The sequence below is a fragment of the Engraulis encrasicolus genome, chromosome 12 (assembly GCF_034702125.1).
Source record: "Engraulis encrasicolus isolate BLACKSEA-1 chromosome 12, IST_EnEncr_1.0, whole genome shotgun sequence".
NCBI lineage: Eukaryota > Metazoa > Chordata > Actinopteri > Clupeiformes > Engraulidae > Engraulis > Engraulis encrasicolus.
In genome coordinates this window covers 8,336,466-8,408,554 of record NC_085868.1, presented here as the reverse complement: position 1 = coordinate 8,408,554, position 72,089 = coordinate 8,336,466, and the positions used below count along the sequence as shown (strand labels likewise).

The 72,089-nt window shown below is 41.8% G+C and overlaps 1 protein-coding gene, 2 long non-coding RNA genes and 1 pseudogene across 3 annotated transcripts; 3 read left to right on the top strand and 1 right to left on the bottom strand.

Moving 5' to 3' along the window:
- Positions 1-3,493: 3,493 nt before the first annotated feature.
- Positions 3,494-7,689, top strand: LOC134460278 (secretory phospholipase A2 receptor-like; annotated as a pseudogene).
- Positions 7,690-39,610: 31,921 nt separating this feature from the next.
- LOC134460275 (uncharacterized) lies at positions 39,611-58,013 on the bottom strand. Its single transcript, XM_063212725.1, has 8 exons — positions 57,795-58,013; positions 57,014-57,328; positions 46,336-46,433; positions 46,181-46,247; positions 41,263-41,643; positions 40,449-40,757; positions 39,884-39,975; positions 39,611-39,749 (listed from the first exon to the last, which is right to left on the bottom strand). Exons 1-8 carry the CDS (start codon positions 57,931-57,933, stop codon positions 39,648-39,650), a joined length of 1,503 nt encoding a protein of 500 aa, XP_063068795.1. The 5' UTR covers positions 57,934-58,013; the 3' UTR covers positions 39,611-39,647.
- On the top strand, positions 48,806-50,420 carry LOC134460031 (uncharacterized). The gene is made up of 4 exons (XR_010036955.1): positions 48,806-48,956; positions 49,734-49,873; positions 49,985-50,073; positions 50,325-50,420. It is a non-coding gene; the product is annotated as an uncharacterized LOC134460031 (long non-coding RNA).
- On the top strand, positions 51,314-53,068 carry LOC134460030 (uncharacterized). Its single transcript, XR_010036954.1, has 2 exons — positions 51,314-51,431; positions 52,948-53,068. It is a non-coding gene; the product is annotated as an uncharacterized LOC134460030 (long non-coding RNA).
- Positions 58,014-72,089: the final 14,076 nt, after the last annotated feature.

Genomic DNA, 72,089 nt, shown 5'->3' with positions numbered 1-72,089 from the left:
CGTTCGCTTTACTTTACAGTAGAGTTTCCCCTTCTTTACCTGGTAACTGAATATCTGTAACTTGGTAACAGTGCAGAAACGTACCATGTAGGCCTACTTACATGATACATGAAATAAGTTTAATTGCTTGGTAAGAAATTGGTAAGAGTGTTCGCTTTACTTTACAGTACAGTTTCCCCTTCTTTACCTGGTAACTGAATATCTGTTACTTGGTAACAGTGCAGATACTTACCATGTACTTACATGATATATAACAAGTTTATTTTCTTGGTAAGAAATTGGTAATACTTTGGTAAGAGCGTTCGCTTTACTTTACAGTACAGTTTCCCCTTTTTTACCTAGTAACTGAATATCTGTTACTTGGTAACAGTGCAGATACTTACCATAGCAAGTTTATTTTCTTGGTAAGAAATTGGTAATACTTTGGTAAGAGCATTCGCTTTACTTTACAGTACAGTTTCCCCTTCTTTACCTGGTAGCTGAATATTTGTAACTCGGTTACAGTGCAGAAACTTACCATGCACTTACATGATTTATGAAACAAGTTTAATTACTTGGTAAGAAATTGGTAATACTTTGGTAAGAGCGTTCACTTTACTTTACAGTACAGTTTCCCCTTTTTTACCTGGTAAATAAATATATGTTACTTGGTAACAGTGCAGAAACCTACCATGTACTTACCAAACACTTTTGACTCAACGGCTACAAGAATGAAGATAAAGCCCATGGCAATGTGTGACATCAGCAATTGTTTTGTCAGGTAAGTACCACATTTACCCATGCAATAAATGGGTATGTATGGTGATAAACACAGTAACTACAATGAAATACTGTTCCTTGTAAGTTCTGACTTTGGAGTTGTGTAATGACCATCCAGAGCAGCACATTAACCTAGTAATTAAATGTGGTATTGCTGTAAAACAAACAGGTAAATAGGTAGTACTTTCATCCTTTTTTAAATTGCCATCAAACAATAATTACCCAGAAAATACACCGTACTTTCATAGTAATTCATGAGATATTTTCTTCTTAATTACATAGCATTTACTTTGTAGTAACCCCCCTTTTAAATTTTATACACCATCTAATTCCTCTCTGTTACCCAATTGTTACCCAGAAAATACACAGTGTAGTTTCATGGTAAGTTTTGAGGTTTCCCCTGTAATTACATAGTATTTACATTGTAATTACCCCCCTTTTTACATTCTAGGTACCATGTAACTTCTCTCTGTTACCCAGTTGTTACCCAGAAAGTACAGTAAATACTGTACCATATAGAAGTTAAATGGTTCCTAGAATGTAAAAAGGGGGATAATTACGATGTAAATACTATGTAATTACAGGGGAAAACCTCAAAACTTACCATGAAACTACACTGTGTATTTTCTGGATAACAATTGGGTAATTTCTCTCTGTTACCCAATTGTTACCCAGAAAATGCACAGTGTAGTTTCATGGTAAGTTTTGAGCTATTCCCCTGTAATTACATAGTATTTACATCATAATTACCACCTTTTTACATTCTAGGTACCATGTAATTTCTCTCTGTTACCCAGTTGTTACCCAGAAAGTACATAGTAAATACTGTACCGTAAAATAAAGCGTTACCGAAACTTGTTTTGCCCAAGACGATTGCAAATGTTGATTCACAGTAATCATCACAATATGACAAAACTGTCAGAAAGACCACTGTGCTTTCCATTATAGATGAAATTTGCCATTTTGTGTGTATCCACGAAAACTGTGTTAACCGTGTCACTGTCTGAAACACCCTCCATAAATCAGTAATGGTTTGGTCTTAGGCCATACGAATAACATCACTTTTTGGTAAGTTTTGAGCTCCATCCTTCCATAATTTAATCCATTCTTTTTCATGTTCTCATAGCGGGAAAATTGCCTGTCAACTGTGTTATCAACATATTCATAAGAATCTGAATTAGAATTCACATGTAGAAGAACACAGATAAAGCATACAAATACATTAGTTGATTAAGGTGTTGTGGTGGAACTTCTGAGGTCCTCAGTTAGCACAACACCATAAAAATGGCTGAAATATCAAGCCGTGTTACCGTCAATGGTGTTACGCATCAGCTATGACAGTTGAGGAGGAGTATGCTTTTGCCAATTTATCTCCATATTGACAGACAAACAAACAAAATAATTTGTGTTCTAGGGAGATGGGTTTGTCTGCTCTGTTTTTTTCTCCTAAAAAAGTGCCGACTTGTTCCCCTGCACTGTTGACCGTAACACGGTTGACTGTTTTGAAAGTGTTTTTGTGCTATTGATCCCTTATGTGTTGGAAAAATCCTATGAACAAACACTAGGGATTATCTCTGGAGAAGGAAGTCTTGTGTAAGGAGGGTGACTAAATTCAAATCAGACGTTACAGGGATTTATAATGAAAAATGTGTCAGTCTGTATCACAGTGAATCATAAAATCCTACTTATGAAGCTCAACAATCACATTTTCTATATCAGTTGCACAGATTAATGACAACATTATTGTTAAGGGACATAAGCACTTTCAAACGCATGTTGTTTCAACTCTGTAGTATTTTTATATATGTTTGAAATGACATAGTATTTGCCCATAACACTGTTGACAAAATAATCAAGCAAATGTTCGCTTTCATTAGAGTATTTATCAAATTATTTAAGATTAAGCTTGGCAATTTGTTTGTTTGGAAACTTAAATATATTCACTATGTAAACATCTAGGTCATTTAATTGAAAAAAAATACTGATTATTGACATTTTTCTTTTGCCAAAAGCGCTGTCGAATCGTAGAATCACTCTTAAATTAACTGTGAAACTTGGCCTGTTTGTTCATTTACCTCCACTTTTACCTTTGACATCTCTGGGACGAATACCTGTGTGATTGATCAGGTTAATCATACTGAGCACAGGATGGAGGATATAGAGTATAGGTTGAGCCATAACAATGGGACATGTGTGATAGATTTAAATGACTGTGCTCCAAAAACATTCATTGCACCGCTAATTTGAGTTCACATTTACTGTATGTATCTGTGGTAATGTTTGACCGGACACAAAGACATCACACAAAACATTGCACATATATCCACCATACATATATTCACAGATCAGATCTTTCTACCCCACCCCCCCTCACACACACACACACACACACACACACACACACACACACACACACACACACACACACACACACACACACACACACACACACACACACACACACACACACACACACACAAACACACACGATAAAAAAATAGAAAAGGTGCCAAAGTCACTGAACTACTGTAGTAGATTTAAATTGTCAGTGTTTCAGTGTTTTCTCTCCATCTGTGGATCCTGGGATGTCATGAAAAAGCAAAAAGTATAGTGATGTTGCTGTGAAGTAATAATAATACATAGTGTGAATAGCCTACCTCAATTTTCCTTATATACAGTCAATGACAATTCAATTCAATTTATTGGTCTTGGGGGGATAGCCCCTTGGGACATAATGGGTGTGTTCGGAACGGAAGGCAGTGACTCGATGACTCCCCGCCTACATAAACAAGTCTCTGATCAGATAGGTGAAGTTGGCTGATGAGGCGACCGTTACGAACGACACTAACGAATGCGCTGTCATGCGCATTTGATGTTATGGCGATTCTATGGCGGGAGTTATGTTCATCACGTTAGCGCTTACGCATGCTATTTGAGCGGTGAATGACTGCCAGACGGCGGAATCGTAAAATAGGCTATAAATAGATCTAGCGACCGCACATTTAGATGCTACAATGTTGATTTATCAATTCGATTCTCAATATCCACGTACATAAGTGTCAGAATAAAGACTATTATAAGGTAGTATATAAGGTAGGTAGTATGGGGCAGCCTTGGCCTAGTGGTTAGTTGGTCTTTCAATGGTTTCAGGTTCGAATCCCCCTGACCTCTCCCTACATCTCCATCCATGGCTGAAGTGCCCTTGAGCAAGGCACCTAACCCCACTTTGCTCCAGGGACTGTAAGCAATACCCTGAAAAATAATAACTGTAAGTCGCTTTGAATAAATGAAAGCGTCAGCTAAGTGCAATGTGGTGATGTAATGTAGTAGCTTGGGTGGTAGCCATGTTTGTTTTCAGGTACCCTGTTGAGAGGGAGGTGGCGCACAGCATTTTGGCTATAAGGCAGCACCAAGTTTTGGCTATAAGGCAGCACCATGATGTAGCCCTCAAATATCCCTGTTACGCCCACAATTGCAGTGAACTGCCAAGGGAGGAAATAAAGCAATTTTTCGTTTCGAATTACATTTGATGACTCGATGTCCAGTTAGCTCACTGGAAAGACAGCTGCCTTTCCCGGCGACTAACAAAAACACACCATCAGAGAAAGGTTAAACACATTTTTTGCTAACTAATCTTGGCACACCATAGTGGCCATATTCAACCTTTTGGCATTTGGAAGGTGTCTCACGTACTAAGAAAAAAATAATACTAACAAACACACAGAGTACTCTGGACTGAGTTTTGCGTTGTGTTGTGTCTCTGCTCTCAGGTGTGTGTGTGCTGTCCTCCTCTATGCCACGCCAGTTCCATGTGGTGAAAGAGGAGAAGACCTGGGAACAAGGTCAGCAGTACTGTAGGGAGAAGTACACTGACCTCGCCACCATAGACGACATGACAGAGATGAAGACGTTAAATAGAACAATCCAGAAAGAAGGTGCTACACATGCTTGGATTGGACTGAGGTACGGTAGCAGTCCTAAGTTGCAGTGGTCTCTGGCTGACAAGGATTTCTACAGGGAGAATGAGGCTGGGTTCAGGAGGTGGCATTTGGAAACTCAGCCAGATGGAAGACCTGGTGAAGACTGTGTGATGATTGTAAAAGAGGGTTCATGGTTTGACTACTACTGTAACTCAACACATCCATTCATCTGCTATGGTGTTAAATAACATTCTCCATTCATGGTAAATCTTACACACACATTAGTTTATTATGAGGTTGTGTGCATTTAACAGTAGTTTACTAGTCTGGGCGAATAGCCGACTGTTGACTCCGTCAATCAGTCTGGCAAAAGCCATGAGGAATCCGTCTCCGTGGACGATGGGAGATGGTCTGATCTTACTCTATCATTTAAATTAATTGAAGTTCCAAACTCAAATTAAAACCCATATTGTGCTTTATTAGCATGCCTGTTATAGCTTTGCAAAAGCATACAAATAACAAAGCGAAAGTGTGAATATAGTTACCTTAACCAATCAGTAACGGAGCTCACGGGTGAGTTCTACGTCACCACTCTCAACTGTTTGCTGATTGGCGAAACACTGAGAGAACCGAGCTCGAGGCTTTTGCCAGACGATGTGCGGAGCCAAAATCTTTGGGTGGAGTACAGAGGATGGCTTCGCGAGGCTAGTAGTTTACACCCAGGGCTCTAAATTAACACCAGCCAACCGGCCAAATAACAGTGAAATATCAGTTTCTCTGGAAGAAAAGACCAACTAACTAGCCACTTTGTAAGATTAATATCTACTTGCCATTTTGGCCGGTGGTGAAAAAAAGTTAATTTAGCGTTACACCGCATTGTCAAGAGTTGAAGGACCAGTTCAGTCAATTTCTAAATGCTGTTGTATTGCTCACGCTACCCTTGACTTGTCAGTACCCGGTGATGCCACTTTTTTTTCTCGGCTCAGCCCTTTCCGAGATATGAGCTGTTCTAATGGAGGCAGCATTTGTTTACATTTTTTTAAACATTAACATAGGCCTACTCCAAATATTTTTCCAAAAGGTACCGCTGTTTGCTAGTTGTCTGCTGATGTTGTATAACCTTTTGGATATTTTTGGGAATAAATAAAAATGTTTTTTTTTGAATGTAAACAAAGCGCTGCCCCCATTACAATGACCAGGATCTCGGAAAATGCTGAAGAAGGGGAAAAAAATCTCAGGTACTGACAAGTCCAGTGTGAGCATTACAACTGCATGTTGAAATTGACTGAACTGGTCCTTTAAGTTGTGACCAGTTTCCCTGCTAACCATGACACATGCATTGGTACAGAGAGAAACTCCACACACCCCAATGTGCTCATTGAAGAAGAGATGACCTGGGCAGATGCTCAGAGATACTGCAGAAAACATTACACAGACCTGGCCAGTGTGAGGAACCAGAAGAATAGGAGGAAGAGATGCCTGGATCGGCCTGTTCAACGACACCTTTGAGTGGTCAGATGGTAGCAACTCCTCCTTTCGCCACTGGGGCCCTGGAGAACCCAGTGACCATCAAGCTGAGTTATGTGTTGAAGTGTTGTCCTCTAGTCTGTGGAATGACAAACCCTGTGACACACATCTACATTTTATCTGCTATGAAGGTGAATAGTATGTGATTTTTCAGATATTCAGATATTTCAGAGCTGTATAGAATCATGATTGTGAATGTTCTTCTGACTTTTGCGCCAAAAGTACAATATTGACTCCTAATTGCCCCAATGTAATGTTTAACCTCTGTCAATGGCATTATATCATGATATGTTATCATGTTTTCTATGACATCGGTCTGTGTTGTTGGAGTGGTCAGTGATATCAGGATCTGAACTGATTGTTTTTACATGTTGTGTTTGTTTTGACTCTCTCAGACCTCCCTGTGTCTACATTGGAGGTGTTGTCTCCTCCAGGGCCTCATTTCTCTGGAGATGTTGTTACTCTGAAGTGCAATGTGACACCATTTACAGACTGGCATCAGTATGTCTGGCTGAAGGACAACAGCACTGTTACTGGTAAGACCAGTCAGACCATCAACATCACATTGCCTCAAGGGTCAGGTCTGTACCAGTGCTATGGACAGAGACAAGGCCGTCCCGATGCATCCTCACCAAGTAGCTCAGTTGACATTATGAATGAAGGTGAGTCTATTATGATGTTTATTTTTTATTATAATACAGTACTATTATCAGCCAGACGACTTGAAGAAAACTAGGTGCCAATGACTTTATTTCTCTCAGACAACCTGATCCTGGTCAATGAGAATAAAACCTGGATGGAGGCTCTGCAGCACTGCAGACGGCACCATGTGGACCTGGTGTCTGTGTTCTCTGCGGAGATCCAGAGCTGGGTGGAGGGGTGGGCCAAAGGAGCCTCATCTCCTCACGTGTGGCTGGGCCTGCGCTACGAGTGCAGCTTTGGCTTCTGGTTCTGGGTTAGTGGACACTCAGTCTGCTATGGCAACTGGGCCCCAGATGAAGAGTTTGGGCATTGCTGTGACACAAGGGTGGGAGCAGTGGAAAGACATGGGGGCAAGTGGTTCAGTCTGGAGGAGCATGAACATCTCAACTTCATCTGCACCACAAAAGGTCTGGTTATGTTCATCGCAGCTGTATCTGTGTGTGTGTGTGTGTGTGTGTGTGTGTGTGTGTGTGTGTGTGTGTGTGTGTGTGTGTGTGTGTGTGTGTGTGTGTGTGTGTGTGTGTGTGTGTGTGTGTCTGTGTGTGTGTGTTTGTGTCTCTGTCTGTCTGTCTGTCTGTCTGTCTGTCTGTCTGTCTGTGTGTGTGAGAGAGAGAGAGAGAGAGAGAGAGAGAGAGAGAGAGAGAGAGAGAGAGAGAGAGAGAGAGAGAGGGAGAGAGAGAGAGAGAGAGATTAAAATTCTGTATTTATTGTATCTGTATTGTGTTCAACTCTCAGTAACTATTTCTCCTCTGTATGTTTTCATGTCTCCCCAACAGAATAGTGTGAGGCCCAGAAGCTCCTCAGTCCTCAGAGGCCGTGGACAAACTTTCTCGGTTATATATTTTAGTCCTTCTAGCATTGCTTTTGTTGAAGTTGATTGTGTGAATTATTAGTGATTTGGCTCACTGACTTTGATATTTTGCAATAAACATCATTATAGAGTACATGTTATCAGTTGTATACATATAACTTCAAAAGTTATCACAATACTTAGCTTTATACTTTCCCTTGACACCTTCCCAATCTTCATCAGGTCGTCCATTAAAGCTTCATAACAAACTCTGTCGCTAAAGGCAGTCTTTCATTATGGCATTACAGTATAATGGTTTGCAGTGCAATTGTGCGTGTATATCATGATCCGTCTTTATGACTGCTTTACATTTTTTTACTTTTAATATTTTTTCAGAAATTTTGACAGATATTTTAAAAAAACGACTTAAAAGGTTTTCTAAATGATTTTGCAGTACTTATTCATACATTTTTATAATTACTTTTCTTTTGATCAAGTCGTCATCACCATTGTAAGAAGTGTTGCTTGATAACAATCTTTGTTGCTTAAGGTGCAGAGTCTGATATCATTTATAATGGTTTGCAGTGCAATTATAATTTTACTCACGTCTTCATGTTCAGTCTTTAGGAATGTATTACAACTCTTAATTATGAATGGGGTTTGGAACCTTTGAGGATTAGACATAAAAAAAGACTTTCAAGATACTTAAAGATGCACTATGCAGGAAATGGTCAAAAAAGGTACTGCAACTATGCTGCTCATTGAAACTGCTCATTGAACCAAATTTGATATTTTCATGAAAGTTTACTAAGTAATAAACTAATATTTTCTAGTATGGCCCAAGTACAGTCATTTTTGCTGATAAAAATGGCTACTTCTGGACATTCAAAATGGTGAACCATGGAGAAGATCCGCCTTTTCATGTATGAAAAGTGCAATTTTCCCAGTCATAATGAATACTTAGAATTTGATGGTGGTGGTAATTCATGAAAAAGGTAACATTAGTGAATGGGTAGCATGAATACTGGAAATAAACAACTAAAAATCTTACAGTGCACCTTTAAATATATTTCACAGTACTTAACTCTATTTTCCAGAACATTTACAACAAGTTTTATTTTGATCATGTCGTCATCCCTGTAATAGGTGTACATTTGCGTAATTCATTTTTAAAAGAATTAAGTTACTATAATTGGGTGGTTGATTGTTGTGTCATTCATTTCTGCCGTCTGGAAACAGGCCTGTCCGTGTCTCAGGGGCCATTTGCATAAGGCCTAAAGCAGAACCAGACAGTACAGCTATGCTGGGCAGCAACACACAAACACACACACACACACCCTAGCAGATAAGGAGAAAATGTAACTCCAACAAATAAACTGTTTGTGAAAGTCTTCATTTCCACATCTTCATTTCCAATTTCTTTTGCATTTATGATATTCTCTCCAAGACATCAGACGCCATTCACTCCCTTCTGTATTAAGGAGATTGTTGTGCGTAACCATGGAGCGAATACATAAGTTTTCCATTTACAAACATTCAGGCTGTGAGGAGGGGCAAAATGCCAAGCAGCCAACCACGTGAGCACATTTTTTGAGAGACGGCAGTGTCCAACAATCAGAGGTTGATGAGTGCGCAGCCAGGGGCGTGTTTGCATGGCATGGCATGGGAATGTTTACATTGAGCCACTTCTTCATTTGCAAGTTGAGTTACATTTAATGCCTTTACGATGCCAAGTTGAGAGACTATTCCAACGGGTGGAGGCAGCAACACAGAAAGCTCTGTCATCAACAGTATGAATTCTGGGATGTGGGATGACAAGTTGGTCCTTTCCAGAGGCTCTCGGTGACCTAGAGTTTAGAGAAGTATGAGGAGCAAGAGAGTTAAGTGGAGTGATTTGTAAGCCAGGACAATAATTTTGTATTGAATAGTTCGAATTCTGATGTGGCGCAGAGGACTTTTTCAGGTCGTTTTTGCCTCTGAGAATTATCGCCTCCTCTTCATAAAAACTTCAGATTATAATGTAGAATAGAATGATGAGTCACCTGCCAAGTTAAAAGACATAACCACCCACATGGCTGTGCACACACACACACACGCACAAACACACACACATACACACACACACAAACACATTTGGCTTCAACAGTATCAAAGTTCTTCCAAGAAAGTTCTACTAGCCTAATATAAAACCTTACCTTCGCCCAGTCTTACTTGTACTTGATTCCATGGTAACGACATACAGTATGGTGTAGGAAGAAGCTAGATAATTCTATATTAAGATCAGCATCCATACAATACAAATTAAAACATTTTTTATCTAACATGCTAGAAAATTGGTATATGGTTGAAGTGTGTGTGTGTGTGTGTGTGTGTGTGTGTGTGTGTGTGTGTGTGTGTGTGTGTGTGTGTGTGTGTGTGCGTGCGTGTGTGTGTGTGTGTGTGCGTGTGTGTGTGTGTGTTGGGGGGATGTTGGTTGTATTCAGGTGCCCACCTCCTATACCACAGTTCTTTAGTCTTGCTGATGGAACAACATCTATAGCCTACATCTTTCCATGAACAACAATCGTCAAGTCTTGACCTTCATGAGATCAGAAATAAATAGTCTAGTCAGGGGGGACTGGCACTATGTGTGGTGTGTTGTGTCAGCTTGTTAGCTAATCTGCATCCCCCTGGGCTGCGCCGATGTAGAGGTCAGCGTGGGTGTTATATCAAGATGGGCTGTTCCGTCGAGATGAGCTCCCGGTCGTTTCAAAGTGCTTAGGGGCCCTATAGGCAAAGAGAGATTTGGGGCTACATTTTTCTCCAAACTATTGGGGAGGGGGCCCTCAAGAGAGAATTAAGTAGCAGAGTCCTTGCACTTTGCGGTCAATGAATTTAGCAAGGTTTTGCCTCTTAACAAAGTTGCCATTGTTCTCATTTCAATGCAAGTACTTATTCATCAAGATGAGCCATCAATAGTTAATATATGTAGCCCTTCTTAAACTCTTCCTCTATATCCAGGAGCACCTTTCCTGTCTGACCGTGCTGTTTTGAATAAAATTGTAACAGTCACTGTGCAGGACTTTTATGTTTTTTCTGATGGGCCATCTCCAACGCACCAGCCTGCTATATTATGAGAAAAAAAGTCACAACTTTAATTACAAAACAAAAAAACACACGTAGCCCAAACACTAACCCTAGGGGTGCTGCTGTGGTGCAGTGAAACGGCTTGGTAGCTCAACTCGACAGCAAAATCATAACAACACAACACCGCTGATGTTCCAATAGGGGCCATAACAAGATTGGCAGAAGCACTTAGCTTGTTGTAGGAGCACACGGCAGTGTAGGTCATAGCTCTCTCCACTTAGCTTGCCGTATTAGCACACTGTACTGTAGGGCATAGCATAGCCTTCTTCATTATCCCTAAAGTGAATCAATACTACAGATAGAGAAGGGCAGGAGTGGACATCAAGAAAGTGATTGGGGAGGAAATGAGAGAGAGAGAGAGAGAGAGAGAGAGAGAGAGAGAGAGAGAGAGAGAGAGAGAGAGAGAGAGAGAGAGAGAGAGAGAGAGAGAGAGAGAGAGAGAGAGAGAGAGAGAGAGAGAGAGAGAGCAAGGGCATGATGGGGGGGATTTATAGATTGAGATAGTACAATTGGTTTTGACTTGACTTAAATTCAATAGCAATTTAGCCAGATGCAGGCAGGCTTGAACTGCGGAGAACTGAAAATTGGAGAAGTGAAATTTCACACACACACACACACACACACACACACACACACACACACACACACACACACACACACACACACACACACACACACACACACACACACACACACACAGAGAGAGAGAGAGAGACACACACACAGAGAGAGAGACACACAAACAAGGGTCAATATTACTCGTAAAGTAGAAAACTGACCAACAACCCTGTCTTTTTGACATGGGTTTTCATTTTTGATGAGGTTGTTCTTGTCGTCATGACTAGGATAACCAATGAGGTCAGCTGTCAATCCTAAGCACCACTCTTCAAGCAGGGCTATTTCCTTTTTTAATTTGTGCTGTGGAAGATTTTTACGTAAAGGCTTGCGTATAATTGTTGCTGTATGATATTTTTCATTTCAGCTGGAAGAAATAAACCCAGCGTGACAGATGTGTGGAAACATTTTGTTTAGTCAGAAACCGGTTTGCATTTTGAATTGTTTGCGCATGACATAGGCTACACAGTAGTTCTATTGACATTGACCTTTTACCTTTCATTTGAACAGATGTTTAATTCATTAAAAAAAGAATGAAAAGCAAATGTCATACTAACCTGCAGGCTGCAACTGACTTGCAAAGGACGACGAAGGATTTTCAGCCTCATCTGACACACGTGCTGCTCCTATGACTCATTTCTGCATCTCTCGTCATTATTCATTCAACACATTGATATTCTGTCTGAATGCATTGTATGGCAGTGAGTGAAGCTGCTGCCTGGGCTGGTCTGGGATTACAAAACAACTCGGCATGTTTGGCATAGGCCAGCCCCTTGCTCTTCCACAATGTTATGAATAGCTCTGTCCACTGTCTAGCATGTATTAAAACTAGACCAATGGGCTGCCCCATGTAAATTGAGGGCTGGTCTTAAAGGGACACTGTGTGAGATTTTTTGTTGTTTATTTCCAGAATTCATGCTGCCCATTCACTAATGTTACCTTTGTCATGAATACTTACCACCACCATCAAATTCTAAGTATTCATTATGACTGGAAAAATTGCACTTTTCATACATGAAAAGGGGGATCTTCTCCATGGTCCGCCATTTTGAATTTCCAAAAATAGCCATTTTTAGCTGCAAAAATGACTCTATTTGGACCATACTAGAAAATATTTGTTTATTACTCAGTAAACTTTCGTGTAAAGATCAAATTTTGCAATAGGCAGCCCAGTTTCAATGAGCAGCATAGTTGCAGTACCTTTTTTGACCATTCCCTGCACAGTGTACCTTTAAACTCCTTCCCCCATAATGACAAGTTTTGCTGACCCCCTCCGTATCCTTAATGACAAGATTTGACGACCAATGGCTTCAGGATTTTTGTCTCCTCTCCCTGGTCCTGGGACAACTGACCCGTTTGTCCCTCCTCCCTGTCAACTTCCCTGGCTGTATACCAGATTACCAGACCAGCTCTGACTGCTGCCTTTTTTTGTGCAGCAGTTCCTTAAAGAAGAATCCTCTTAGGTAATAACACAGTAACACTGACATCTCCCACAGCGACCCACCATGCCTGCACTATAAAAAATTCAGTGGCACGTCTTGAGAAAACTGTCACAGTTGCCAAGCATGCAGTGCAGTAGGTGCCACTGCCAAACAGTAAAGAGTGTCTAAGAGTGTGTTGTAGGGTCATTCTTGACACTGTGGGACCATTTGGACAGACAGCATCACATGAGGAGGTGGAGGTATGGCTGTGCTACTCTGTATGTTGCATTCACAACACTCAAATAGGATTAGGAAGTCCTCAAATTGTGATTATTTTATTGGAGAAATAACCCATGATGTGTAATATCTTTTCAATGGTTTGTAAGATTTGGTGAGAATTACACGTACTGCACATGAATGAGTGCATTGTCAAGTATCAAGTTGTTCTGTCAAAACAACAGGGCATGTTTCATGCCAAGAGGAACATTGGATCTTCATAATCTATGAACTGATTTATTCACAGTGCATCATACCTGAAGTACCAGTTCACCAAAGCATATGAGCAGACACACATTCTGATGTTGACGTTAACATACAGGTAGCCCATTACAAGAAGAAAAAAAGTGTTTTTCTTGACAAGACATTGACTCAGTAGCACAAAGTGTTGAAAGTTATATTTCAAAATGTAATACCATCTATTTTCACATATCATCTGCCATGCAGCACATATCAAAGGGCAGATAGGGCTTTCAAGTCTTTAACATAGATGTTCCTGTCCTCTATGACTGGCACTACTGTGAAGCTTACTGTCAGTGAACTGATTGCCCTCTTACTGAACCTGCAGTGGAGGATTAAAAAAAACAAAACAATATAATGTATCAGTGCTCTGGCAGGCATGGACATTCAAACGGATTACACCACACACTAAAAGGCGCAAGGCAGAAAAATGAACAACAAAATGTCTCACGTTAATGACCAAAAGCTTTTCAATTAAAAAACAAAAACAAAAAGTATATAAGTGTGCAGACATTTTTGTTTCAATAAAATGAACATTCAGAAATTCCAGCCAAAGTATAGCACATGTACAGTACAGTGTTGTCCTTACGAATCTCAGACATGAAAGAGATGTCACAAGTGCACATGTATATGAAATGCCTTCATTGGCTTGTAGTGTCACTGAACTATTACAAGTATGTATTTCTCTCTCTCTCTCTCTCTCTCTCTCTCTCTCTCTCTCTCTCTCTCTCTCTCTCTCTCTCTCTGCCAGTCACAGGTGATTGAACTGTCACTGCCGACACAGAAGTTTCCACAAATGGAAAATACTGGGCACATTGAGACAAACACCAGTGCATCACTGCTCTCTCTCTCTGTCTCTCTCTCTCTCTCTCTCTCTCTCTCTCTCTCTCTGTGTATGTATGAAATGTCAACTGACAGATCATTTTGAATTGTCTGGTATTTATGGGTTATTGTTTGTCTGACAATGATGAGTTCTGGTGAGTGTCTTTGTGGAGCTAAGGGCAGAGACGATTGATAAGGAAGCCACGGTTAGTAAGGAGTTTCTTCCGGAGTCAATATGACAGAAGGCCATATGGCTGCCATGCCCCTTTAGAACACTAGCGGGGGTTCATGATGATTGGAATTCAATGGGGAAGTCACACCTGTTTAGGAAACCGGAATTGATTCCACTTAGTTGCTTTAGTGACGCATAGTATGCTTTATGTTGTTTGTATCTTTGTGAAGGTGTTGAAAAGGTGAAGCAGAGGTGTTTCCACCTCATGCTGAGCAAATGCACCTGTTGACTCGATTGTGACATGTCATGAGTAAATGAAATAAGCGGATACTCAATGACTGTAAATTAGGAAGGGGCATAGGGGTTAGGCGTCTTTCCTGGTCACTGCATTGACCCGCCTGTAGTCTACACAGAACCTCCACCATCCGTTCTTCTTTGGGACCAAGAGGACAGGAGAGGGCCACGGGCTGTCTGACGTCCTGCACAATGTCTGCTTGCATTTACAACTGCTCCCGATCACCTGCCTTCCGGTGAGCCAGCGAGAGGCGACGCAGATGTTGCTTGACGGGTGGGTTACAACGTACTCTCATGGATGATAACGTGTGAAATTTCTCGCGTCCTCTCGCTTGGTCTCTCTACCTCTCTCTCTCTTCTTCTGCTGTCTTTTTGTTTCTTAATCTTCATCTCTCTCTCTCTGTCCCTCCCTCCCTTCCTCCCTTCCTCTCGTGCTCTCTCCCTCTCTCTTTCTCTCTTTCTCTCACTGTCGCTCTCTCTCTCGATAACAAACAGCAGCAAGTAGTCTCAACTTATTCTGCTGTGTCTCTGGGTGTTTGTGAGATGCACTCAGGTGTTAGCATTTAAAGTGAGGAGGTTGGTTCAAGTGTGTGTGTGTGTGTGCATGATTAAACTTTAATCATCACTAGTTGATGTTTTCTCACCGCTGAAATTGAGTTCAAGTCCTCCCTAATGTCTGTGTCATTAAAGTTTCATTGCGGTGTGGAGGTGAGGTGTGTGTTTGTGTATGAGTTATTCATCTTATCATAGTGCATATGCATGTCTTTTTGCGTGGGTGTGTGTGTGCGCACGCTTGTGAGTGACTGTGTGTGTCTGCATTTGTGTGTGTGTGTGTAAGTTTGCATAGGCCTATTTGAATATAAGTGAATGCTAATGTGTGTGGGTAGAACTGTGCATACACTTATGTGTGAAAGTGCATCACGCACATGTGTGTGTGTGTGTGTGTTCTGTGTGTGTGTGGATGGATCATATGGTCAGCCCTACAGAGACCCTACTGCCAGCACTCATGTGCTCTCGCACACACACACACACAGACAAAGACACAAACACACACACACACACACACGCACACACACACACACACAGCTCTACAGAGATCCTCGAGCAATGACTCACTCGCTCTTGTCCGCAACACTCCAATCAATCCAGTGTCACCTTCCTGACCGCTCCTTATAGTGCAGACACAGATGGCTTCAGGTCAGAGGGTGGCAGGTTTGAATCCCACCCTTCCACTCCCTATCTCACTCCATGGCTGAGGTGCCCTTGAGCAAGGCACCTAGCCCCACACAGGTCTAGAGACTGTGATGATCAATTCCCTTAACCCATTGATGCCTAAAGCACCTGCAAAAAGCGTCTGCTGAAGGCCTAAGCCCTTGTAGGGAAAGTTGCTCTCAGCCTATAAAAGCCTAAATATCTTAGCCGCTGATGCACATAAAAACATGAACTAAGTTGGATTTAAACCCAAAGACCCTCATCTTGCATTAGAATGTGCTAATACAGCTGTAACATACTCACATTTTTATTTTAAAAAGCTAAAATCTCAAGAGCCTGAATGCAGCATATGTGTCTCCAGGCACCAAAGGTCAAACAACACATACGAGTCATCAGGTAAAAAAAATAAGTCCCTTTGGATAAAAGCGTCAGCTAATTGTAATATAACATACAGTAAACACACCGTATTGGGGTTGTTTGGAGATGCTGATTTTGGATGGGGGTGTGTAGTGGAGTAATACCAAAGGAGGAATAGGGAGAAATACAGTAGGAGAGGAGAAAGGAGGGAGCATTTTAAGAAGAAATTAAAGGGGAAGTGGAGCATGAATAGAAGGAGTGGAGAAAAGAAATGAGGAATGAGAGAAATTAAAGAGGGAAGAAGAAGATGGACAGAGGAAGAGGGAGATAATGAGGAGAAAGATGAAGTGGAGGAAGGAAAGAGGAAAAATTAGAATCAATGGAAGTAGAGGAGGATTGATTGATTGATTGATTGATTGATTGATTGATTGATTGATTGATTGATTGATTGATTGATTCATTCATTCATTCATTCATTCATTTGACTTTCTCCAGAGTCCAGATAAAGGTACAGTAGAAATGACACAGCTTCATATATCATATATATATATATTAAAAAAAAAAAAACAGTTACAGTAGGAGGATAACACAAGATTGGGATTATTCCCATTTCGGTCTCTTGATGGAGTTGGATGGCAAAGAGTAGGCAGGAAGAGGATGAGGAGTTGTGATTGTGTGGGAGCGGCACTCCTATGGAGCGTGATGGGAGAGCCAACAGTCTAATCACTGCACACACGCCCACGCCCACGAACACACATGCGCGCACACACACACAGACAGACACACACACTCACATACACACACACACGCACAAACACACACACACACACACACACACACACACACACAGACACACACACACACACACACACACACACACACACACACACACACACACACACACACACACACACACACACACACACACACACACACACACACACACACACACACACACACACACAATGTGTTTACCTAGGAGTTGCCAGATTAATTCCCCCTCTGGGTGTGCAGCGAGACACAGCCATTGGCACTGAGCTCTCTCTCTCTCTCTCTCTCTCTCACACACACACACACACACACGCGCACACACACACACACACACACGCGCACACACACACACATACACACACACACACACACACACACGCGCACACAGCAGTCATCCCTATGAGCTCCTCAGCATACACTTACTGTTGCACACACATACACAAAGAGACTCAGAAGTAAACATGCTATTGTGTTCACATCAAACATCTGAGAGTTTGTGAAGTGCAATAAAGCTGTCAGGCAGCAAGTAAAGTTGTGAGTAAAAAAAACGTACATTACATTACATTTAGCTGACACTTTTATCCAAAGCGACTTACAGTCTCTACAGCAGGAGTGAGGAACCTTTTTCATTTGAAGGGCCAATTCACATGTTATAAAATCCTTCAAGGGTTGTACTTTGAACACAAACCAGGGATTCCCCCTGCACTTTAGGCCTATATTGAAACAAACCCCACGTTGACAATGTAACTCAATTGTACTGCTAATGTAATTTCTGAGATTGCTTTACAAAACATGTCATATTTTATGTGACTTCCCCACCCATGTGTTACAGGGTATTGGCTACAGTCCAGTCGTGTAGGGTTAGGTGCCTTGCTCAAGGGCACTTCAGCCAGGGAGGAAGGGATTGGAAAGGATAGGGTTTGAATCTGCAACCCTGTGATCTACAGTGCAACTCTCCCCACACAACACACACAACACAACAGTTTTTTTGTGATATTTGATTGTGATTGTGATATTGTGATTTCCTGGTGAACCAGTAGCCTGTAAGTAACAGGCTACTGGCACACTGCCCTTTCACGCCTCTCCGCAGGCGGGGTTTAGTCAAAAGATGCTTGCACGCGGTTGGAGCAACCTCATATGAATGACATGACACTTCGACCACTCACGTTGAAGCTTTGTGACGTAGGACGTGTCGTCACGTAAGCGCTGCCAGGTCGGGAACCAAAACAGAACAACATCCTTTAGAAAATCAACTTGAGGTATTTTGGATAACACCGCTGAAATTACTGCTTCCATCCCGACGCATGATAACTCCTCGCACGCCGCCATTACTGTTGTGATTCAGGGAGGGGGCGGGCACAGCCGAACTACCCTGGGGGAGGGAGTTGCGTTCGATAAACGTCATACCCACTGAAATCCCTCCCTACGATCCTGATTCGTTGTGCTGCCCCGTTTATTTCGTAAACGGAGGAGGAGAACGAATCACAGGTGTAACAGAAGGTTTGTGTAGCCCAGCCCCCTGGGCGTCAACACATAGCTTCTGGTTCACCAGGAAAATATTGTGATATTTGTGATGACAAAAGAACGCATGTTTTGCTTGCTTACTGCAATGACCGATTTATGTACACAGGTTATTCATGGACAAGTGCCCCTCTGCACACTGTTCTGTATACAGAAATGTCCGGCCGACCCTCCCCAGTAAATGAGGTTGCCGTTTTGAAAGTCTGTGTGCGTGTGTGCACGTGTGTGTGTTTGTGGAATGATGGAATGAGGTTTTAGCAGTGAGCTGTGTGTGTGTGTGTGTGTGTGTGTGTGTGTGTGTGTGTGTGTGTGTGTGTGTGTGTGTGTGTGTGTGTGTGTGTGTGTGTGTGTGTGTGTGTGTGTGTGTGTGCGTGCGTGCGTGCGTGTGTGTGTGTGTGTGTGTGTGTGTGTGTGTGTGCGTGTGATTATGTGTGAGTGTGTGTGTGTGTGATGAGATTATAACAGTGTAGTATGGATGGCTTGTGCCAGAGTGGTTGGCAGTGGGACAGTACCCCCATGGCATAGGGTACAAAGACTGATTTCATGCTATTCTTGCCAACATACACATATACTGTATGTGAACAGTGTTGCTTTTATGTTTGTATTACTTTGCATCACCCTCTGCTTCCATGCCCTTCATGCCAACACCATATACAATACACATGCGTGCGTGTGTACGTGCATATGAGAGAGACACACACACACACACACACACACACACACACACACACACACACACACACACACACACACACACACACACACACACACACACACACACACACACACACACACACACACACACACACTCCCTTGAACTTCAAAGTTATTGCATAGTTGGCTGTGCTCTTCCAATCGTTAAAAAAGTCTACAGTCTAAAACATGATTAATTAAAACAGACAACCAATTGCGATCTTGGCTTCTGCAATCACAACCAACAGCAGTTGCATTTCCAATGTCCAGGCCAGAAATCAAGTCAAGTTAAGTCAAGTTACTTTATTGGTACTCATGTAAACTGTTTTTTGTGGTTAAAGAGAGAGATAGATGTCCCTACATGTAAACTATAAACACATAATATGAACAGAAATAAAATAGTACAGACAACACTGACTAGACACAGATGATTTACATAGCAGAAGGTTGTATGTTTTCGGTCGTGTTGGTTTGTCTGTTTGTTTGTCTGTCTGTCTGTCTGTCTGTCTGTCTGTTTGTCAGCAGGTGTTTCAATTCTGGTGGTGATAGGCATCACTTGTATTTTTTTAAAGATTCTTCACCATTGCAGGATAGGAATTTTGACATTCCGGTTTCTAACTCAAAACAAGGCAGACTTGGAAAAAAAATAGGGTGTAAATGTTGAAATGTAGTTTCTGTAAGTTATTGTACAAATGCAGAAGATATGGCATTGCATATCCTAAGATGCTTGGTGCAGTTGGTGTGCAAAAAAGTGGCAACAGTACATGACCTAAAGTGCGTTGTGCCATTTCTGTGTAGGGGTAGCTATAGTAATATCCCACAGTATGGGGTCCGGATGCTTGTGCATTTGGTTTGTTGTCAGAAAACACAAACACACACACACACAAAAACACATGAACACACACACACTTGCTACATGCACACACACACTTGCTACATGCACACACACTCCCATGCACGCTCACATGCACGCACGCACACATGCAAGAGGAACAGAAGAGCAGCACAACAATACACACACACACACACACACACACACACACACACACACACACACACACACACACACACACACACACACACACACACACACACACACACACACACACACACACACACACACACACACACAATCTTGTATGATAAAATATGCCCGTAGAAAATAATACAGTCAAGCAAGAAATGCAATTAGGACTCTGTTGTTATGGATACAGCGGCTCCCCTGAAACCCACACAAGGCACTAACCAACTACAACACACACACACACACACACACACACACACACACACACACACACACACACACACACACACACACACACACACCACAGAGGCTCCACATAAGGCACTAACTGAATTGTCACACACACACACACACACACACACACACACACACACACACACACACACACACACACACACACACACACACACACACACACACACACACACACACACACGATGCTACACAGGTTCCCCTGAAATTCATAGAAGGCACTAACTGCATGTGTGTGTGTGTGTGTGTGTGTGTGTGTGTGTGTGTGTGTGTGTGTGTGTGTGTGTGTGTGTGTGTGTGTGTGTGTGTGTGTGTGTGTGTGTGTGTGAGTGTGCGCGCCTGCACTAATTCCCCACATCCAGAGGCACAGAGAAATCCCCTTTGTCTCCATGCCACACCAAGCAACAGGCTAATATAAAACAAAGGAGATACGCACTCCGCGCTTCTAAATTAACAATCCACTGCAACCAGAACAGGACTAAATTATAAGTAGAAAGGAAAAAGAATCTGGTGCCACGCGGATGTCTATCGTCTGTAATTTATTTTTTCAGTGCAGTAAAACGTTTCGACAAGCGTCTTCATCAGAGTCCTCCAGGAAGACGCATGTCGAAACGTTAGTCTTACAGCACTGAAAAAATAAATTACGGAAAATAGACATCCGTGTGGCACCAGATTCTTTTTCCTTTCAACATGCTAATGACTTGCAACCCTCGCTATCGCACCATTAGTGTGTGTGTGTGTGTGTGTGTGTGCACGCGTGTGTGTGTGTGACACACAAAGAGAGAGAGAGAGAGATGGAGAAAGGAGTGAGATGGAGAAACAGAAAGCGTGCATACACTGGCGCACACACACACACACACTGCAGATATCTAGATAGACCGAGACAGTGAGAGTGAAACGGGCAGACAGAATAGACTTTGGCAACCCCTGTCCTCAGTAACCTTCCACTGCAGTGAAGTGTAATTGGCTCAACGTAACAGGCCTTTTAGTAAAGGACAGTACTCCAAGTAAGTGGCCTGTTCCAAACTTTGCTACAGCAGTGATATGTACTCGAAAAGAAGCCATTTAAAACATTCCCACAGCAGTGCAATCTACTCAAAGTGGCCAGTTTCAAACTTTTCTACTGCAGGGAGTGAAGTGCAATACCCTGTAGGTGGCCAGTTCCAAACTCTGCCACAGTAGTATAATCAAAGAAGCAGACATCATGGCATCATGCAAAGGTGTTTTTATTCCATGCCAGTGGATTCTGCATTGAGGTGCGACGCCTTTGTAACATGCCTTTCAACTTTGAGCTTCAAAAAATCAGGATAATTCCCAGATTTTACGCCAAAAAGTGCTTCAATCGCCCAAGTCCTGACAGGTGTGAGAGTGACCAGTCAGACGGTGCATTCTACTCTACTTTTCACACTGACAGTCTGCATGCGAGGCCAGTCCTGTCCTATATCCCACCACTTCGCATGTTTTAAAGGGGCTCCAGGTAGGATTTTGCCTGGAAACTCCCACACTGCCTTTAGTTTTACAAAATCGTTTCGATCTGAAAGACAGTCTGGGGAGGATGACTCATAACGTCCAAGATCATGGGCACTGTGTCATAATGGCCAAGCATTCCGACCTTAACAGTTTCTCTGCCCAATCAGAGAGCAGGGCAGTGTGTCATAATAGCCAAGTATTTTCTCCCCTACGGAATTTACAAAAGGCAACTCCCCAGACCTAATCTCACTTGTGATTAGGTCTGGTGTTAACCAGGCAAGGTAGGATTAAACATTTAATGAATCACTGTCCCAAGTCAGTTGATGGTTATGTGAATCATAACTAAGTGAAAGATGACTCTCGCGGCCACTTCCACGGTCCGCTGTCAGAAAACCCCAAATGCAACTTTTTGACAGAGCTGTTCCAACAGGTGTCGTGGGAAACACTTTTCATACAAAAAATTGCTTTGCATACCGTATTCAGATTTGTACCAACTGCTGGCATTCCGTAATGAAAAACATTCTCACAGTGAGTTTATTTGAACAGCATTTTTTCATTACAGTGTAGATTTTGAGACAGGCATAGGCCTACCACGGGCACCACGCAAACAACGTCATCCTACCTAGTGCCCCTTTAAATGGAGCATGTATAGCATAAAAATGAATGAAATATGAGTTTCTCCTTGTTGTGTTATCGCTCAAATGATCTGTACTAGGGCTGATGCAAAACTTTGTGCTGGCGCATATTGTGATGAGGTAAATTTGCACCATTCGCTGATCAGAGGCTTGAACAGCGATGAACAGCGTTGTTTGTATGAACTGACTATTTCTGCATAGCAAATAAAGAGTGGGGACATGCCTGTGCTTTAAGGAAAATTAATTCGTAGTGGGATCTGACACAACATTTACTGGCAGGTAGCCTAGTAAGTCAGACCATCTCTGGTGGAAGTACAAGGGGTGTGGATTGTCAGGTTAACTGGCAGGGCTGTGGGGATTTTTTTTTTTAATAATGTGAAAAAAAACGGATATTTGCGGGAAAATGCCGAATCGGGAAGACAGCAGGAAATAGAATAGGTATGCTTTGCAAGTAAATTCGTGGTCCTCAACGACACAGGAAAGCACTTTAGTCACATAACCAGGTTCACATCTTGTCATTTCTGGTTCATTTCTGTTGCCGCTGCAAATTTCTGTTGCTAAATGTGAAAATGCTCTGCTGTGCCCTGACCAAAACCATGCCTAAGCCTAGCCTGCTGTTTTGCTTTTGCCAAGAACAGCGAAACAAGCAAATGATTGCGAAATTGTGCCCTGACCAAAACCATACCTAAACCTAATCTGTCACAGGACATTGTGGACCACGAGTCGTCTTGCAAAGTCGTGATCCACAAACACGACAGACAGTTGACGTGGGCGTGTTATCTTAACACTCTGGTATAATGCCATGTTGAAAGAAGGCACATTCAGCCTTGGCTGCAGCAAAGTGCCTAGTTCCAAACTTTGCAACAATAAAAAGTGAAATAATATACTCAAAGTTGGCGGCCTGTTCCAAACTTCGCAGCAATAAAATGTAGTCCCCCTTTACATCTGAACTCTTGTGATTGAAGGCCAGCTCTGATTGTGGATCTCTTGTCTCGCCTGGCTCTGGGCTTCAAAATGTCAAAAAGACGGTCAGCAGCCAGCCATGCAAGCACACCACTAAACAGGCATATTGAGAGAGACAGAGAGAATGAGATAGACACAGACGTAGAATTTGGCAAGCTCAGTACGTTTCCACAGCAATGAAATCCAATGTGGCTAAAAGTACCTGCCCACTTACTCAAAGTAAAGGGGTGGCCAGTTTAAAAATTTGCAGCAACAGTGAAATATATTGAAAGTGAGCAGTACTGCTTTAGCACCAACATGAATAGGCCACACCATAGTAGGTGACCAGCTTCAAACTTTGCAACAATAAAAAGTAGAGACTGCAGTACAGCCCCTCCACTCCTGAACTCTCGTGTTTGAAGACAGACTCTGTACCCTCGCCTGGCTCTGGGCTTCAAATGACAAAGAGGCGGACAGCAGCCAGCCATGCAGACACACTACCAAACAGATATTGAGAGAGAGGCATAGAGAGAGGGGGGGTGAGGAGAGGAGAGGAGAGGAGAGGAGAGGAGAGGAGAGGAGAGGAGAGGAGAGGAGGCAAGGAGGAAGAGAGGGGAGGCAAGGTGAGACGAGGCAGGGAGAGAAGGGGAAAGGGGAGGAGAGGGGAGGGGAGATGAGAGGATGAGGGGAGGGTAGCAGAGGAGAAAGAGAGGCTAGGGGAGGAGAGGCAGGGGAGGAAAGCCAAGGAGAGGAGAGGAGGAGGAGGAGAAGTGAGGGCTGTCTGTCCGTTAGAGCATAGGCCCTCTGGTGATTGAAGTGTGAATAATTCAGTAGATGCTTTAAAGCAATGCCACTATGGACTCCACAGTGTTTAAGAAATGCCACACTTTCTTTCTTCTTTCTTCTGCATAACAGTGGCCAACAACTATTCCACCTCCACCACACATACAACTACACACACAGACATGCACACACACACACGCACAGATCACACACACACACACACACACACACACACACACACACACACACACACACACACACACACACACACACACACACACACACACACAGTCTCTCTCTCTCTCCCTCTCTCCCCCCCCCTCTCTCTCTCTCTCTCTCTCTCTCTCTCTCTCTCTCTCTCTCTCTCTCTCTCTTGTTTGGATTAAATAAAGTGTTGGCCAACTCCGCAAGAAGCCAATTTAAAAAGCTGAGATTACAAACTCCACTGCCTGTCAATTCCCCAGTGAGGATGCTCTGTGTGCTCTTCACTCCACTGCCATCCTGCATCCTGAATCCTCAACCAGCAGCAGAGCCAAAACAGAAACATGCAGATTGGCCTGTGCCAGGGCTGGAGGGCTGGACTGGTGATCTGGCATAAAGGGCATTTTCACAGTGGGCTGACAATCTTCCGCACCCTGATGCGGTTGATTTTTGTTTGTTTGGTTGGTTGGTTTCTCGGAGAACGGCCCTCAGTTTAGAATGGGTGGCCCATTAGTCTATCTTTAATATAGCATGGACAATGAGGTAATCATAATATTACAGAAAACCAGGGGGCTGTATGAGCGGGCTGGCTCATCTATGCCAAATATGCCCGGGCTGTCTTACGATCCAGCTCAGCCCTGGATTGCACTGTGCACTACTGCCAGCACAAGACGAGACAGCAACCCACATAGCTGCCATTAGGACAACAACAACTGATCAACAACAACAAGGAGATAAAAAGGAGAACAAGCCATCCTTTAAAGGTGCCAATTGAGTCATTTTCAAGAATTAAAAAATGTCTAAATTACTTTCTTAATTATTATTTTCTAAATTCCTTCTTTATATCAATAATTCTTTCCAGGAAAGTGCTTATCCCATTAGCATGTTTTTAGTTATTCATTTATTGTTGTGCCAATGTAGGTTATGTAACTGTAGCACTACAGTATACTTGCACTGTACCTTAGGTTTAGGGTTACATACAGTATTGATCCACATAGATATATTACAAAAAGGAAACCGTGAGAGAAAGTATTACTCAAAATTCCTATCATAGTATGTGTGAGCCGGGGACAACCATTTCTTTATCTAGGTAGGAAATCGCAGCGTTTCATTTTCTGCAACAACTTTTGGGTCGCTTTATTACTCGTGCAGGGATGTTTAAATCTGGAACACGTTTAACCCTGTGAAACCTGAACCATGAAAGCAATGAGAGAAAATTCTATTTTTTTGGAATTTGCTTCAATATTGGTCCCTTATAAGAAATGTAAAAAAAAATCAAAATTTTGTTAAGGTCACTGAGATATTTAATGCATCATATATGATGCATCAGGCTTTTAATGAATGAAAATTCCAATTTCATGACCATTGAAAAATGACTTTTAATGCATTTACAACTTTTTTTTAATTTAAAAAAGTTGTCAGACAATTTAATTTGAGGATTATCTTTAAATATTTAGTGAGATCCTGCCATTTTTTTAAGCCTATCCTTGTTTTAGCAGGACCATATTTTACATTTCCCACAGCCTGGTTGGGTATTTTTTTTTAATCTATGTAAAAACATAGCTGATTGAATGCTTAACAACCTATTTATGAGTGTAATATAGATCATTATTCATTTTTGATGTGTAATTTGAATATATGGGTCCATTACTACAATTGGGCCATTTCTCCATTCACTTCAATGCATTTTTTACGAGATCATAATTTCAACATTTTGCATTACATTTTCAAAATTGCAAGTAAAACCTGTTTCTTAAGGCAATATCTTTGTCTTGAAGTAAAACAACTTGTGTGTTTTGTTAAACGATCGTCGTGGTATGCTTTGTAAGTTTCCCTATGGAGCAAATGCATTGATGGCTGACTTCCTGCCACCGCCGGATGGTGCTTATATGTTTCATCAGTTTTAGCACGATCTCTCTGCAACACGGTGTAAAAATATAAACTCTTCCTTGATTAATTGCACAAAGCAAGTGTTCAAATTAAAGGATGTAGAGTTATATTTCGGAAATTTGTACACAAACCTTTTGCAATTTGACGATATCTCAGCGTCGGTCAGGGAAACCGCTTCTACTCCATTTTTGCATTTTTCGCCGAGCTGTGATCAACTTGTTGTTGACCGCTGCTCTCTTGTGGCGGTTGGAAATGACACGCAGGATGTTTTGAGATGGATTTTTTTTGTGTGTCAGCGTGGAGAGGGCTTTGAATTTGATGCATCATTTATGATGCATCCGGCGCGATAGGCTTAACAATTTGGTCACTTCTAACTTAAGGCACCCCATGCTGCCTGTCTGCAAAGCTCAATACTAACGAGTTTGGGCCGCCCGCGTTGCTGACTGCGGGCGTGTCCGAAGACGAGACAGGTCGAGAGGAGCTCATCTCACTTTGAAACACGGTGTGGACTGTTCCTTTAACACTATAATTTTTCAAATGATTATGGCCTCCATCTTTGACGGCTGGTGCCCTGAATGAAATCTCTTATGTTCACCTTCTTATGCTGCATTCTTTGAAACTCGCTTGTCTGAAACCCAGACCTCCGCCTCTGGGAAGTGCAAAAGAACGGGTGCTCAACTCGGGGTTCCGAAACTCAAACTCTGAGCACTTCGGTTTACTCCAAGTTCACATTAGTGTTTTCAGACATTTGTATTGTCCCCAGCTGTTGCAATAGAACGCATTTACAACGGTTGTCGGGAGAACAACCTCGGGTCTACTGACAGCTGAGCTTCAAAAGAATGAGCCATTATGGGGTTGCCTTACAGTTTATTGAGAAAACGATCCACTCTATCCTTCTCTCACTAGGTAAATGAATGACACACTTTACTTGTGCATTGGTCCCAATCCACTGACTATTGCTGTAAAGCTCTCTGAAAAGCGAAAGCATCTCTGGAGACCTATACAGCATGCAACTTCACCATCTGTAGAAAATGGAAAATGAGACTCAGAAATTGTGAAAAGCTATTGAGATAGCCAGGAGAGAATGTGTCACCTTCGGAGGGGCTGAACGTGAACTTGACAAACTCAAAAACTAGTGGTTACAAAAACTATTTGGTTACTACATCTTGATATTTATTGTATTCACATTTTACATTTCTGTGGACAGTTGTAGGTATTTGGTCGTCTGTCCTCAGAAAACCACAACTAAATGGGGACTTTCCCCGAAAGAAATATCCTCAGCTCCTGAATGGAAAAAAAAAAACATTACCCTGCAGATTTCTAATGACATGTGCAAGCAGGAATGGCCTGGGACCAAAACTGCACCCGGCATTATTTTGGCTAAAATTTTAAAAAGCCGTTTTTCTGCTTGACTCAGTCCACTGTCTATATTGACAATGGATCAATGGGCCGCCTCCAAACTGTGGGACAGTCCCTAAGAAGACCTTAGACCTGTCTAAGTCTGAGTGTGTACACTGAGTCGGTCTCCCAGAGATTGGTATACGCGCTCAGAATGTAATATGTGGGTCAGTGACAAAAGGCAACGAAAAAGTAGGCTACAATTACAGTTTTTCTCGATTGGTTTGACTAATTTCTCGAAACTGAGATGACATTCCCAAAACAATACGGACAAATCTCCAAACTAACTTTCAATTTCCCACAACAGAATGGCATTTCTCATTGCTTTCATCAAATCTCAAATGCTTTGTACATGTCTCAGATGTTTAGCACATCTCTGCAGATGGCTATGTACAACACTATAAAAAATGATATCAGTGATAAGTCATGATAACTTATAGAATTAAGTTATTCTCCTATACCCTGCAATGGCAACAACGTGGTTTAACTTGAATTTTTAAGTTTACCAGCTGCCTCAGAATTCGAAATTAATTTAAATCTTTATTGTAAGTTCAATTGCATTTCAAAGCCTTGCACAACTTACAATAGGGATTTAAATTAACTTGGAATTCTGAGGCAGCTGGTATTGTTTTACAGTGAAGTACCCTATGTTGACACATTGAGCATACATTTAGCACATTTTCCAAATTAAATGACCTTTCTTATCTGAACTATTCTCAGTCTAATGGTTGCCCTCTTCAAAACATGTCAGCATGATTTCATTGTGTAAGTCATCATATGCAAAGTAGTTTACACAATTGTCAAACCAGTCAAGGACATAATATTTTACAGTATTTCTCAATTGGTTTTGTACATTTCTCACAACAGAATAATCATTCTCAAAACGTTTTGTTCAATTTAGACGATGGGCCCACCGCCCGTTACTGCTTTCTTTCTTGAAAGTAATCAAAATTGGCGAGGGATAACCTGAAAATTTCCAGAGCGCTCTTTCATTTTTTATTTAACACAATAAAATTTGTTGCCACTCTTAGAGCTTACACATTTTTTTAATATCATACTTTTAATCGAGTAAAGCGACACAGGCGAAAGCAGCAGCCAACTATATCTGCCCAGCCAATAGAATTCTCCGCTGGAAACCTAACAACAATACAACCCAACCAGATTGCGGTATTGAAACAGCTGAGCGGAAAAAACAGCTCGAGAGAGGGTGTCCTCGGGCAATCGTCTTTTAAAGGTAAGAATCGTGATAACAACTGTATTAAGATATAATAAACAGGTGATTCATACAACATTGAAAGCAAACATGTTATTGAGATTCTCTGTTCATAAGTAAGGCAATGGTCTTTTGAAGATAGACCCAAGAACGTATTTTATATTTAACGATGTTTCAACATGCACACGAGGCGTAGATCTACACATGTGTGATTTAGGCAGTCTGCGTGTAATGTAAGATTTAATTTGTCAAGGGGTATTTCTTAATACAACATTGAAATGAAACATATTATGGCGATGCTTCGCTCGTATGTAAGACATTGGTCTTTTGAAGATAGACCCAAGAACGTTTTATTTAACGAGAAGATGTTTCAACTTGCACGTGAGGCTTGATCTGATACAGGTATAGACAGTACCGTGGACAAGTTTACTAGACTGATACTTAAATGTTTAAAGACGCTGGTGAAAGTGGATTAGTCTGCGTGTAATATACAAAGACATTGGTCTTTTTGATAACCTATTTTATATCACGAGATGTTAAATACGGCATGCACATGGAGCGTGTTAGGACGCTGAAGGGTGCCTAATTAAATTAAGAGCATGTGGTTGTTGTGTACTCAATTAACGAACATTGTGAGTAAGGAATCTACAATGTGGACAAGTTTATTAGCCATGACCTCCTGATTAATCCAGAGTAAATTGTCTGAAATGATATTAAGCGGGGTGAACTAGGTAATTCTAACATTTTCTTGGCTCTTGAAAATGTAATATGCATAATGCATGCAATAGTGTATGCAGTATTTTTCATGTGGTGCAGTTGTATTCTTTCCGTCCACAATTACACAAGAACGTAGGCCTTTTGTTAACCTTCATAATAATTATTTAATGAATGGTATTGTATTTCATCTTGAAAGGAAATTAACATTGAATAACTATGTACAGAATTCCCCCCCCCCCCCCCTTTCCCCCCCCCCCCCCCATTTAGGTCATGCAGCCTACAGGTACATCTAGCCATTTGCATAGTGTTTTCTTGCAGGAACAGTGAACGAGTTCCAGGATTGCGTCTGGGGCTGGGGGCAGTGTCATCCACTCCACCTCATAGGCCTGACCATCCAGTTTCCATCCATGGCTAAGAGGAGATGGCACTTTAGGATTGGCCTCCAGGCTCCTCCGGTACACCGCTGCCTGGTAATTTCCCTGCTGTATGTGTTTGTTTAAGCTGTCTAGGTTTGGCGGCAAGTCCCGCTCTGAGCATTTCCCCTTCTTGAAAAGATTTGCCCTCGCAATGTTTATGTCTTTACATTGTGATTGATCGTACAGTGTACAGGTAAAGGCCTCCAGAGCCTCATGAAGAGCCGAAGATGCTGTAAAGCACTCTCCCAGTGTTTCACAAATGAGGAAAACTGGCAGCATTCCAAATCTTGTCACAAGAGTAGAGAATGACTGATGGAAGGATTGTGTTGTGATATTCATTTTTAAAATCACAGGGCTGGACAAGATCTGTTTGTAATCTTGACTAATAGGTGGCACCTGTGCGGCAGTCTTCAATAGGCCTATTTACTTAATTTGTCTAGGATCACTTCTATCGTCAAGTTCTCTGAACATTACAGGTGCTAATCATATAATTAGAATCACATGTAAAAGTTGTTTTATTTCCACAATTTCATCAAGAATGTCAAACGTTCATTAATTCTAGATGCATGAGCCACATATTCAACTATTCCCACAATTCATTATTTCATTTGTGCACATGTTGGTCTTCCAGCCCAAAACTCACATTTTGCTATCTCAGAAAATTAGAATATTTTAAGGGTATTTTGAGGAAATCCCAATATTCTTCAGAAAAAAGGAAAATATTCGGATCCCATTCACTCAGTTGAAATATTGTACTTTCTAAACTACATTTCAATGTTAAAGTTTGGGTTAGGAATGTCTTTGCCTTAATTACTGACATGATGCATTTGCATTGAAGTCAATGGCAGTAGAGGTCTGGGGGATCTTCTCCATGGTCCGCCATTTTGAATTTCCAGAAATAGTCATTTTTAACTGCAAAAATGACTGTACTTGGGCAATACTAGAAAATATTAGTTATTACTTAGTAAACTTTCATGAAGATGTCAAATATGCCTTAGGCAACCCAGTTTAAATGAGCAGCATAATTGCAGTACCTTTTTTGACCATTTCCTGCACAGTGTCCCTTTATACTACCTCATTTGTCTTGTGTCAAAAAACTGTGGTCCAATATCGTCCTGTTTTAGAGACAAATCATGTTGAAAGTGCAAAAATTATGTTACGTCGTACAAAACAAAAACGCAGTAAGTCGGTGAGTTGCTGCACTTTCCAATGGGAATGGTTTGGGAGTAGACAGTAATACTAGCCAAGAACGCAGTAACTCCTGCAGTAACTCCATTTTGTGGCAGTAATACCAGCCAAGAACGCAGTAACTCCGATTTTTTTGGCAAAAACTCATAAATGTTTTTTCTGGGTTTTTTGTGTGCATTTAATTTCTGTCCTAAAAAAGTATTACAAGGAAGTGTCACCAACACTTAACCGACAACACAGTTGTCGGGCCATATAGGAAACTTTGAAGCCTTTTTTCTCAGTTTGCCCAAATCTGAGTTACTGCGTTCTTGTTTTGTAGGGCAGTATTTATGTGGGAGAAGGTTTAGTGCTGATGCAAGAATGAACTGTTTTGGGAGGTATATATGACATTTTGCTAGTTATCTGAACTGTTGTGCAGAAGTGTAAGAATCTTTGGCCAAATGACCCAAAATGTATAGAAATGTCATCTCGGTTTCAAGAAATTAGCCAAACCAATCAAGAAAAACTGTAAGACATCAGATGGAGAGTATTTGCTCTATTCACACCTGCATGCATTTTTAGAGAATTGTGTTGATTTTATCACGTTAAGTACTGCGCTCCCAATGCCATCCTTTCAATCCCAGGAGCAACAGCCCAAGGGTTGAGGTAGTGGTGTTCATGGTGAAATAAGAAAGACACCACACACTGCCACTCATAACATCAGTTTCACTTTATTTTACTCTCCCTGTTACATTCATTAGGTAGTGTAGAGAGATGGATGGATGGATGGATGGATGGATGGATGGATAGATGGATGGATGGATGGATGGATGGATGGATAGATGGATAGATGGATAGATAGATAGATGGATAGATGGATAGATGGATGAACTGATGCACTCTGAACTGATGTATTTGCACTCTACCAGTGGATTAGGGTTAGGGATAGGTATACAGCATAATACACAAGATTACATATTGATGGGCAACCTGAGTTCAGAAGCTACCATTTAGTGCCATGTATAGTATCTGTGAAGGAGTGACCATCACTAGGGTTGTGGCCGTGTTCTGACTGTCACACCAACGAGCCTGGCTCTTGGTTTACTACCCCAGAAGGTCTGGGTTCGAGTCCCGGCTGGGCAACTCTACTCCCCTATAAATGGTGTCAGAGGTGGGATGGCTACCGTGAGGCCATCAGAGGCGTACCCATTGTGTGTGTGCCGTAATTCCATGTGAGGGACCCCAGTGATGGGTGAAGCATTGATGATGGGGCACACTGGATAGGAGAAGCATGATGGGCAGTTGCGCGAGGGACACCATGAGTGTGTGAAGCGCAAGGGTGCCCTTCCCGAAGGGGAAGGCAGTGTGATGGAGTGACCATCACTAGGGTTATGGGCGTGTTCTGACTGTCATGCCAATGAGCCTGGCTCTTTGGTGTAGCGGTCAGAGCCCGGGTTTACTACCCCAGAAGGTCTGGGTTCGAGTCCCGGCTGGGCAACTCTACTCCCCTTCGCTACAGTATCCAAAAGACCTGGTTTTACCTGTCCATTAGTGCAATTACCTGGTTGATTTGACCAGGTGAAATAGGTAATTTGGAATACGCGGCACTGTATTGTAGCTTCTGAATCACTGCTGCCCCATCACTGCTTGTTGGTAAATGTAAATACACTTAAGAGTGATTCTACGATTCCCCTACGCTTTTGGCAAAAGCAAAATGTCAATTATCAGTATTTTTTTTCAACTAAATGACCTAGATGTTTACATAGTGTATATATTTAAGTTTCCAAACAAACAAATTGCCAAGCTTAATCTTAAATCATTTGATAAATACTCTAATGAAAGCGAACATTTGCTTAATTATTTTGTCAACAGTGTTATGGACAAATACTATGTCATTTCAAACATATATAAAAATACTACAGAGTTGAAACAATATATGTTTGAAAGTGCTTATGTCCCTTAGCAGTAATGTTGTCTTTAATCTGTGCAACTGATATAGAAAATGTGATTGTTGAGCTTCATAAGTAGGATTTTATGAGTCACTGTGATACAGACTGACACATTTTTCATCATAAATCCCTGTAACGTCTGATTTGAATATAGTCACCCTTCTTACACAAGACTTCCTTCTCCAGAGATAATCCCTAGTGTATGTTCATAGGATTTTTCCAACACATAAGGGATCAATAGCGCAAAAACACTTTCAAAACAGTCAACGGTGTTACTCAACGGTGTTACGGTCAACAGTGCAGGGGAACAAGTCGGCCCTTTTTTAGGAGAAAAAACAGAGCAGACAAACCCATCTCCCTAGAACACAAATTATTTAGTTTGTTTGTCTGTCAATATGGATATAAATTGGCAAAAACATACTCCTCCTCAACTGTCATCAGTGTTGCCAGATTGGGCTGGTTCCCGCCCAATTGGGCTGCTTAGGATGGCCGGGTGCGGGTAAAAATGGCATCTATCAGAAAAACCTTCCCACTGCCATATAAATCAATAGAATTGGGCGGGTTTTTAGGGCGGATTTTAATCATTTTTTGGGCTGGAAATCATCAGCCTCATCTGGCAACCCTGACTGTCATACTTAATTGTAACACCATTGACGGTAACACCGTTGACATTTCAGCCATTTTTATGGTGTTGTGCTAAATGAGGACCTCAGAAGTTCCACCACAACACCTTAATCAATTCATGTATCTGTATGCTTTATCTGTGTTTTTCTACATGTGATTTCTAATTCAGATTCTTATGAATATGTTGATAACACCGTTGACAGGCAATTTTCCCACTATGAGAACATGAAAAAGAATGGATTAAATTATGGAAGGATGGAGCTCAATATTTACCAAAAAGTCTTCCCGTATCCTGCCAAAGAGGTTATGACATCACGTGATGTTATTCGTATGGCCTAAGACCAAACCATTACTGATTTATGGAGGAGGTTTCAGACCGTGACACCGTTAACACAGTTTTCGTGGACAAACACAAAATGGCACATTTCATGTATAATGGAAAGGACAGTGGTCTTTCTGACAGTTTTGTCATATTGTGATGATTACTGTGAATCAACATTTGCAATCGTCTTGGGCAAAACAAGTTTCTTTACATGCTAATATGAAGACTGAATCTGACATTTGGAAAACAGGACGGCATGAAAACGCCCAAAACCAGTATTAAATATTCATTCTTGCTGAGGGAAATAATGCTATGTCTACACTTTCTGTATTATATGAAAGATAAATGTTTTCTAATGTCCAAAACATCATTGGATGCAGTTAATAGTTAGTGGAATTGCCAAATAAAATCCACGGACTTAAAAGTGTAGGCGAATTAGAGAATCACTCTTAAACAACACAAAAGGACACTTGATGAAATTAACTTTCAACTATTCATTTACTTCAAGTCAATCACGATTTAATTCATTTAATTCTAATGTACCTTTATACACTGCTGATCATTTTGACAGACTATATAATGATAAAGGAAGGGTCTTGATTCATTAGTATCAAATGTGCTTACACATTTTGTGCTTGCTTTTCACTTCCATTCTTTCACGTTCTTCTCTTTCTCTTCTCCAAGTTGCTTCCAAGTCACTTTAAAGTTCTGCTCAGGATGTGTTTCAGATAATTTGTGATAAATCTAAAAGACAAAGCAATAACCATAACCGCATCTCCATACAGGTCATTGTTGTTTTATTGTACATGGTCCCTCATCTATTGAAATTGAAATTGATTTTTGAAGTATAATTTCAAAAAGATTTAAATTCTTTCTTATTTGTAGAAAAGACAAACCTGATGCAGAATAGCTTCTTGTAGAGTAGGATTCGTTGCGAGGTTCTGGTCGCTTTTAATCCTGATTCTGACAGACAGTGCTTTAGTCACATCTGTTGGAAAAATGGAGCTGTCAAAGCCTAGTTCTGATTAGTTCTTTTTTTTGTTGAGAAAAACAGGATAAGAGAAAAGATTTTTACTGAAGAGCTAGTTGGTTATCCTATACCATGTATTTGTTTTTAGCAGAGGGCATTGTTTCTGTTTTGTTGACATAGAATTAACCGGGTCACTGATATGGGTCAGTCCCAGGATAGTCATTCTCTACATGGCAAGGCAAGACCCACTGTACAAATTCAATATGGCCATCTGCTACTCAGGTACGTGAAGCGTTTGGTCATCCACACTCACCTCTGTGGCAGTAGAAAGGTCTTGAATTCGAGCAGTCGTCATACACAAGACCCTCACTAAGCACTACACATCTCATGTCTTCAGTAGAGGAGAGTGCCGAGATCGTCTGGTCATGCAAGAACACATGTCCGTCTCCCCAGCGATACCGGTTGTGGAGTCCGATCCATGCTTCCTGGTCACCTGTTAGATCAGCCAAGGCGCTCTTGTCTGCCTCATCCCTGATGTTTGCCAGGTCTGTGTAGTTCGCCCTGCAGTATTCAAGCGCGCTGGTCCAATTCATAATTTTCTCAATTAAGTAGTACTTGAATTCTATCAAAAGACAGAGTTAGTTGAGAGTTTGGGATACAGTAAACGTATGTAATGAGGGCCACTGACAGCTTTGGCTGGGCCCAGGACAAAGTCATCTGAAAACCCCCCCACCCAACATAATACAGTTTAATGAATACCCAAATCTCGGTGCCACATCTTCCTGGGTCCCAGGACAACTGACCCGTATGAATATGTTCTGTATTTATGGCTCCATCACAAAAAAATATATGTTCTTAGTTTGTCATTAACTTACCTGCGTTTTGGCAAACAAAGTATAGTTGGTTGTCGCATGACTCTCTTTTTATCCCGCCTTCTATAAATCGAGCACACTGCTTGGCTGTACCACTGGGAGCACTTGTCCACACCAGAAACATGCCGTGTTCGTAGTTGTAAAGAGGGTTGTCTTCCAATGTCCATGACCAATTAAATTTAACATGGTTGAGCCCTATCCAGCCCATCCTAGTGGGGGATCCAGCGACGTGGTACAGGTGCCCAAGGTCTTCGTCGTTGTGTGCCAAGGCCAAGTCTGAGTACTCTGACTGGCAGTGAGCTTTTGCGTCCTGCCAAGTCAGTGGAAGATCCACATAGTGGTACTCACGGTACTCACTTAAACTACAGTCGAGCACCCAGAAACCTGTGAGGAACGGGAAGACTTAGTAAAAAGAATCAGTTGCAATTCATTTTTTGGCCGTGGTGTAATGGATAAGAGAGTTGGACTGTAGATCATGGGGTTGCAGCCTCATTTTCCACCCTTACTAATCCCTTCCTCACTCCATGGCTGAAGAACCCTTGAGCAAGTCACCTAACCCGCGGCAGCACCATAGCCAGCATTGAGGGTACTGAGATCATGACTTCTGTTTTTTCTAGGTCTGTATGAAAATGTAGGCCTATCTATTATCCACAATGGCAAATTCAGTCTGCATAGGCTATGCCACCCCTATTCCCATTTATTGCTTCAAACACCACACATATTTTTTAAACCATGAGTTGAAATATCTCCAGTAAACTAAGACAAACCCTAGTGGCAGAAAAGCCTAATTAGGTAAACAATGTGGAATTAGATGGAGTCTTGTAACAATGTGATATCATTTAGTCGTGTTGTAGATATATTTTTGGCCTGCCCGTATGTGTTACTGACATTATTGAAGACATGATGACAATGACATGGTGTTCTGCAAGTTTTACGACTGATACACGTTAACATTGACTACATAATCAAGTGTCACAAAAAAGTAATACAATAATAATAATGTATTTCTATTACTAATAGACTTCCTCTCAAAATTAAATAACATTTTTACTTCAGTTTACTTTTGAAGAATATCAGTAAGGTAGAATACCTGTCAGAAGAATCAGATGACGGACATCCATATCTAGCACATGACAAGAGTCTTCTCACCTCGAGCACCAAAAATAAAAACCGCAGCTCCAAGACTAAGACCAAGAGTGCCACATCTCCTTGTGAAGGGATATTAGTGCCAACCTGTGTGCCAGCTTTGCATTCTTGAGAAGCATTTTGCATTTTTACTCATCTGTAATCAAATATTTCAATTGTTTATTGTTTCAAGCAAATGGCTCCTGTGGCACATGAGCAAACAGAGGGAAATGTAAGGCAAGTAAGGTTAAGGGTGGGTGTGGAGGGCAGGGGAGCAAGCGATGCCCACACCTCTATACTATACAGCCATGACTAGAGTAGGAGAGTAGAAATAAAGAGCAGATATAAAGACTTAGACAGTGGTTCCCAAACTGGGGGCTGAGTGAGACCCCTACGACAGAAGAGGTCATCCCTATGCTCCCCGGGTCCTATGTTCCCTGCAAAAAAGGGTTCTATGTTCCCCGCTACTTCCAAGTAGACTGCTGCCACATGGCAAAGCGCAGGTTGTTGTTGCACCTGTGACAGGTTAGGTTTGGGGATGGTTTTGGTCAGGGCACACTTTGAAAATATTGACATATTGTCTTTGTGTGTGGTTCCCAGGCTGCACTGTGGCACAGATGAAAGAGCTCCAGGGGGTCATAAAGGCAGCAGAGAACATCATTGGCTGCCCTCTTCCATCTCTGGTGGGCATTTACAGCACCCGCAGCCTAAAAAAGGCCAAGTGCATTCTGGGAGACAATTCACTCCCAAGTCACAATCTGAACTGCTATCTGGCAAGAGATGAAAACCAGGACAAACAGACAGTTTCTACCCAGCCGCCATTACAGAACTTAATTATGCTTCCAAAGAATAGTTTTTATACATATACTATTATTTATATATATATATATTTAATTTTTATTATTGCTTCGACAAGGAATTCTCCATTTCGTTGTGCTCATCACAATGACAAATAAAATATATTGCATTGTAGTGTATTGTATTGTAAAAGGGGAGAACTGTGCCACTGATAACTGCGCCTCAGTTTAATGTACTGACTTTGCATGACCTTTAAACCTTTTAATTTTACTTGAGCATTATTACCACATCATCCTTTTAGTCCCATAATGCACGTCATTTCACCAGTCAAATACGGTGATAGTCAATGAAATGACTTAACACAACATTTTCCTCTTCGAGAAACATTCTGCTTGCCCTGGAGGAGGCCCCTTAAGGTTCACTGTGGAATGTCAGTTATTCCCAGAATTTATAGGTTCCTCCGAGGACTTATGTGTAACCCCACAGTGGCAGCTGGAGGTTCTTGGATGACCTTTGACCTTTTTACAGCGTACGGTGAGTTGAAGGCATCCATCCTTGCTTTCCCTCAAATATTGAGTTCTCATTGTGAAGTGTCCTGACCTTGCTATCACATCATTTCTCAGAGAATTTCACGTCATCGTGACTCGTCAAGCATGCTTCAGTCAAGTGCCATGCTCTTAATTTGTAGACTTTCCAAGGCTGCACTTGCTGCATTTTGTGGGAAAGCCATGCATGTTTAAGCAAAATATGGTTGGTACCATATGTCGTTTCCAAGATAAGTAGCCATTGCCTATGTTCATTATGTTTGTCTTGCTTTTCAGAGTTTCTGACTATGAACAAATTGTGTGCTCTTATGAATTGATATGAGCATTAATGTGATGTCGTTGTACTTTCCAACTTACACCACAACAGAATTACAACCAAACAGTCGTGTTTACAGTTTAAAATCAGTTGGAAATAAGTGTGTAGGTGGTGGTTATAGTAGGGTGGTAGAAATTAGATCCCACACACTGAACACTATTCACTTACGCTTTATTGTACTCTCCCTGTTACATTCACAGTGTAACAAAGTGGATAGATAGATAGATAGATAGATAGATAGATAGATAGATAGATAGATAGATAGATAGATAGATAGATAGATAGATAGATAGATAGATAGATAGATAGATAATGACTTGTAGCGTTATCACCTGCATACAGTATATGCACTGCATTATTGGGTTAGGTATACTATACAGCATAGCACACAATATTACATGCTGACTGTGATGGGCAATCTGAATTCGGAAGCTACAATTTAGTGCCACGTACAGTATTCCAAAATACCTGGTTTTACCTGTCGATTAGTGCAATCACCTGGTTGATTTGACCAGGTGAAACCAGGGAATATGTGACACTGGATTATAGCTTCTGAATCCAGGTTGCCTCATCACTGCTTATTGATACATGTAAATACACTTAAACAACACAAAAAGAAACTTCATAAAATTAAGATTCAACTATTCATTTACTTGTAGTCAATCAGGATTTAATTCATTTAATTCTAATGTACCTTTGTACACTGCAGATCATTTTGAGAGACTATAACTAACATAGACTAATGAGAAGGGTGTTGATAAACTAATATCAAGTGTGTATACACATTGTGTGCTTGCTTTTCACTTCAATTCTTTCACTTTCTTCTCTTTCTCTTCTCCAAGTTGCTTCCAAGACACTTTGAAGTTCTGCTCAGGATCCATTTCGGATAATTTATGATGAATCTAAAACACAGAGTAACCACATCTCCATACTGGTCATTTATGCTTTATTGTAGTGCATCATAAATTGAAATTGAATTTAAAAAGTATCATTTCATGAAGATTTCAATTCTTTTTTATTTGTAGAAAAGACAAACCTGATGCAGAATAGCTTCTTGAAGAGTAGGGTTCGTTGCGAGGTTCTGGCTGATTTTAATCCTGATTCTGACCGACAGTGCTTTAGTCACATCTGTTAAAATAAATTGAGATGTCAAAGCCTAGTTCTGAAGAGTTCATTTTTATGAAAAATATGATTAGAGAAAGATTACTGAAGAGCCAGTTGGTTATCCTATACCATGTATTTGTTTTCAACAGAGGGTATCGTCTCTGTTTCGTTGACATAGCTTTGAAAGGTAGAATGAACAGGGCCACTGACAGTTTTGGTCAGTTCCAGAAGAAAATCATCTAAACGGACCCAATGCTGGGCTCTTTCTCTCCCTGGATCCTTGACAAGTGACCCCTTTGATGGGCTGCCAATTAGCAGGTTTATCGCTTTCATTATAGGTTAACTTAGTTTTACCTGTAAACCTTATTTTCGGAATGCACTGAAGGCTTATTAGCATAAGCTAAATGTACTTGTTGATTTACCATTTCAGCATCATTCCCACCCACTTGATGGCCATATGCTATATGGTATTTGGAGGGTTTAGTTATCCATCTCACCTCTGTGGCAGTAGAAAGGTCTAGAGTTCGAGCAGTCGTCATACACAAGACTCTCACTAAGCACTGCACATTTCATGACGTCCACGCTGGAGAGTCCAGAGATCTGGTCATTCAGCAAGAAAGTGCGTCCGTCTACCCAGCGAAACCTGTTGTGGAGTCCGATCCACACGACTTGGCTACCAGTTAGATCAGCCAAGGTGCTCTTGTCTGCCTCATCCCTGATGTTTGCCAGGTCTGTGTAGTTCGCCCTGCAGTATTCAAGTGCTCTGGTCCAACCCATCATTCTCTCAATTAAGAAGTACTTGAATTCTGTCAAAAGACAAAGTTAGTTGAGCATTGGAGACAGCGTTTTGAAGTGGTTCCAGGAACAAATATTGACAACTTTTTCTTTTTTTATATGGAACCTAAACGAAACCAGAAACTTTATTGGAACAAAACATTTTGGTTTGAAAATCCTTCTATTTGATAATTGTTTTGAATTATTCATGTCTTTAATGAAGATTGTAATAGTATTAGGCCTAAATTTGGTTTAAGTTGGATGAGACACCATTTTAGGAATTTGTTAGGGAACGTAATTAACCATTCTGGGAACAATTTTTGTTCTAGCTGTGGAACACAAAACCAGTACAGTAAACTATATAATCAGGGCTGAACCCCCCACCACCACCCCCCACCCCCACCCCACCACCCAAATCTCAGCCCCACGTCTCCCTCTGTCTGGGACAACTGACCCCTTTGTATTTGTTCTTCTATTTGTAGTTCCATTACAAAAAATATATTCTTAGTATAAGTTCTTAGTTGGACGGTAACTTACCAGCGTTTTGGCAAACAAAGTAGAGTTGTCTGTCGCATGATCCTTGTTTCATCTCGCCATTTATAAATCGAGCACACTGGCTGGTTCCACCACCGGGAGCATTTGTCCACACCAGAAACGCGCCGTGTTCGTAATTGTAAAGAGGGTTGTCTTCCATTGTCCATGACCAATTATATTTAACTTGGTAGAGTCCTATCCAGCCCATCCTAGTGGGGGATCCAGCGATGTGGTTCAGGTGCCCAAGGTCTTCATCGTTGCGTGCCGAGGCCAAGTCTGAGTACTCTGACTGACAGTGAGCTTTTGCGTCCTGCCAGGTCAGTGGAACATTCACATAGTGGTATTCACGGTACTCACTCGAACTACAGTCGAGCACCAAGAAACCTGTGAGGAACGGGAAGACTTTGCCATAAGAATCAGTTACACTTCCTTTTTTGATGTTGTTGCTTGCACAGTGTATAAGTACCCTGTGAAACTAGACAAAGCCTAGTGGCAGAAAAGGTAAACAATGTGAAATAATGAATCTTTAACAATGTGTTGTCATTTACTTGATCTTTATGTACTTTTGTCATACCTTAATGTGTTATGTAGACATTGGGTATTTCTCAAAATAATGTGTCCTAGCCTTGTGGATTTCCAAAGAGTATCCAATCACTAGTTTTAAGTTAATTAATAATTGGATACACCGGGCGCAAATGGGCGTTCCTCATCCTAGCAAGGCAAGGACACTTCACTTTGAGAAGTACCCATTACTTAATTACAGAACTAGCCTAGGACATGGTGCTCTGCTAGTTTTACAACTGATACACATTAAATTGACAACATAAAATCTAGTCACAAAGAAGTAATATAACAATAATACATTTCTGTTATTACAAAAAGACTTCCGGCTCATTCTTAAAAAATACATATATAAACTATTTTTTAAAAGGGATGCCAAAGTATTATTTTGTACTGAAGAATATCAAAGTAGAATACCTGTCAGAAGAATCACATGACGAAAGTCCATATTTAACACTGAGTTCTAACGATTAAAGCAGATATCCAAGAAGACCAAGGCCAAGAATGCCACATTTTCTCTTTGTGGAGGGTTATTAGTGCCAGTTTGTGTTTCAGGTTTGCATTCTTGAGAAACAGTTTGCATGCTTTACTCATCTATAAACAAATACTTCAATTGTTTATTTTCAAGCAAATGGCTCCTGTGGCATATGTGCAAAGGGAAATGGAAAATGTAAGGCAAGTAAGGTTAAGGGGTGGGTATTCACAGGAGTGCCGGGGGGGCAGGGGTGCAAGCGATGCCCACACCTCTGCAGCCAAGGATGGATTACTGCATGTGCCTACCTGTGCCAGGCCCAGGGGCCCAAGAGGTCATGACCCCTGCAAGGGGGTTGCGGACAGAAGGTACTGTTTGCATAAAACCTTTAATATACACCGGTATACTTTAATAACCTTTCCGAATGTAACCGAGTGGCAAGGCCAGGAGCAGTTTTACATTTTAAATTGTCAAAGTTTCTCTTACTTCAAAACAAGACTACGCCACCCTGGGAGAATATTAGGAACTGCAGCCCAGGGACTGCACAAGAACCACAGGTTTAATCCCCACACAAGTCCTATTGCATTTACAAGAGTAGACATGAATTCCGTAACAAAAATATATTTATTGACAATTCACATTTAGACATTAAAATCAGTTGGATGTTCCCCCATCACACACACACACACACACTCGCTCGCTCATTCCCATGGACAGGCCCACACACACACCGATATACACAAGTCTGGGTAGTAGGATGTCCAACCCAGGGCAGGTGCAAATATGCAGTCAGCAAACAGATTATTAACAATACCCAGTCTGAGGAATGTTCAACAAATGCAGTTTACAAACTGTACAATGGCCTCATTCATGAGGAAAAATACATGCAGCATGCAGATTGTGAATCACACTATGGATGAGCACTGCAAACAGGAGGTGTAGGACTAAGAACTAAAATAAACAAACACACAAACACCAACAAAATAAAAGAAAATACATGGTTAACTGCAAATGTATTCCACTGACTAAGTTGGCAGTCAAGGAGTTGCTGCTGTTGTAGAGGCTAGTAGGCCGTGCTCTTACCACGACACATTTCACAAGACGCTCACTCATACAGTCTTCAGCACTCACGCACACATGTATTTCTCACATTTACTGAACGTGGTCACAGGCAGGCGTCACACACTCCGGTTGTGGCTAGCCCACAACGATGAACCACCGACCCGCTCTGTTGCAGAACCACTGCCTTGCGCACAATTCAAGGCGAAACAAGCAGGAACAAAGCAGCAACAATCGTGGAGATGACTTGGCCCACAGCTACATCAGCGCGCCTACAAACAGAGTACAACTTCAATGTAAATGGGCATTTACACCATTTCTGACAAAGAGAAGGGGGGAGGTGTTATAAGCTAATACTCACGTTCAAATGTAACGTAGGAGAGGCACACATTATGGGTCTTACACACCAAGGCGGTAAAGCGTCGCGGAACGGCAGCGTTTTTTACCGGCGTCGGTGAAAATACATTGAAACCTATCTGTCCTTACACACCAACCGGCGGTAGTCGAGCGTCAGCGGCGCGGGAGCCGGCTCCGCGCCGCGCTGCATTTGGAAAATAGAACTCGAGCGTATTTTTCACGCCGGCGACCGGCGGTGTCTCATTCAAATGAATGGCAAAGTAGCACGCTAGCTTTAGCTGTGGGGAGGGTTTTGAACAGGACTGGCCGCGCACGCCGACGCTGTCAGTGTGAAAGGCAGAGAAAAACACACCGGCCGAAACTAAGCAGAAAGACCGCGTCCGTCCTGTGACCGTTCCGTTCCACCTTGGTATGTTTTGACCCTTATAGACCATCGTGCAGGTGGAGATTCGCATACCCAGGCTACAACAATAAAACACCAATTTAGAACCAAGCCCAACGGTACAAGAAGCGCCAAGCAACTATAATTGCATCGCGGGGGGGGGGGCTACCTGAGCCAGCAGAAAAGGAGGTGATACACGATGAGCAGTCCAACAACCAGGCGTGTAGATGCAACAGGTGGATGGATGATCTTGCCCATGGCGGAAAGCGTTAATACTCCAAGCTACGCTCCACAACAGACAGCCCACTAATAGCTGGAAAAGCCTGTTTATCGGTCACAATTCCTCGTGGCTTCTCCATGAATGGAGGAGGAAATGCACGCCGCCCATCCACAATACCTGCCAGCTTCAAAAATGTCGGCATCCCAGCTGGAATTAAATCAGCTGGGTTTGATCAGCTGACCCAGACGTAGAACGCATGGCACTTGATTAGGGCAAGATCACCACCTTGCTACACATACATGGTCAGTAACACAATTCACTTGTATGTACGTACCTTGTGATTTACATTTAAGTTTAGCAAAAAAAAAGTTTTTGGATTTGGAAAATGGGAGGTGGGAGGTCTCAGAAATATTCTTAGGTCCAAAATAGGGCCCCAGCAGAAAAGGTTGGAAAACCGCTGGATGAAGGTCTCAAATCGGAACGTTGGATAGTCAACGGAACAGCCGTGGCCCAGCTGAGGATTGGCACCTCATTTTAATAGGCTGACTTGGCATGACCTTTTCAACCTTCTAATTTTACTTTTACATTATTACATCATCCCTTTAAGCCTCCACCTCTACAAAACAATCCAGCTTATCTGAACATGAGTTGTCAAACCATATGGCTTTAAAATGTATTTACTTTTTTGATTCACACATGAAGAATAACAGTTCAAACACACGGAAATTGATTTGGACAGTCTTCTGGTCATCTCTTGTTGGTATTCTCAACACTTGTCAGTACACTAATTGAACAGTGTAATGATCCTGGTGAATTGGTGTGTACAGCAGTATCCATTTTTTCCCCTTTCCATGGACATATGCGACTTCCATGAGAGTACCCAAGCGTTTTGAACTGGGCCTTTCAAGGAGTAATCAGTAATCACTGTGTAGTCAAGACAACATCAACATCAGTGGCTCAGTGTGTGTGGTTTGTGTGTGGCCAATTCTCCTCTGCTGGGAAAATCCAAAAATTCCACACAGGAGCTAAGTAGAGCAGGAAAGTCAGAATAATTATTAAAAAAGACAGGCATTTCATGAACAAACTATCACCAAAAATATTATTATTATTATTATTACATTTATTATTACATGTATTATTATTATTATTATTATTATTATTATTATTATTATTATTATACGTAGAAGCCACTAGGATATCTGATGATGGTAATTTCCCTGCTACAGACACAGAAAACCATTCACTATTGAGAAGCCCACAGTTAATAAGAACAAGTTCATGGATTCTTTTAGCACTTCAACGTATCTTTTAAATAGGCTACATGCAAAGTATCTGCGTTGTTAGTTCAGTAGTTTCGAGTATAGCCCATTTTTTATTTGGTTATTGGCATGGTTTTGTATCAAAATATGGAAAGTGAGATACAGCATAACACCAACAGTGGATTTAATTCTACTGCCCGCGGGGTCATTTCAAATGTGTATTACATGTGGCCCACATGACACCATCAAAATCACCATTAAAAGAGAATAACATCCCTTTCTTTGATGTAGGAATATAAGTGGACAGAGGCCAATGTGTCATACAACACAATACGTCAGGCACATTTGAGCTACCATACTGTACATGACTGTGAAATTTGTCTTTGAATTTTAAGTGTGTTCATGCACAATTTTAAAAATGTGAATTTTGGACCCTGTGAATTTCAGTTTGACATCCCTGTTGTAGTCCTATAAAAATTCCACTGATCCTTTTGAGAGACCGCAGCTACTGTACAGTATAACCGTGAAGGGAAGGTCTTGGTAAGCAGATGTGTGTAGACATTTGGAGCTTGCTTTTTATTTGCGGTCCTCTCTTTTCTTTTGCTCTTGACGACATGGCTGCTTCCATGTCACTTTCAAATTCTGCTCAGGATCCTCTTCAGATATTTCTTGATGAATCTAACACAAAGTAATAGCCATTACTGACAAGAAAGCACTTAAAAAAGCAATTGCATTTTAAATATACAAAAAGGACAAACATACTGACCTGTTGCAGAATAGCTTCTTGTAGATTAGGACTATTTTCAAGGTTGTGGCTGCTTTTGATCATGATTCTGAAAGACTTCTGAAGTGTTTCTGTTACATCTGTTCAAAAGAAAAGTTTCCTTAATCAGGGATGTGTTTTTAACAAAATTTGATAAGATGATAAAAGGAAGATGTTCATCTGGTGCCTAATCAACCAGATAAACTGATCCCTCATGAGGTTTATACAGATCAGACATGACCCAAGTGGAAAGGTTCACTTCCTCAAATTCACTGAGGAAGCTTCACCATGAGCTGGCTTATTGATATCAGGCCCGTAGCCAGCATTGTGGTGGGGGGGATCTTTTCCCCCCAAAAGTGGACTTAATTTGGCTCCCTACTCCAATGTCCCCCAAATACACGAGCACATTTCAAATCTTTTAATTTAGACATATTTTATTCATTATAAGTTTGTCATGAGTCTGCTGTTGCTGTCCTTAATTGTTTGTCTGCTGCTCCCCACTCTTAACATAGGCCTAAATGAACATGAAGTGAGGGCGATGAAAATTTTGGCCTTCCAGTCAAAGTGGGGAGATGGAACGTAGTTGGGGGGTTCGAGTGTAGGTGGGCGGACGGGAGGGGGGGGTTCGAACGAACCTCTTGAACCCCCCCTGGCTACGGGCCTGGATATTGATTACACATGGCTTACACAAGCTTCCTCAATGAATTCAGCAACCTTTCCACTGGGGTCACGTCTGATCTGTATAAACCTCATGAGGGATTGGTATATCTGCAAACAACAATCTTGCGTTGAGTCACACGTTAGCATTGATTCTGCCATTTCACCTTTTATCAAAACTACCACATATTCGCTAGGGATGACCATATCTGTCTGTGAGTACAATGGTTCATCTGGTTCAAGTTAGAGTGTATGCCTTCAGGAAGAGCATATATTTCTCAATTCAGCAAGGCTGAAAAGTAGAAGTATTGTGGGTGAAGCTGGTTGTACGATGACTGTTTGCTGAGGTTTCCTGCAGATGTATAAATTGTACACTAGGTGGCCATATGTTATACAGGTACTGTCAGGTTCTCTTTCGGTCGAATTTCGTTTGACATCTCTTTAGGGGAGATCCTCTGCATGTGAGACATCCTCCGAAGTACCTTTGTAATCACAGCAGAAGGCGAAATCGCTGCAAGGACCTAACATTGCCGTTTTCCCGGAAGGTATAAAACCGGGGGCGCGCATACATTTGGTCATCATTATCCTCCCAGACGGGGGACGGGGGACGGGGACCAGAAGAGCAGGTAGCCTACCACAGACAGACATAGGCCTGGGTATTGATTGACAATTTTCGGTTCCGGTTCCATTTCCGGTTCCTTCGTTTCGGTTCCGGTACCAGAACGGTTCCATTTTCGGTTCCTAGAAACCCTGAATTAAACCTGCAGTTACCCAAAGTGGCCAGTAGATGGCGTAACGGGTCTGTAAATCATGAGTTTCCCTGCCTGCCACAAGGCGGAGCTCCTCGTGACTTAAGCAATGGCGGGTTAAAGGCATTTAATTCTATAGCCTACAGCATTCATGATTAATTGCATGCTGCAAGTTGTCCTCTCGGCATGGCTTGGCAAGTATAATAAACGGTTTTGATACTGATAAATGTAGCCTACTCATGTCTGATTAAAATTGTTCTGCTGTACGGTGCAACTTCACTTCTGGTACCAATCCTATGTCAAGCGTGCCTGACATGATTTTTTAATGTAGCCTACGCTACCCAGTCTGTCGACAGCTGGGGCTTTTCTACTAGGTACTGCAGAACTGTTCAAACACAACTAGGCTTCATAAATAGGCTATTCATGAAACTTGACGGGGTCTCGATGGTGCTGTCTCGCACGCATTTCCATACAGGGACTAGAACTGGGCCGTATGATCAGCTGCTGCAAGTAGCCGCGACAACACTGTGCTTTCACGCCATGGTGAATCTAAGCTAAAGAGTCCTAATCTAAACGATATATAGGCCTAAATATATATATAACCAGCGATCGCCTTCTCCTACAGACATGTGTTAGGGCTTGTTCGAAAGCTGCGAATCTTAGCTTTTTACAGTTTTTTACGGCACGTTTTTATGTTCTTTCATTCAAAAGTTATTGAACTGTAAGCGGCCGCTGTTGCAAGTGAAAAAATAGCGCTTTCCAACCATTTTTTTAATCTCGTCATTTTTTTCCTAACAGCCAGCGATCTCCTTAACCTAGACCTACAGACACGTCCCAGACAGCAATTAGATTTGGGCCGGGTCCGTTTTCAAGTCAGCAGATCCGCATAGCAGTCACAGTCATTTTGCCGATCAGCGGCAGCTCCGATCCGGACCAGTAGTTTGACAGTCAGTTTTGAAGGCTCCTGTCGGAGGCGGGCCAGATAAGCAATCCGGACGCGCCATAATAAAATAATTCAGTCCGATTTGAAGGCGCGTGGCGGGTGCGGGCCACATAAGCATATCCGGACGCGCCAAAACTGAATTTGTTCCCCAACTGTCACTTTGGAACCCTCAGAGAGAGAGACCGTTCTTCAGTTTACCTCAGCTGAACTCAACTATCCGCCTGTGTCGCGTCTCGTCCAACACTGCACTGTCGTGACTTGATCATTCAATGATGGTAAGTAATTATTTAACTTAATACTATGGTAGAAGTAAAATACACTCTCACGCCGTCGCCACTACTATTTCAGCGTTTTAGTCCAGTGAGTTAATTCCTCCTCTGTGTCGTGAAATGGCTTGGCCGAGCACTGAATCATAACACCGCAGCATCGCGCTAACTTGCTGCTGTCTTTGTGGCTGGCGGGCTGTGGCATCATAAGCTTTTGATGAACCCACTCAAAATGTGTCATGATCGGGCTATTTGAGTCAATTTTAGCGGCATTAGCAGTAATGGTGATAATCTTTTATGAAGCTAACATCCCAAACATACCCTATCTACACGGGACAGAAACAAAGTTTCTAGTCGACTAGCACTACTACCGGTAGTTCTGTAACTAGGACCGCTGTGATTTGTATAACATTCGCCAAAAAAACTAGGTCAAGGTGCGAGTGTGATGTACATGATGTGTTCGATTATTTTCAATCAATTTCTGATGGCTTAATAATCACCGTATCCATGTTGTGCCGCCGACAGCAAACATTCTGTGTTGTGCTATTAGCTCACCTTGAGCTGAATTCATTTGACATCACGCAGTTTGTAACTCCTTGATTGTTGTAGCCTATTTACACAAATCCTAAATGGTCGTATTGTTAGTTTAATAACTGAATTGTGATATAGGCTATAACATGGATTAGGCTTCATCAAAATACTGTGAATTAAAGCTCATGCATGCATGTTGTATGCAAAACGTTGAAACTTTTTTTGTCTTTCTTTTCCTCTTTGCTTTGGGGGTAGAATTGTACGGTAGGTTCAGCCATTCCTTGATCGACCTGACACCAGCATTAGGCCTACTCGATGTGTATGAAGCAAGCTGCCTCTGCATCAAGTGAGGGAAGAAGCCGCCACTGAAAAGCTTTTTGGACTGTCATTTGAAGGTATGAGCCGAGAGTTGTAAACATGAATGCCAATTGTACTAGGCCTATATATTTTCACAGTGAAATCCCAATAACTATTATTCATAATTATTTATTCTTTTTCTGCTACAGGACACAAATGAAAGGACAGGAATTCTGCTCTGCGGCGTTGGTCTCACTATTTATTCAAGAAGCCCTTGGACACCACCAGAATGTATGAAGTAAGTTGTTTTTATGTTATGCATTAAAGCCCATGCATGCTGGCACGCGCCCCCCCCCCCTCTCTCTCTCACTCACACACACACACTTGTTGTACTGCACTCAATAAGAGCTTGCCTGATGCTGTTGTTTGGTGGCCTGAATGTGCATAGAATACCTACTGTCTACTTGAATAGGTTTATTGTATGTTCTATGTATTTCTATGACAAACTTTCAACCTTTTTGTGTTTCTTTTTCTTTTTGCTTTGGGTAGAATTGTAAACAGTAGGCACAGTCATTCCTTGATCGACCTGGCATCAACATCGCTCGATGTGTATGAAGCTGCAAGTGAGAGAAGAAGCCGCCTCTGAACACCTTTTTGGACTGCCATGTGAGTGTATGAGCTGACAATTTAACTTCTTTAACTGTTGATCCTGCTGAGACATATGTAAGTGGCTTGATAATGTCTCGTTTACACTAATGTATGTCAAGCTGGTCTCAGGCTAACAAGACTACCATGAAATCTTAAAAGTTTTGGACAGACGTCTCAATTTCACCATTGTGTTGTGCCATACTGGACAAGTATTACTTGCTCAGTTTTGACAACCTAATTCTATATTCTGCTGTGCAACTTGTGCACAAAATGATTCACAATTCTGCTCCACCACCTCTGAAAACTTTTATCCATCCTTGCTCTGAACAAATTAGCAGAACAACTAGATCTACCACCAGAGGAAATAGTAGCCTCCCAAGCCGGGTAACAGCATAAATTTGCACAATCTGTTTTTGCAGAGCAACTAAATAATGGAATGCCCTTCCCACCCACATAAAAGGCATTACAAACTTTTATTCATTCTCACTTGGAGTGAAGAAATGGCTTTCATGTACCCAGTCTGGTCACCACTAATAGTTTTGCACATACCTGTTTTGACACTGAGCATATGGTAGTTTTTGCATATGACATATTTTAGTGTGTGTGTGTGTGTGTGTGTGTGTGTGTGTGTGTGTGTGTGTGTGTGTGTGTGTGTGTGTGTGTGTGTGTGTGTGTGTGTGTGTGTTATATGTTTTCTTACCTGCCCAGGGAATGCAGATGGAAATTAGCTTTTAGCTATAATGTGGTGCAGGTCATCTTTTTTTTTACTATGTAACTAATGTACTTTGCACATGGTCCCTGATGAAATAAACAAATAAACTAAACTAATTGTAAACATGGATGCCAATTGTACTAAATATTTTCACAGTGAAATCCCAATAACTATTATTCATAATTATTTATTCTTTTTGTGCTGTAGGACTGAAATGAAAGGACAGGACTTCTACTCTGCTGGGTCGGCCTCACTACATATTCAAGAAGCCCTCGGACGTCATCAGAATGTATTAAGTAAGTTGTTTTTATGTTATGCATTAAAGCCCATGCATGCTGGTGTGCACACTCTCTCACTCTCACTTACTCTCTCTCACACACACACACACACACACACACACACACACACACACACACACACACACACACACACACACACACACACACACACACACTTGTTGTACAACACTTAACCAGAACTTGCCTGATGCTGTTCTGTGGTGGCCTGAAAAGTGGATGGAATACCTACTGTCTACTTGGCTAGGTTGACTGTATGTTCTGTGTACGGGGTCATGTTCCCACAGCCCATTGGTCCCACAGCTTATTCCTGCTGCTCCATGTTCCCACATTTTTAAGAAATTATTCAAATATACAGTGCACAGCAATAATGAGTATACCCTTGTTGAAAAGTAAAATTTTGAACACACAAGTTATTCCCAAAACGCTCATAGAGTAAGTGTAATACAACATCTTTTGAGCTTACATAAGAAAATTAAGGCCAATTGTATAACTTAAATGACATATTTGCCCATTTTTGTGAAATTATGCTGGTGCAAAATTGAGTACACGCCTATCATAGTGTCTGAGAAGGGGCCGTGTTGGCCTGAATTGTCTCGAAATTTAAAGGGATTAAAAGGGAGGTCATTGTTGTGCGTTTTATCTTTGCCTTGCATTTAACTTTTACATTTTGAGTCTGCACCTGGCTATAATTGATGTGTGTGAGATTCGAATGAAATCCTATAGGGAGTATCATGATCTGTTTCAGTAGTTACAGTACATGTTGACAAGCATATTTCTTTTGGTGAAATTCAGCTTCCTACTGTTGATGGCACCCACACAGCCCCAAGCCATGCCACTCCCACTACCATACTTGACTTTCAGCATGAGGCACTTTCCTTTGTACACATCGCTTTTTACCACCACACATGTTTGACACCATCTAAAGCCAATTTGTTTATCTTGATGTCATTAGATCAGAGGACATGGTTCCAGTAACCCATATCCTTAGTTTGTTTGACTCTGATGAGACCATGATAAACAAATTTGCATTTGATGCTGTCAAGCATGTGTGCCATTGACTGAAATGTTAAATACATCATTGCCGTGATTAAGGCGATTACATTTCTAACCAAATATTAAACATTGACATGTTATTTAGAAAGTCGAGAATTTTAACTGATTTGATATGACAATATGACCCGTTTCTTTTTTTCTGAAGAGAATGGTGATTTCATCACAATCTTCTAATTTTGTGAGTTACTTAATTCATGGTTTCTTGAAGCCAAAAATATGCAAGAATAAACAAATTATTGGCATAGTTTAAAATGTGGGTCGTGAATCTATAATCTATGAAAGTGTAACATTATTGATGGAATTATGGAAATAAATCAACTTTTTCATGATATTCTAATTTTTTGGCCAGCACCTGTATGTGTCAGTTCATTCACAATCGTATGTAATTTGTGCCTGCACATACATCTGCATTAAGTCTAACGTTTCCCTTCTGCTTTGTGTGCTTTTTAATATCTTACAGTGTGAAGAGGCAACAAGGGAGAGATGAACGCTATCAAAAATGTGGAGATGGATCTGGCAGCCGACCGCTTTGGCACACACCCAACAAGAAACAAAACAATAAAGAATACTAAAATGCATAATTTGTAAGCAGCTCATTTTTTAAAAACATTGTTTGCTCTTGCTTGAAGGTGCACTGTGTAAAATTGTGGCCAGAGTAGTTATTGCATCTATGGTGCTCATTGAAACTGTGCTGTCTACTGCTAATTTAGATTTTTGCATGAATACCAAAGTGTAGTGAGTTTTGCAGCTAAAATGTCTATTTCTGGAAATTCAAAATGGCGGACCATGGAGAAGATCCCCCTTTTCATGTATAAAAAGTGCAAATTTCCCAGTCATGTTGAATACTTTGGTGGTGGTAAATATCTGTTAAAAAGTTAACATTTGTGAATGGGCATAATGAATTCTGGAAATGAACAACTAAAAATATTCCACGTCCACCTTTAAAGGGGTATGCCACTATTTTGGGGCTTAATACAGTTAAAATCGTTGGCCAGGGTTTATATTGGTGGTTAAGTGTCTTATTTTTCATGTAAGCCGTTGTCTTCTTTTAAGACAAGTTAGAAGAGGAAGCATGTCGCTAAGCTAGTGAAAGTCAATGGATCCGTGTAGCATGTAGCAATGCTACATGGATGCATTGACTTTCACTAGCTTAGCGACATACTCCCTCTTATCTTGTCTTAAAGCTTCACAACGTTTCACATGAAAAATAAGACACTTTACCACCTTTATAAACCCCAGCCAACGATTTTAACTGTATTAAGCCCCAAAATAATGGCATATGCCTTTAAATACCCCTTTAATCCGGATCAGGCCCAGATAAGGCCAAGATAAGGTCCGGATATGGGCCAGATGAGCCCCAACTGTGTATTACGGATCAGGGCCAGATCATGGTCAGATGCGTATTACGGACCTGGGCCAGATCTGGCCCAGGTCGGCCACAAATTCCAAACATGTGGATCGGACCTGGGCCAGATCCATTCCGGATCCATAATCCGGACCTGTTCCAGCTCAGCGCCATTGTAAAATAAGAAACCGGGCCAGACCAGGATTGCGGACCTGGCCCAAGTGCCTGCCAACATCTGTCACAGATCTGGGCCAGACCCATTTTGCTGTCTGGGGTGTTAGGGCTTGTTCGAAAGCTGCAAATCTTAGCTTTTTACAGTTTTTTACGGCACGTTTTTATGTTCCTTCATTCAAAAGTTATTGAACTGTAAGCGACCGCTGTTGCAAGTGAAAAAATAGCGCTTTCCAACCATTTTTTTTTATCTCGTCATTTTTTTCCTAACAGCCAGCGATCTCCTTAACCTAGACCTACAGACATGTGTTAGGGCTTGTTTGAAAGCTGAGATTCTTAGCTTTTTACAGTTTTTTACGGAACGTTTTTATGTTCTTTCATTCAAAAGTTATTGAACTGTAAGCGGCCGCTGTTGCAAGTGAAAAAATAGCGCTTTCCAACCATGTTTTTTATCTCGTCATTTTTTTCCTAACAGCCAGTGATCTCCTTAACCTAGACCTACAGACATGTGTTAGGGCTTGTTCGAAAGCTGAGATTCTTAGCTTTTTACAGTTTTTTACGGAACGTTTTTATGTTCTTTCAATCCACAGTTATTTAACCTTAAGCGGCCGCTACTTCAAGTAAACAATGGCGTTATTATCCAGCCGGATAGAGAGGAAATCTTTTTTGTCGCTGTGTTCTTTGTTCCCTCGAATTAAACCGACGGTCTAAATAGGCTACATTTGTGCGTCCCCAACACAAGACCAGTTATTTCTAAGTTAGCTCTTTTCATGGAAAAAACACGTTTCCAAGGAGTCAGAGACATCTTCCTGAAGAGTCGAGGTCATGGTTGAGGTTGACGGTAGGCTATAGCATAGTTGAGGTTGACGGTGCCGTTGTAAAGATGCTGCAACTCCGCACGCAAGTTAATCGAATGCAAGAACAGGTGTTTGACGTTGGATGTAGCCTATTGCCATTCTTGCATGATAGCCTATTAGTTTATCGCAGATATTGCAGCGCGCTCCTTCCTACTTTCCTGAAATATAGCCACGCTTTCGACGGCATGTTTTTGTTTCTCAATAGTACAATCAGCTGGTTGAATATCAGCTGTCTTATCAATCGTTTAAATGAGGTGCGAAACGGGAAGAGGAGGAGCGTGGTCAGTTTGTGACACTTGTGATTGGCTGAAATGGCCGCGTGCTTAAACACACATTTGATGGCTCTGACAGTCAGACTTCAGGAACCGAAACGTGGAACCGACAGACAAGTCACGTTTCGATTCCAAGTAGAACCTTAGCTTTTAATTCGGTTCCATCAAAGAATTGAATTTCGGTACCCAGTCCTAGACAGACACGCCTCTTGGGCTGGCAGTCTCCCAGTTAGCAAGCTACAGGACCCCCATGCATCTGACGTAGTGCGCCAAGGGCCCCCGATGCTTATCCCCCACCTACAGTCATTGTGGCCTACCGTGTGTATCCCTCTATGTGAACCAAGACCACAAACTCATATCAGGGCGGCCGTGGGCCCCCCATTAGACACTATCCCAGTCGTGCCCGCGCGACCATGTCATAATAACCTAGGGTCTCACAAGCTCTCCTCCCTCTCTGGGAGAAAGGTGTGAGAGTCCTGACCTATCTGGATGACCTCTTGACCTGTGCAGACTCTGAGCAGCAAGCTAGATCGCACACGGCTATACTGGTGTCACACCTGCACAGTTTGGGCTTCACCATTACCTGGCAAAAGAGCACCCTCTTCCCAGCCAAGAACGTAGTGCTCATTGGCATGTACCTCGGCTCCCTCCCATTCAAGGCCTACGTGTTACCGTGGAAAATTGAGTCATTTAGGGTCTGCCTGGCGCGGTTCCGTTGGTCCCGGCAGCTTCTCTTCCAAATTTTCCTGCAACTACTTTGGCTCATGGCTTCAGCTATCCACATGAGAGAATTTCAGAGGTGGGTCACAGCATTGCGCTTGTGCCCCATCCGTCACAGATCACAACTTGTGATGCTGTTCTTCTCGATGGATCCTTGTAACTCTGCCATAGGCACAGACGCCCTGGCTCATCCCTGGCCAATCGGGAGGCTTTACGCCTTTCCCCCGGTTCTTTTGATGGGGGTTCTGCACGGAGTCCGTTCAGAACGTCTGTCTCTACTCTTGGTGGCCCCTCACTGGAGTGGCAGGCCTTGGTTAGCAGAAATCACCAGCCTGCTTTCGGCCGAGCCCTGGGAGTTACCCATCAGAAGGGACCTCCTCTCACAGGATCGCGACGAACTCTCACCCACATCCAGAGCTGTGGGTGATATGGGTTTGACCCATTCAAGGCTGAATGATATGGGTGGAGACCGGGGATGGGGAAAGACCCCGCTTACCCCGATGGCCCCATGAAGGCCTAAGGCCACCAGCTGTGTCCTGCTCATATCCAACTGTTCCTTACTGGGCTTCCCTCTACACTGGCAGACCTGGCGGTTGGCTACCTCGGGGTGTCCAGTGTTACGTTCAGGAGTGCCCCCTACAGAGAGATGTCGAACGAAATTCGACTGAAAGAGACATTGGACATGTACACTATACATGGGCTCTCAGTGTTTATCAACATGATGTTGTAAGGAGGGGCAAAACACTGGCAGCCAACCACGTGAGCAATTTTTTTGACCGACAGCGGTTTCCAACAATCAGAGGTTGAGTTGTGCACAGCTAGGTTCGCGCAGTCAGGTTATAAACAAAATTTAGAACCCATGTATATGTCCCCGGTTTTCTCAGGGAGAATAAGAGAGACATCTCTCTTCCGATCCCTCCACGTTCACGAGCTCAGAGGATTGGTTGTGTATGATGACCGAACGCATGCACGCCCCGGTTTTATACCCTCCGGGAAAACGGTTGGGTCCTCGCAGCGGTTTCGCCTTCGGCAGTGATTACAAATATATTTTGGTAGATGTCTTACAAGGTGAGGACCTCCCATAGAGAGATGTCTCTCTCATTCTCCCTCAGAGAACCGGGAACGTATACATGCCCTAATGATTTCATTTGCTACACTCACCTTTGTGACAGAAGAAAGGTTTAGTTTTTAAGCAGTCATCACACACAAGATTCTCATTGAGGACTGTGCATCTGTGATTGCCTTTAACTGAGCGAAGTTCTGCGACTTCCTGGTCATGCAACAAGAACACACGTCCGTCTGCCCAGCGAAACCTGTTGTGGAGTCCGATCCACACTTCCTGGTCACCTGCTAGATCAGTCAAGGCCCTCTTGTCTGCCTCATCCCTGATGCTTGCCAGGTCTGTGTAGTTCGCCCTGCAATATTCAACCGCTCTGGTCCAGTCCATCATTCTCTCAATTAAGAAGTACTTGAATTCTGTCAAAAGACAACGTTGGTTGAGAATTGGACAAATATACAGTCATCAGGGCCCTAACTTAGGGTGACCAGATTTTTGTACTGTAAAACCGGGACACTTCGCCGTGTGACAGGTGCATTTATGCCCTCTAAAAGGGACATTTTTAAAACTAGAAATTTGAAATGTGCGTTCTACAACTTTTTTTACATGTAAATGAGAGGACAAAACCAATGTGGTTTCAAAAATATCCCTATAATACGTCAGCTTGTTATATAATATGCATTTTCTACATCTAAACTGCGGTGTAGGGTGCAGCTTAATCCCTTTTCTCGACAACATCAATTTCTACTGGAAATTTAATTTCACAAATTATTCAAAGGTGTCTGACAGCTTGTGAAAAAGGTCAATTGATGGGGTGGATTGATGTGCATGTTTGCAGACAGTGCTCAAAATGCTCACAGTGTTCTGAGATTAATTTTTACTTACCACTGTTTTGACAAACAAAGTTGTGTTGTGCAAGACACTTTACATTGCGTAGAATTCCACTTTGAAACTTAACACACTGACCCAAGATACCAGCTGGAGCATTTGGGTAGACATGTTCGTAAAGAGGGTTGTCCTCCATTGTCCATGACCAATTAGATGCCACATGCTGCAGCCCTACCCAGCCGATTCTAGATCCAGCGGCCTGGTGAAGGAGTTTCAGGTCTTCGTTGGTGCGTGCCGAGGCCAAGTCCGAGTTCTTTGACTGGCAATGAGCCTTCGCGTCTTGCCAGGTCAGTGGAAGATCCACATAGTGGTACTGACGGATAAGAGTGCAGTCAAGCACCCAGAAAACTGTGAAGAATATATGGTATGAAGGATGCAATAATGCAGGCTATAATTTCTAAAAACACTTCATGTGATGTTGATAGCACATTTGATCTACCTAATTAAGATGACTGCAGTGGAAACTGTCTCTTGCCCTGACCACTCTCTCCTGGTTTGCCTATCTGCTTGTGCAGTGCACCAAAGCTATTGCAAATTGTTAAGAATGATGCCACACATCTGGTATTCACTCAACGCAAAAAGGGTCCATGATACTGTGTTTACTAAGCTCAGTCTTACTCATCTGCACTTTATACACTATCTACACTCTGTAGGCTATAGCCCGATTCGCACAGCATAAATATTACCTATGGACCCCTGGTAATTCGCAATTACCCCCGGACCTCCGTGATTTTTCGGGACGCATACGGACGGGATAAATAAACGTCTGTTATTTACTTAATTCACAGACATTACAAGGGGGTGCAGACGGCGCGCCTATGTGAAATTACCCCAGGACGTCTGTGTTTTGCAGAAATACAGTAGGAATTATTACCTCACAAATCGCGGATATGGCACATTCGCACAGGACTAAAAACTCAGACATTGTCCATAATTATTCCGAATTACCGGGGGTCAATAGGTAGCCTAATAAAAGTCCCGTCTGAATCGGGCTTAACACTGTTATGCTGGTGTACTCTGTATCTGACCCATACATTGCATGTTGATGATTTTGTCCTCTACTGTAAGGCATAATGAATAATAATGTACATGTATAGCAATAATATGGGGCAGTATAATGCCATGTACTAGTGTGGTAGTTGTGTGTGTACAGTGAGTCCAATATGTATTTGATCCCTTGCTGATTTTGCCGGTTTGCCCACTAATAAAGACATGATCAGTCTATACATTTATGATAATATGTATTCAAACATGGAGAGACAGAATATCAAAAAGAAATTCCAGAAAATGACTTAAAATAATATATTTTAATTTATTTGTATTTAATTTAGGCAAATAAGTATTTGACCCCTCTAGCTAAAGAGGATAAAGTGCTTTGTGGCAAAGCCCTAGTTGTCTAGCACTGAGGTCAGATGCTTCTTTTAGTTGATGACAATGTTTGTGCATATAGTAGAAAATATTTTTGCCCATTTGTTTTGCACATTATCTCTAAAACATTAATAGTTTGTGGCTGTAGCTTGGCAAATGGGAGGTTCAGTTCTCTCCATAGAATTACTATATGGTTAATATTTGGAGACTGTCTAGGCCACTTCACGACTTTAATATGCTTCTTATTGAGCCACTCCTTCGTTGCTTTGACTCTATGTTGTGTATTATTGTCATGTTGGGCGATCCAAAAATGGCCCACCCTTCAGTGTAGTGGTGGAGGGAAGGACGTTTGCACTCAGGATTGCACATTACATATCTCCCTCCATCCATTCGTTGACGATATGAAGTTGTCCTGTGCCTTGGCCAGACAAACACCCTCAAACCTTAATGATACCACTTTCATGCATGATGGTGAGGAGGGCGTTCTTTGGATCATAGACAGCAGTACTCTTTCTCAAAACACCTTGAATTGTGATTATGCCAAACAGCTTGATTTTGGTTTCATCTGACTACAGCACCTCCTTATCATATCCTAAACCAGTCTGAGGTCAGTTGGCAAACTTCAAGTGGGACTGCACAGGTTCCTTCTGAAGTAGAGGTATCATGTGTGCACTACAGGATTTTAAACCTCTGTGGCATTAAGTTCTACTAGTAGTTTTCTCAGTGATTTTGGTCCCAGTAGCTTTGATATCATTGCCTAGTTCATCTCGTACAGCTCTAGGGTGATTTCTTTCTGTTCTCATGATTATCAAATCCCTACAAAAGGTCAAATCTCGTATAGAACCCCAGACAGGCTGATGGATAGTCATTTTGTATTCCTCACATTTTGGAAGAAATGCATCAACAGCTGGGTCATTAATACCCAGTCTCTTTCTTGTGACTTTGCAGCCCATTTAATCTTTGTTCAGGTCTAAAATCGTGTCCCTGATATCATTTGACCAGTCTTTGGTCTTTCCCATGCTGGTGAGGTTGGAGTGTGACTGATTCACTCATACTATGGACTGATTCTGCTGATTCGATGTGTCTTTTATGCATGTTAGTATGTACAGGTGTCTTTAATTCAGATGACAAGTCGATCGGAAGTGCCCATCTGGTCTGTGGGCCCGGAACTGTAATCAGTTGGCAGGGGATCAAATACTTATTTTGCTCGATGAAATGGAAATAAATTAATATATATTCTTTTAAGTTAATTTCTGGATTTTCTTTTTGATATTATGTCTCTCCATATTAGAATGCATATTATCATAACATTTATTGACTGATCATGTCTTTGTTAGTAGGCAAACCAACAAAATCAGCAAGGGATCAAATACATATTGGACTCACTGTATCTCTAATGCACAAATGTGTTCAAGTACATTACACAACTAAGGAATTGGCATTGTTAAATAGTTTATATGGCAGTAATTGACAACATCAAACAAAATGCCCCCTAAAGACTAAAATGTGATTATTTTACATATTGTACTTGTATTACACTTGTATTAAATATAGTACCAGCCTAATGTTGACTCGTTGATGGTTTACACTTCTTTTCAATTCTTTGTGTACAAAAGGTGTAATAAAAGAAATAATAGATCTATCTACATTCTTATATAATGCATCAAAGTAGCCTATCAGTACAGAAAAATACCTGTCAGTAGAATCAGATGACGGAAGTCCATATCTACAGCATGGCAGGAGTCATATTAACATTGAGCGCTAAATATAAAACCAGATGTCCAAGATTAAGACCAAGAATGCCACATCTTTTCCTTATGGAGGGATATCAGTACCAGCCAGTCAGCCAGCTTTGCATTCTTGAGAAACATTTTGCATTCTACATTATTTTATAATCAAATGTTTTAATTGTTTACTTTTAAACAAATGGTTTCTGTAGTGCAGGGTCAACCAGGGAAATCTACTCTAATGAGATCAAAATCAGAGACGGTAGGTGCAAGGGGTGGAGATGCAGACACCTCCGTACAACCCAAGCACTATGGCTCTCTTTAATGTCATAGCAATGTTGTTATGATGTAGTTAAGCATTTTCAGCAAGTGAATAGGGTCGCCGGCGACCCCTGCTGCAGTAAGAGGGTCTACGTTCCACTGTGTAACATTCATAGGTGTTGTTCATAAATATCAAAAAATCAAGCTACTCTACAAACTCTGGCTGATCACTCTTTCATGACTGTAGTTTAGCCATTATAGCCTATATTATTGCCAGTATTTTTATTGGGTCAAAATTTTACCAGTACACATGAAAGGGGGTTCATACTCCATGCCCATGCCTTTGTCAACTAGGTTACCTAGGAGCTATGAGTATCATATTGGCACTTTTTGACCCTGGCAAGTTTTATAATGTATACACTCTATATTTTTGTGGGCTTTCTGCTTTCATTATGGTAGAATAGTATAAGTGTGAGACAGGAAATGAGTGATAGAGAGATAGGGAAGGGCACAACCAGGGCTGGATTAATGCACAGGCTAGAGATATGGCTTTAACCTAGGGGCCCCCAACATGCCAGGGGCCCCCTAAATGGCCAAAAGTGAAACATTGCAGAATTGTGACAAGAATGCAATACAATACTGACAAAATGTATCTGTTGTGTTCAGTCCACTTGGTAGTCAGGTGTTATCCTTTCCTTCCTAGATGGTAATTATGACACTGTCTATGTACATTTGTTGCAATATTTGCCTTCTTGGCGGGCACCAGTAACCTATAGCCTAGGGGCCCTAGGCCATCTTAATCCGGCCCTGGGCACAGACATGGAATTCAGAGTTGTTGTGACAACCGGGGCACAGAAAGTTGTTTGGCAACATATTAATACACAACCATTACAATCTTGGTGTCAGTAAGGTTATAACATAGGCTCTGCACTTAGGTGTTAAAGCCCTACACTGTTGGCAACCTCTTACCTGACCTTTTTAAAAAATCACACTCCCTCCAAGGCCCTCAGGTCAGCCAACAAACTATGTCTAGTGGTGCCCTGTCCAGACTAAAAAATGTAGAGGGGTCAGGGTCTTTGCAGTCATTGGCCCTAAACGTAGCTGTTTTAAAACTGATCTAATAACCCATTTATGCGCAAGCTTTTAATTCTGTTTGATCCAAAGTTTTGTCTATTTTAATCTCATCTGGGTCTTGTCTTAATCTTTTTTGTTTTTAACCCACCTCTTGTATTCATCTTATGGATGCGCTTTAGTTTATTTCTACTGCGTCTGATATTTATTTTTATACAATAGTTAGATCCGGTCAATTTATTTTGCGATATCTGATTGGATGAGACGCGTTCTACTGGCATTCTACGCGTCGGTAAGGAGGATGATGTCTAGGTGGACATCATCCCCGGAGACCCATCACACCTAATAATCAGTCCGCTGTGAATAGAATGTAACCAGGGGACGCACATTTTGAACTTGCCATCATTCTATCTCATAGTCTACTGCGGAGAAAGTGAATGTAACCAGGGCCGCGTATTTTGAACTCACCATCATTCTATTCCATTGTTCAATGCTGGACTAAGTTGGGCGCACGCACGCCCGCATGACAGAGACGCGTAGCCTATCCCCGTTGGTATTTGGATTCTGGCAGAGAGGAAAGAAGTGATCTGATTCTAGTGCAGTTGTCTGGGAAGTTGGCACACCTCTGCGACCTCTATTTCGTAGTCTTTTGAAGGCAATCTAACACATGTAGCCTACGTTAAATATCTGTTCGGAAGATAGTTTCAAACGGGAGATATGCGGGACTTTGACACTTTTTCGACACAGCTACAGAAAGGCTATGTCAGTCTCCTGCAGTGTATGAGAACCGCTATAATCGGATCTCATTTGCGCTGCGGGAGAGGGAATGACGAGGAAGAGATGGCTTTAAAATACAGCCTAGGCTATCAGCAAAGCTTGCCATCCACCACGTGCAAATCAATTAATAGTAGCCTACAAAGTGGGCATCTGGAAGCAAGATACCGTGTGCCATGCAATTTAAAATGATGGCCGCTTGGAACTGGAATGAGTTGCCTTTTAGTTTATTGGGAGGGAAAACGCGAACCCATCTCGGGTTCGCACCCACATCAGACGTTTGCCTATGAAAGTGTTTCAGCAGCAAAGTTGTAGCCTGCAGTAGCCTAAAGCAGACATCGGGATATCATAGGCCTACAAGGGATTGATTTGTGTGGTTGTGCGTGTGAGAACAGCGCTCGGATCTCATGCGGCACTGGAGAGGGAAAGACGAGGTGTGTCTTTACGCAGCTATCAGCAAGTTTTGTGGTCCACAAAAACGTGAAAATCAATGTCGGCCAAAAGGCTTATAAAAGTAGGCATCTACTAAAATGTTGAAGTTGCACAGTGTTTTCATTTATCATGCATCATTTTAGTAGGCTAAGCGAAGCCCATTCGCAGTCCACACAGAAATGCACTTCACAGCGTTTCATGGAACTTTACGCGCTGGCGCTGTCAGCTCGTCATTGCATAGCAACCATAATCAATTCGGAACTACTTTGCTTAGCGGAGCAGGTAAACAAAGTATGATGAAGGTAACTAATAAACATGAATTCGAACATTTATTCTGGTATTTTGTTGGCAATTGAACTATTGTATAAAAGCAATATGACCCTCGTGGTCGGGATGATGTTTAACGTATATCATCCCTGGTGTGATTGCCGACGGCACTCAGCCTTCGGCTTCGTGCCTATGGCCGAACCACACCAGGGATGATATCCGTCAACATCATCCCTCCCACTCGGGTCATATTGCTTAAATATTGACTTCTTTTAGTTTATTAGTTGATTTACACTGTATCTCATAATAATGACCCCCTCTTGTGCTCTTTGTGTTTTACGGTTGTCTTTCAAGTCATATTGTCTGTGTTGTTTTAGGGTGTCCTCAAGTCCTTTTTATTTAGGCCTCCCTGTTAGCACTTTGGTCAGCTGCCTTTGTTGTTTTAAGAGTGCATTATAAATGAACTTTGACTTGACTTGACTTGAAGGTAGGGTGAAATGTGAATCGACTTGAGCTTTACGGATGGAGATGCCAGACTACCAGTGAACGTCTTGACTTGACTTGAAGGTAGGATGAAATGTGAATTGACTTGAGCTTTACGGATGGAGATGCCAGACTACCAGTGAATTCCCATTGCCCATTTGACTCTGCACTCACATCAACCATTGTGTTTTTGCATCCTTAGCACACATTTTGCATTCTATTGATTTTCTAAGTCAACTTTGTGTTTATTTAGCGCTGTTAGTCTTAGTCGATTCTATTTGAATATTTCCCATTCATTTGAAAGGAACAGCAGTGTACTTTGCCAAGTGTTTGTTAAGGTGACACAAGAGGCAACGCACAAAGATAAGCAAACACTTAGGAATATCTTACTTTTAGTTATCACACATTAGCAAACACTTATGAATATCTTACTTTTAGTTATCACACACACACACACACACACACACACACACACACACACACACACACACACACACACACACACACACACCTTTAAAAGTTAAAAAAAACAAAAACAATTCACCTGTACCTTACAACTCTACCTCTTCTAAAATGTCCATCACAGAACACAAGATGCCATTCGGTCTGACTAGACTAGGAATCTATAGTTCACAAATTTTTACTTGGGAGAACACAGTTTTGTTAATGGTTCCACAGGTTCTTCGAGAAACATTAGGGTTCTTCCGCTTGCCCTGGAGGAGGCCCCTTAAGGTTCATTGTGGAATGTCAGAGTTATTCCCAGAATGTATAGGTTCCTCCGAGGACTTATATGTAACCCCACAGTAGGAACTGGAGATTCTTGGATGACCTTTGACTTTTTTACAGTGTGCTGTGGGTTGAAGGCATCCATCCTCACTTTCCCTTTGATACTGTTTTCAGGGCAGCAAGAATGGGGCTGGTGGCAGTTCCTGCACCAGTTCCGTTCGGAACCATAGTGCGCTTACCCACAAACCACCCGCATTCAGCAGTCACCAGCATGGTTCGCTGTTGCTCATATCACACTAAGACATGTGACTTCACTATAAGGATCCTCACTTCAGATTCTGAGCATATCCATCTTGAGAGGTCATTACAATCAGGTGATTCAGAGCTGGTACAAGCAAATATCTGACAGGATCTTTTTTAAACTTTCTGCGAAGCTGTTTACACATAATGGATATTTTTGAAAACGCATTGGTTTTGGCTTCTCATTTACATGTTAACAGTTTTAGAATGTTCATTTCAGGGGACTGGAACGCACCTGACAGAATGGAGTTTTTCATTTTTTATCCACATGTCACGCGTAAATGGATTAAAAAACATCTGCATATGAGCACCTCAGATTCAAATCCGTCTTGAGTGCTCATTAGGATCAGCTGATTCAGAGCTGCTTGGCTCAAATTTGTGACAGGAACCCGGCACTGACACCTGTGGCTTACTGATGGCAGCCAGGGCTGGACTGGTCATCTGGTATCACGGCAAACAGTCCTCAGGGACGTAATGGATTGAGGTATATGCACAATTTGTTAAAAAACAAAAGTTCGGGAGAAGCTTAATGAAATTAAGCCCCGTGAAGCACTTTGATGATCGGTCCACCGCGTGGACAGTCACACTCCTGCGAGAGCCGCACAATCACGAGAAGTCCATTCTCCAACGAGAACGAAGATGTGTGCAAATATGATTAATCCAAATTTCAGATTGTGAACTAATGAAAGTACTAATAATCTTAAAGCAGGGAGCTGTGTGTAGGGGGCTGGTCTATGACAAAAATGCCCAGGCTGCTTTTCAGTCCCAGTCCAACTCTAATAGCAGCAGTAGGAGCTGGTGGACTGGTGTGGATGAGGTCACCTGCAATGCAAATGGTTTTGCTGAGCTCACTGGAAGAAAGCACCGATCGCAAAACAACTCCAAAAGTAAATATACCGTAATGACTCTGGCGTCTTTTCCCCTCTCTTTTATCTCAGTGAGAGCTGGCAGACCCTCTTGTCTATTTCTCTAGGCTCCGTTTTACGGGCACGACGTCACACACCATTAGATGTTTATCTTTCCAGCACTCTTCCCTCTAGCAGAGTCAGAGTGGCGTAACGCTCGAGTGATATGTACGTGATCTGGCAGACACTTTCCACCCGAGACAAATACCACAGTCTCTACAGTACCCTGACTAACCCAGTGGTTTTCAACCTTTTCATCACAAACTACCCCTCACCACATCGTCAGACCCCCCTCCCCCCAACATCATCATGATAAAGAGGATGAAAACAGCAGAGCCTAATAACAATAAATCTTTTCATGCATGCTTCTGTGTACCTCTTATATGCTTTTCTGGTGTTCTTTAAGACCTTAGGGTATATCTGTACTTATTTTGTGCCGCATTGAATTAAGTGTATGCTTCATAATTCTGTATCCTTCCTTTAATCATTCATTAAGATTGATTCCCCTTTCAGAAACATAACCATACCCACCTATGCACACATGCACGCATGCACACACATCCACACAGCCCATGCCTAGGTATGGAGGAGGAGAGGTGAGGGGGACTTACTTGGAGGCTTGGCAGGGTTTGTGCATTGGGGGGAAGGGGGGTTGGGGGGTTGGGGTCTTGGTGGTTGATCTCAGACATTACTTTGACCTAAAATTAATTTAGGAATATTTTAATCCAGTGAAGTAAACTTGAAGGCATAAATAAACACTTGATTGCACAAGCATACTCATTTGTGCTCTCTCTGTCTCGCTCTCTCTCTTGCACGCACGCACGCACACACACACCTCATGCTGCAAATAAGAGATAAAACAGTGCCCTCTACAGGACATTTAAAGAGGGAGAACTCACTTGCTCCTCTTTCACGTCACTGTGTAAGGCGGAGAAGAACCTTTCTGTCTTCTGTTCTTTTCTTGTCTGGAAAAAAAGCCAGATGATGAATGAGCTCTTTAAGGCCTCACTCTGTCCCCTTGTCTGCCTCTTTCTTGCATTCATGCGTTGTCACAGTGGCGCTCTTTCAACCGCTGAATCCCTGGGACGATCACTTTCACTATCTCTGGTGAATTCTAAGTACCACCGCCAGACTTTTCAGACAAAAAAGATAGAGAGGCATGAGACAATGCCGCTCACATTCACAGGACAAGAACAAAAGATCTCCACTCGTCTCTGTTGTTGGCATTCTACGATTTACATACACAATTTTTGTGTTAGGTAGAACGCTGTGTGATACGCATATGCAAAATAAAGCGAATATTATGTTCAAACCAAACTGCATGTCAAGACAGAATTTTGTGAGATGGAAAGAAAAAAAGAGTTAAAAGAACACTTATTTCACCTTAAATGATTCTTCTACATTGCATTCTCACACATGACATTTAAAAAAATTGAGTGCGAGAGTGTGACATCTTCAAACTGTGTGTGTAAGCAGCTTAAAAAAAATGTAGGCCTACAAGATCTCTCCTTCATTTTATCTTCAAGGGTTATTCTCCACATTTTGAATGGCAGAAATGTCCTAAAATGTGCATGTGTAAGATAGAGAATTGTGTGTTATGTTCAAATTGTGTGTGTACTGTAAGCTTGATTTTTTAAAAAAAATAAAAGATCTCTCGTTTCACTTTCAATGGTTCTTCTCCATAATAGCATCTAATATGCGGCACTAAATGGCCAAGGCCATGAAATGTATTGCTGAAATGGTACCCGAGCGTGGAGCTGCCGCAGAACTAGAATCTACTGGAGATAGCAGTCCCATGGGTCACAACCAAATAGGGGGAAATTGCATTAGACCACACGCTGCAATTTCCCAATGGATATTAGACCTGATCCAACTGCAAGATGTTCTCAATTAAATGTAAAGCTGCCTTATTTCACAAAACGATTGTCCCATGGGTGGGTTTTCATGTTTATATTGGTTTGATTTCATCTTCATACAATTCACACATGCACGTTTTCCTGGGAACACATGGTTGTAGTAGGTGTGTAAGTGCACTGCATGTGTGTATGTGTGTGTGTGTGTGTGTGTGTGTGTGTGTGTGTGTGTGTGTGTGTGTGTGTGTGTGAGTGCATGCATGTGTGTGCACATGGATGCATACGTGTGTGCATATTTTATGTATACTGCTCTTCAAATGAATTGAAATATGAACCTGAACATCTGCATGCAGTACCTGAGAATAATATCAGAGTGGCTGTGATCAGATATGCATGTGCCTGACATCTACTGGAGCGTGCTCAGTACAGTCGAGGATGAGCTCATGCTGCCACTCCAATGGGCCTGGCCCTGGCCTTGGATTGGCTCCCTGGAGACCCAGGTTTGGGGTTGGATCGGGGGACATACTGACACAAGGAAGGATTACGGCACGGGCCTACCAGGCCCAGGGGCCCCATAGCCAAAGAGGCCCTGAAGCCCAAGCCTTCATATTTCCATTCTCATATTGGATTAATATTGCACCATTATCAGCTGTATTCTCACATGTTCTCAGGGGACAAACCCCAAATCCCCAACAACATAGGGCCTCTAACCTCTCTGGCCTTAAACTTGGCATATTTTTGGAAACTACCAACACCCATGGATGGGGGGCCTTTCTTACTGTCTGGCCCAGGGGCCCATATAGTCGTAATGCATCTCTGGGGGATATCTCTACTGACACATGAATTAGCATACACTACACGTTGTGTGGTGGAAAGAGCGATATAGGAAATGCATTACTTAATGCAAATCGGTGCTTGCTTTTGTCTGTGACAGGACTGCGACGGGACTGATTGACAGATAAACAGAGATAAATACATAAAGGGGGTATGTGTGGACAGGAAGAGACCCATGTTCAGACGGGGTAAAAACTCTTAGGTTAACCAATTGGCCACCGCAGTCGGACAACTACTCGGCCAGAAGCCGATTACAATCAATTATTCGAAAATCAATTATTCAGTGTGCAAGGCACACACTGGAAGGATGCGGCAGAGGCAACAATCTCATGGGACTAATTTAGCCTGTTAAGGACATCTGCTTACTGAGCACAAACACATGGGATGACTGTAGCGAAGGGGAGTAGTGTTGCCCTGCTGGGACTCCAACCCATTTCTTCTGGGGTAGCCTACCAAACTGGAGCACTGACCTAAAGAGCCAGGCTCATTGGTGCAGCAGACCGAACAGACCCACATGCCCACTTTTTATAGTTTACTTAATTTAACCAGGAGAAAAGACCAGTTTAGATTAAACATCTCTTTTGCAAGGGCATCCTGGCCAAGCCGTTAAAGGATTTATCCGGAGTTGGAACAAATTTGCCTGTTTTTTGCATGTTTGGGATGAAATACAGTCACTCTAGAGCAAAATCAAGGCAAAAGGATGCGTTTTGAGAAAGTTTGATAATATCACGTTAGCCTCGTTAGCCATATCAGTTATGCAATATGAAAGATGCGGGCATCGTTTTTCGGCGGTTACACACATTTCAAAAACACAACATTTTAAAGTCTTGCACAGCTCAAAACAACGTCACACTTACCTCGTAATATGTTGAGGGTATCCACACATAAACCGAAGTGTCCAAAGTCCTTCATGTATTCTTGAAAGGTCTGCAGAATGTGTTTTGTGAAGCTACTACCTTGAGAATATCTAAATTACGGTCAAGACAACTATTTGACACTAAAGCCCACCAAGTAGATTGCCGAGTGCGTCGCACCATCAGCTATGATTATTTCCATAGCGAGTAACCACAGCTGATGGTGCGACGCACTCGGCAATCTACTTGGTGGGCTTTAGTGTCAAATAGTTGTCTTGACCGTAATTTAGATATTCTCAAGGTAGTAGCTTCACAAAACACATTCTGCAGACCTTTCAAGAATACACGAAGGACTTTGGACACTTCGGTTTATGTGTGGATACCCTCAACATATTACGAGGTAAGTGTGACGTTGTTTTGAGCTGTGCAAGACTTTAAAATGTTGTGTTTTTGAAATGTGTGTAACCGCCGAAAAACGATGCCCGCATCTTTCATATTGCATAGCTGATATGGCTAACGAGGCTAACGTGATATTATCAAACTTTCTCAAAACGCATCCTTTTGCCTTGATTTTGCTCTAGAGTGACTGTATTTCATCCCAAACATGCAAAAAACAGGCAAATTTGTTCCAACTCCGGATAAATCCTTTAAGACATGGTCCCTGTCATACATTGGCTGTTGGCAAAATGGCAAGGATCGAGCAATGCATTACTAAGTAAGGGCACTGTGTAATGCCATTGTAGTGTAGTACTGATGGTAGTAAGAACTGTGCAGCAGGTTGGCAAAGGCATAGGAAAACAAATACATGTAATTGAGTAAATTAAATAACGGAAGTAAACAAAAAACATTATTTTTTGCTATTGTTATTATTATTTTATATATCCCAGTAGGGCATTGCCTCACAGACCTGAACCAATGGTAGCCTAGGAGTGATTCTCTAATTCGCCTACACTTTTAAGTCCGTGGATTTTATTTGGCAATTCCACTCACTATTAACTGCATCCAATGATGTTTTGGACATTAGAAAACATTTATCTTTCATATAATACAGAAAGTGTAGACATAGCATTATTTCCCTCAGCAAGACTGAATATTTAATACTGGTTTTGGGCGTTTTCATGCCGTCCTGTTTTCCAAATGTCAGATTCAGTCTTCATATTAGCATGTAAAGAAACTTGTTTTGCCCAAGACGATTGCAAATGTTGATTCACAGTAATCATCACAATATGACAAAACTGTCAGAAAGACCACTGTCCTTTCCATTATACATGAAATTTGCCATTTTGTGTGTGTCCACGAAAACTGTGTTTACCGTGTCACGGTCTGAAACCTCCTCCATAAATCAGTAATGGTTTGGTCTTAGGCCATACGAATAACATCACGTGATGTCATAACCTCTTTGGCAGGATACGGGAAGACTTTTTGGTAAATTTTGAGCTCCATCCTTCCATAATTTAATCCATTCTTTTTCATGTTCTCATAGCGGGAAAATTGCCTGTCAAGTGTGTTATCAACATATTCATAAGAATCTGAATTAGAAATCACATGTAGAAAAACGCAGATAAAGCATACAGATACATGAATTGATTAAGGTGTTGTGGTGGAACTTCTGAGGTCCTCAGTTAGCACAACACCATAAAAATGGCTGAAATGTCAACGGTGTTACCGTCAATGGTGTTACAATTAAGTATGACAGTCAGGGTTGCCAGATTAGGCTGATGATTTCCAGCCCAAAAAATAATCAAAATCCGCCCTAAAAACCCGCCCAATTCTATTGATTTATATGGCAGTGGGAAGGTTTTTCTGATAGATGCCATTTTTACCCGCACACGGCCATCCTAAGCAGCCCAATTGGGCGGGAACCAGCCCAATCTGGCAACACTGATGACAGTTGAGGAGGAGTATGTTTTTGCCAATTTATATCCATATTGACAGACAAACAAACAAAATAATTTGTGTTCTAGGGAGATGGGTTTGTCTGCTCTGTTTTTTTCTCCTAAAAAAGTGCCGACTTGTTCCCCTGCACTGTTGACCGTAACACCATTGAGTAACACCGCTTGACGCTTGACTGTTTTGAAAGTGTTTTTGCGCTATTGATCCCTTATGTGTTGGAAAAATCCTATGAACATACACTAGGGATTATCTCTGGAGAAGGAAGTCTTGTGTAAGGAGGGTGACTATATTCAAAACAGACGTTATAGGGATTTATGATGAAAAATGTGCCAGTCTGTATCACAGTGATTCATAAAATCCTACTTATGAAGCTCAACAATCACATTTTCTATATCAGTTGCACAGATTAATGACAACATTACTGCTAAGGGACATACGCACTTTCAAACATATATTGTTTCAACTCTGTAGTATTTTTATATATGTTTGAAATGATATAGTATTTGTCCATAACACTGTTGACAAAATAATTAAGCAAATGTTC

Bases quoted from the DNA above. Each gene is read 5' to 3' on its own strand.
- LOC134460275 (XM_063212725.1), bottom strand. From the start codon at position 57,933: ATGGAGGACAACCCTCTTTACGAACATGTCTACCCAAATGCTCCAGCT. The intron at 46,434-57,013 runs GTGAGTGTAGCA...TCTTTTGAACAG, and splicing joins ACCTTTCTTCTGTCACAAAG to ATGTAACAGAAACACTTCAG. The intron at 40,758-41,262 runs GTAAGTTACCGT...GTCTTTTGACAG, and splicing joins CTTTGTTTGCCAAAACGCTG to AATTCAAGTACTTCTTAATT.